At 43.3% G+C, this 72089-nt stretch overlaps 1 protein-coding gene across 1 annotated transcript; it reads left to right on the top strand.

Annotated features, from left to right (window-relative positions):
• Positions 1–20115: 20115 nt before the first annotated feature.
• On the top strand, positions 20116–47204 carry DIPK2B (divergent protein kinase domain 2B). Its single transcript, XM_067545316.1, has 5 exons — positions 20116–20458; positions 30057–30321; positions 41433–41606; positions 44765–45053; positions 46243–47204. The coding sequence occupies exons 1-5, from the start codon at positions 20241–20243 to the stop codon at positions 46581–46583; spliced, it is 1287 nt and encodes a 428-aa protein (XP_067401417.1). The 5' UTR covers positions 20116–20240; the 3' UTR covers positions 46584–47204.
• The last annotated feature ends 24885 nt before the right edge of the window (positions 47205–72089 follow it).

The raw sequence follows: 72089 nt of genomic DNA, 5'->3' as shown, positions 1-72089 counted from the left end.
ATTATCACAAACAGCCCTTTCATGAACTCATGTATGAAAGGTCTCTGTGAACTATAAGAAAATTCAGAATAGGCCCTATCATGAATTAATAAATATAAAACAGATTATCTTTGAAAGGAGCTTTGTAAAAAAGATAGCTATGGGGAACATCTATGTAAGCTCACCTCTGCTCTTTCTGTCTAGCTGATCTTGCAGCAATTTTTGAAGATGAGTTTGAAAAGTTTTGTTCCTGTGTAAAAATGAAGAGTGCAATTCACCAGTTAACCTATTAAATCACCAGTTAACCTATTAAAACAGATGAAAAGTCACCACGTGGAATCCACTTTTGCAAATGTGGGCATCACTCTTAATTTTACCTAAATTGCTGGTCAGAAATGCTGAGGCAGAACAGTCATTCTCGAGGATAAACAGAATTACAAACTATTACTGCTCAATGATGGGACACTCCCAAATGTAGTGCCTTGCCTTAATGGAGAGTGCCTTAACGCAAAACCTAGACTTACAGTGACATAACTGAAGAGTTTGCTAGCCTTCAATCTCAGAAGACACCTTTGTAGAACTGTAATTAAGCCATGTTCTTGTTACATATTAATATATTAGTCAGCTTTAATTGTTTGGATTTAATTAATTTTAAAATTGAAAAAAAACAAAATTAATTAATTACACCAGGTGCATGTTATATATGAAATAATTATGTTTGTTGAAAAAAAGGTAACAAAATAAAGTAACAAACAGGAAAAATTGAGAACTGTGGTTGAAATGATGCCAAAAAAAAACCCCAAACACGTTAAAATATATTAACCAAGCATGTTTTCTTCCAGTTCAGCATACCGTAATGCTTTTTCTGACTCAGTGGGGCTTATACAATTTTTATTCTTATATTCACACTCTACTTGTACTCTCTCATACTCAAAATACAATACAAGTTAGTAAGAACACAAAATATTTTCCCTTTCAGTGGGACTTCAGTGTTTTCTGCTGAGAAAGATCTAACTATAATAATAATAAATAATAATAGAATTCTCATTTTTACAGACTATTACGTGCTCTGTTTTGTTTAAAGAAGGAGGGGGCAAGGAGTATTCTTTGTATATTTTCTGATGATCACTTTTATTTGAAAATGCTAAATAATGCATTTAACATCTTCCTGGAAAAAGTCTAATTTACCCACATATGAACAACATATCCTGTTCTGTGATTATGGTATTTTCCACTCCATCTGTGCTATGAAAAGTATGTTTTTTAATTTTTGAAGCAGAAAAATCTAGAATTAAAATCATTAGTACATATAATGAAAAATTAAATACTGGGCAGGTTGATAATACCGGCCTATACGTGGATCTATCATATAAGATCTATCATACCTTCTCTGCCCCCTGCTGGAGGCATTGGCACCCTGACATCCCCAGCCAGGCAAATCGACTCAGATCAGGCTACCAACAAGACTTAGTCCTCAGAGGCCTAAGAGGGCCAGGAGGAGATACTGACCAATCAGGATCCAGCGGACCAGTTAAGCAAACTTGCCTACTTCTCAAGAGCAGAGCTGAGTAAGTCAGGGACAGAGGGGGTGCTCCTCAGGGAGTAATTTCCTTGTCTTGAAAGACTGCAATCAAGGACTTGCCTTTGAGGGTTTGGGGTTCTTTTTCTTTATTTAAAGGTGCAGACATCCAAATTCTGAACTGATTTGGTCATTTAACTATTTACAGACTGATGTCAAGCTCATGGCTGGAGCCATCTGCTCCAAGCAGATTACTGAAACTTACCAGCTAAGGCTGCAGTACCACATTTGGCCCCCTCGGGAAGCACTACAGTGCAGCCCTCCCTGACACATAGCCATAGGTGGGATAGCCTCATCCAGGCAGGGACACAGGAGAAATACCATGTGATCCTTTTAGCCTGTGACTAATCCAGTGAACCAGGTTAATACACAAAATACACCTCAACTGTAGTCTGAAAAATCTGCAGAGGTCCAGATAGAAGAAAGAAAAATCACAAAAACTAACTTTCTTTCTACAGGCAATTCTCAGCGAACCTTCTACTGAAGCTGTCCTGCATGAAGCTCAAATTTCAGTCAAGGTTGATTTGGACGCAGCATTCATTCAGCTTCCTCAGACACGTTCATCTTATTTTGTTTTATTATTATTCATTTGTATTACACTAGTACTAAGCAGTCTCAGCTGGACTTGGGGCTCCATTGTGCGAGGTTCTGTACAAGCACATGTGAGAGAAAATTCTTGCCCCACAGAGCTTACTATCGAAATAAAAAAGACAAAGAGCAGGAGGTAAGAGAGGGATGGAGAGATGAAATGACTGGCCCAAGGTCACACAGTAGATCAATTACTGAGCCAGAAACAGAAGCCAGGTCTCCAAACTCCCAGACCAGTGACCTGTCTAATAGAACACACCCCTTCCTGCTCCAGTGTGGTCTTCTGAGAAGCCTGGGAACGTGTTAAATTTGAATAGACCACCGTATCAGACGCAACAGAAATCACCAAACTTCACAAGAAGATCAACATAGGTATGGGGCTGCTTGTGGTTGGAGGTTAGAAAAGTGATATTTGGTTCTGATGTGAACCATAGAAAATGTTGAATTGGATTTGAAGGAAAGGGTGAGGTTTGGCCCACTTATTAGCTTACACACGCTTTTCATAATACCTATCTTGCTGTCAGACTATGCCCTGTATCCCTGTGCACAAATCCCATTGATGTCAATGGGATTATATGTGCAGTAGATTGAGGCACAATAAGACCGTAATTTAACATAGTAGAAAACTAAAGTCCATGCTGTCAGCACATCCAGCACTGGGTGTCCTAATGAAGCAAAAGCTTCTAGGCTGCTTTGCAGATGTTGTGAAACTCTCAGGAAGTGAAAGCTTGTAATTTTGCTGCGAGGCCCGCAAGTCAGACCTTGTCATAGAAGTGTATAGCCACATCATGTAGTTTGTTCTCATGCTCCTTTGAGTCATGCTATGGTGCTAGGAGCTGTTTACCAAAAAGTTTGGCAGATAGCTCCTTTTTAACACCCTCTATAATTTAACCATTGAATGTCAAAACCATATTTAAAACTTGTCATAATGTTTTTGTTTTTCCATAAGTTAGGAACAGAGAAGGCGCGAGACACGGTTACAAGCCTAATTTTTTTGACACTATAACAGAGAGGCAGAGACTATACAGGGTCTTTAACTACAAACATACTTGAGGAGTGGTGGATCCCTCAACCCTCTTTAAAATTCATGGTGTTGCTTTCTTGAAACATTATTTCACTTCAGTTCCAATAGAGATTAAGTCTCTCCACTGGAAAATATTATGGAAGCACCATAGTTAAGGCTGTAGTGGAATTCTCATTTAAAAGCAGGATTGAAATCCTTCCAATACAGCTAAAAACTAATCACTCAGCAGCAGCAAAAGTCTGTTAATGCAAAAAGATTGATGTCCTTGAATTTTAAAACATTGTCACATGTAGCCAAAAAAAATACTTTTTAAAAAGGAGACTTTTGGGCATTTTCATAAAGGTTATAATGATTTTGGGACCTCTCTCACTAAAGAATGGCAACAGGAAGCCCTCTGAAAATGGATGTTTCTTATGATTGAACAGTTGAACACTGCAGCCCTGATCCTGCAAAGTTTTGCACACATGCTTAACTTAGATGCACTGTGAGTAATGCCATTAAAGTCAAGGAGACTACTCAGTTCATCAAATTAAGCATGTGTGTAAGACTTTGAAGGATCAGCACTTGTGTTATTTAAAAGAAAGCTAAAATAATGCAATAATGAAGTATTAAGGCTTATTTGTTATAACATTTATTTTTACCACACATGCCGCAGTTTTTGTTTTATTTTTTAAAAATATCTGGTGCTTCTGGTCTCCAGTGCTACATTTGCTAGAAAAGGGCATGTAGGGAACCTGTGATGTGGTCCTCTCTCAGGGGCGAGAGGATGGAGGTAGAGAGGTTTGCAGCCAGTTAAAGAAGTGCCAGGGGAGCATGCAGGTAATTGGTTGGAATCTATGATGATGAAATGATCCGATCAGTGAGCCGTTCAAAGAGATACTCAGTATTGAGGGAGGGAGTTGCATCTCTGCCCCCACATACACATTCTCACAAAGTTAAGTTCCTTTTTGCCCCCATGATTGTCTCCCGAACCCAATAGCTCTCCCCAGCAACGTCCCCATGGTTGAGGGAAAGTTTTTCCTCTCTTTAAAGTAGGTTTCTATTGGAACTGGTCAGAAATCATCAGATTTTGATGGAATTTCAAATTTTGAAATTAAAACAAAAAATTGTTTACAACATTTTCACTAATGCTTTCCCTCCCACATTTTCCTACCAAGAGCAGAGCCAGCCAGTTCAAAAAAAAAATCAATGAAGTTTTGAAGTGCAAAATTAGGGAAAAGGGGGGAAAATTTTGAAAAATCATCCTGGATTCCCCACACTGCAGGATTTTCAACCAGCTCTAATTCAGCTGGGATCAAGATTCTAAAGGGGCAAGTAACCAGTGTGGCTGAACAAATCAGAATTTGTTAGTCAATTGTCCCTCCAAAAAATCACTGTGCCATCCAAGCAAATACAAATGTACATGCCCTTCCCTCCCCACAAAGAGGAATACAGTGGGGGGAAGGGGGCAGTTTTCCCCATGAGTGACTAGATGCCAGAGGGTTTTGGAACTTATCTCATGCTGCTGTGAGAAGCTCCAACCCTCTTGCAAAGTTCAGCCCACTGGAAGTCAGCAGAAATTCTCCCCTCTGTTTGCCATTCTCACAGCAGGGGAGGTCAAGGAGGGAGCCAATAAGCCCAGCAGCTCAACACAGCTCTGCTCCCTCCTCCTATGAGAAACAAGGACAGGATGGTACTTCTGTTCCTCCCCCCTGCAGTTCCCAGCCTGCAGAGAGGCAAAGGAGAGGTGAAGAGTCCCTGGAGCTCCCCCCAAGGCTAAAACGGGGAGAGGGAACTGCACTGAAGCCCCCACCTGGGCCTGGGGGAGGAGGATGAAGAAGCCCAGGAGGAGCAGAGGTGAGGCTGAGTGGAGGTTAAATTGAGGTGGGGGCTAATGGGGACTGGGGAGCTGAACTGATGGTGGGCACTGGATGGGAAAAACTGATGGAGACCTAGGGGACAGGTTTAATGGCTGGGCAGGGGGCAGGCAATGTGGGACTGAGAGCTCCTGCAGCAGGGGCCAAAACCCCCTTACCCAATACATTGGGGAGCATGGACGACACTAATTGTCACTCAGACATGCTGCCTGAAAAAACACAATATAATCTTTTTTTGAAAAAAAGATCTCATGATTTTGGACGGCAGGGGAAACCTCAGAATTTTGGCAACACTGAAAGGCTCCTAAAATCTACAGCTGGCTTGTAAGTCCAGTCTTTGCAGATTTCCGTGGGCTGAAAACAGCCAGTGAGAGTTGTCGCTGGCACTTGCTGTTCCCACCAGCAGACTTTCTGATGGAGGTTAAATAAGGACAACCTTCTGAAAATGGGAGCATTTTAAGACAGTTGCCTTGTTTTCGCTGATTTGGCATCCCTGGACTCAAACAGAAGCGAGACCTGGAAGCCATCAGCTGAAATTGGCTACACTGCTGTTTGGCTTGTTCTGCTTCCGTTTCCATGGAAACCGATGTAAGATCAGTGAAAACAAGGCAAAGGTTTTCAAATATGATTTTTAAAAAACATTAACCCTTACTTTAGTTTCACTTTCCAGTTCTCATTGATGCCAGGAGCAGCAGAAACCCAGATGCTGAGAGTGAAAACAAGGACCAACTCCGGTGTTCCATCACGTGATCACCACCGGGATCCAGACTAATGGAGGCCGTTATGTTCTGGAGTTGATCAGTCACATGCCTCCTAAAAGACCCAGTCCTACAATGGGATCCACGCAGGTGGGGCCTCACTTCTGCAATTAGTCCTGTTGATGCCAGCCAAAGGTACAGCCTGTTGTGCTCTTATGGCACTTCCCAGTGGGAAGAGGGAGATGGAGATAGCCGCAGAGAGCAGAGGTGGAAGGAAGCAGGGGTGTGAGTGTGACACAAGGAAGGGATAGCTTTGTTTGTTTTTTCTTGGAATGAATTAGCCCTGAGGGTTAAGACAGAAATAATAAGCAAGCTGGCCATGCTGCAAAGTGGCTCAACCTGAGGAAATGGCACTTCTCCTATTTGGCTGCTAATAGGTATTTGGAAAATTATTCATCCTGGGTCAAATATCAGTGAAATTTTGGCTGAGAACCTATTCAAAGTTAGATATGGGTACATGTGTAGTTTTTCTAATTTATTGATTGATTTATTGAGCACCTGTCACAGGTTATCAGTACTTCATAACAAACTGTTTAGCATATGCAGGACATACTAAGTTTTTATTGGCAGGAGACATCATCACTCATAAAATGACAGAACCAGGGGTGGGTTATGCAGACCTGCCAAAGAGCAGCCAGTAGAAACATTTTACCACAATACACCACCACATATTTTGCTTATGCTACATTTTACAGGATTAGACAATTTTCTTAAATTTTATTTATATTAATTTTCATTAGGAAAAAGTTTTTCACTAGGAGGGTGGTGAAGCACTGGAATGGGTTACCTAGGGAGGTGGTGGAATCTCCATCTTTAGAGGTTTTTAAGCTGCGACTTGACAAAACCCTCGCTGGGATTATTTAACTGAGGTTAGTCCTGCTTTGAGCAGGGGGTTGGACTAGATGACCTCCTTGGGTCCCTTCCAACTCTATGATTCTATGTCTCTTGATGGCAAAGTCAGGCTGCTTTAGTTACCGTGAGTCATGATGCTAACTAGATATTGTTGTTATGGTAGGCATGAGACACAGTAAGGCAACCTGACAGCTGGAAAAGTAAATTGCAATAAAAATGTTCAAAATTCTAATTTATAAAAGAATTCAATAGCTATCCTTGAATATGAGCTGAGGAACCCACCAGCAGATCCCTCACTACCACTGAAAATATCACTTACCATACCTGCCAAATGCCTTCTGTCACTAGTAGTAGTCTTTACAGCCCCCCAACACCCCATTATGCTGTCCCGAAACCTTTATGATTTTTCCTTCCATTGAGAAAGTCAAATGACTACTTGTCACTTCAGGGCAATTAGAACAGGCTATAGAGAGCAGGAAAGCCTGTAAGAAAGAGTGCAACACACCTTCAAGTCTTCCATGTGGCGTGATAAAGGAATCATCTGGGTGAAATCCTGATGCCACTGATTTGAGTGTTTTGTCACTGACTTCAGTGGGTCAGGATTCCACTTCCATGCATAAGCTCCTAGCTGGAATACTAGTACTGTAGTTCCAAAAAACTTCACAGTACAGGTTATCTATGTGTGTGGTCATGAAGGAATTTTCCCCCATGTCAGATAGACAGTGATCACCTTCCACTGCAGCGAGTGGGTCACTTGCCAGGATTATCTGGGCACATCTCGCTTAATTATTTCTCTGACATTGTGAGGGCCTCGGGCACTGGTGCACCTTGGTTCCTTTTATTCTCTGCCTGTGGCACATAATAGTATAGTCTCTGTATAACAGCCTATGTCTGTTATAACTTTGGTCTAATTTCAGTTGTTGGATATAGGAGCCTAACTTTAGGCACCTATTTTTGGAAATCTTGGTCTAGATATTTTGGGCCCTGGTTTAGCAAAGCATGTAAGCACATGTGTAGGTCCCCCACTAAAATCAATGACACTTACGCACAGCACTTGCTTAACTTTAAGCACATGATTAAATGCTTTGCCTTAGCTTTTTTGCAATGATCTCAGTGAGTGTAAGGAATACATTTCAGAGAGGAGAATAGACCTCAGGTTTTGAGAAAGATGTCAAAGATATAAAAGAAAATAGATGTATTTAGTATCCACACACATTTCCACATCCAATTATTACATTTTTCAAATAAGCCAAATTTCAGGATCATATTTTTGTTTACACTAGATACAAGTGTATATTGACTCTGGTTCTGTGCCAGTGGGAACTCATGAATGAGCATCAGGACTAATCATTGCATCTGGAAAAGGGGCCTCCCTCAGAATTACTGGTAAACATCAGCTGACAATATTAAAAGCATGCAGCAAAATAGAGCCTGACACGTTGGTGCAGTGCAGGAGCGCACAGCACTATCTGGAGTGCAAATGTGGGGTAAAATGCACTTTTGAACTCCCCCAGCCCTCAGGTAGGCATCAGGCTAGTCCCCTGGGATAAGGTAGAGTAGCTTTCTTCTCACTGATTTTCTCTCACCTCAGACACCACCAGGCATCCCCTTGCATTCACAGGTAGAGGATAATGAAATCAATGAGAATTGTGGATTAACCTTCCCCCTCAAAAAAACTAAACAGAATTACAACTTGGCAGACATTTCCTACAAATTATTGTTATTAGTTAGGTCACAGCTGAAGTCTAAATGACTCCACAAAGTTCAGTATTCCTATCACAAAGTTAAGGGTCTTATCTTTTTATTGCATTTTTATTATAGTCTGTTCCTTTAACAGGTCATTGCTTTAGAAGGTTTCCTTTTCATTCTGCATACAGTATCTTATATGTGTCTTGGTTTCCAACCAGAAACGCAATCTTGTAACAGTTCTATTTCATTAACGGGCCTGCTTGTAATGGGCCCTCCCCACTGTGCTATTTTCACATTAGAGGAGCCCATTTGTTTTGCCCTGCTTCGGCCTTAAGGATGAATTTGAAATAAAATCTTATATTATGATGCCAAAAAAACAAACCTACATTTTTTTCTTTTTAATCCTTTGAAATGTTAGGACACAGAGTTGATCCTATAACACCAAGAAAAACATTGTAAGAATATCTTTTACTCTGCAATAGTATTCAATGAAAGTGCTTCTTGTTTTATCTTGCAGGAGGATTTTTTTTTTTTAAATATATTTTTGCTTGGGAGGAGATCCAGTGACTTGTTAGCTGCCTCGCCATAACACTGTTTAATGAATTAATCCATGTTTTTTCAACTGTGATCATGTATACTTATGAGATGTCTATAATTATTACAAACAAATAATTGCTCTGTTGAATGTCTGGTTAATTAGAATACATGCAATTGTTGTTTGTGAACAGTCAATTTTGCCCACAGTATTGCAAATTTTCCTTAATGCTAAACTGAATTTTTCTTTCAATATATTCTCTCTCTGCCTCTTACCTTGTATGGCTTGTGCAGGGTCTGCTAGTTACCAGTGAGCCTGAGAGCATGAGAAGAAGTGATTGAATGGACACCCAAACAGTTGCTTGAACAGCTGTCTGATGTTCTGCCAACTTTCTTTTCACTATCGTTTTCCTCTGTCCCCTGGACTCGAGCTCACTATATGCCACTTTCAGTCTCTAAGGGCACTGACATATTCAAGTGCAGGATCCTGTTCCACACTTTAAACTTCTTGGCAGGATCTCCTTTGAAAGCTGCAGCCAAAACAGTAGCTGATAGTATTTGGTGGCCTTTTGTACCAGTGTTTCAGTTTCTTGAAAACAAAAATTGGCCTTCTTTACTGACCACAATGCCCTCAGCATCTGATTTCTTCCTTTAGCTGATTTCCAGCAGCGTGGCAGAGGATTTCAAAAAAAAAGGTTTCCCCGTCAGCACCAGTAGCAGCTGGGTGTCAAGATAAGATGAAGAAGGAAGAACAGGTTGTGGTGTGTCAGCAAGTATTATCATTTTGTTTCCCCTTAGGTTATTAATACCATTGAAGAATTGTGTAGAAGGGCAGCCAAACAACAGGAATTATTTCCTGCAAAAATTTTCAAACTAAATGAAAATTTTTTGTTGTGGCAAACTTTTTATTGATTTCCGATTCTCCAACTCAGTGATTCAAAATGAAAAAAAAAAAAAAACACCTTTTTGGAATTGCACATTTTCCATTTTTGGGTTTCTTATCCATCCACTCCCTTTCTTCAGTTTTGGTTTCTTTGTTTTGCTTCCCCCTCCTCACTCTCTTTTTCATCTTTTCCCCTCCCTTTTATGGGGGAAAAGGTGGAAAGAAATATGCAGGGGTGGGGGAGGAAAGGAGTGTAAAACAGTTTTTTTTATTTCAATGCAAATTGGAGCAAATTTTCATTTACAATCACAGTAAAAAAAACAGTTACTCATGTCTATTCCATTGTAGGGGGTGCGCACGCCTCCATGCACAGTTACCAGAACTTTTTTCCCTTTTGCAGTCCCAGTAGGATCGGCTCTGGTGCCCCCTGGAGCCCTGCGCACATGCCGCATTTAGAGCATGCCACCTCTTCTCCTCTTCCAAACCATGCAGTTTGGGGAAAAACACGGGGAGAAAAATATCTTGGTTATAATGAAATTGGGAAACCACCTTAGGCAGGAAGGCCAGGTGTGGCTGTAATTGAACTTTGTCCTTATAGAACATAGTATAAGGCGGTTCCAAGTTCAGCACCCTAATCTCAGAGACCCTCCTTGCCAAAGTAATGGCTACCAGGAAGGCCACCTTCCATGACAGCAGCAGCAAAGGGCATGAGGAAGAGAGGATGATGGTGGTCGGGTACTCCCTCCTAAGGGGGACAGAGTCATCCATCTGCCATCCGGACCGGGAAACTAGAGAAGTGTGCTGCTTGCCTGGAGCTAGGATTCAGGATGTGATGGAGAGACTGCCAAGACTCATCAAGTACTCAGACTGCTACCCCTTCCTACTTCTCCGCGTGGGCACCAATGACACTGCCAAGAACGATCTTGAGCGGATCACTGAAGACTATGTGGCTCTGGGAAGAAGGATAAAGGAGTTTAACGTGCAAGTGGTGTTCTCATCCATCCTCCCTGTTGAAGGAAAAGACCCAGGTAGGGACCATCGCATTGTGGAAGTAAATGCATGGTTATGCAGGTGGTGTCAGAGAGAGGGCTTTGGATTCTTCAATCATGGGATATTGTTCCAGGAAGAAGGATTACTAGGAAGAGATGGGATTCACCTAATGAAGAGAGGGAAGAGTATCTTTGCGGACAGGCTGGCTAACCTAGTGAGGAGGGCTTTAAACTAGGTTTGATGGGGGACGGAGACCTAAGCCCGAAGGTAAGTGGGGAAGTGGGACACCACAAGGAAGCAGAAGAAGGAGGATGCAGCAGAGGAGGCCTCCTGATTCATACTGTGAAAGTAGGGCAATCGGCTAGTTATCTCAAGTACCTATACACAAATGCAAGAAGCTTGGGAAACAAGCAGGAGGAATTGGAAGTCCTGGCACAGTCAAGAAACTATGACATGATTGGAATAACTGAGACTTGGTGAAGTAACTCACACGACTGGAGCACTGTCATGGATGGGTATAAACTGTTCAGGAAGGACAGGCAGGGGCGAAAGGGTGGAGGAGTTGCACTGTATGTAAGAGAGCACTATGATTGCTCTGAGCTCCAGTATGAAACTGGAGATAAGCCAGTTGAGAGTCTCTGGGTTAAGCTTAGAAGCAAGAACAATAAGGGTGATATCGTGGTGGGTGTCTGTTACAGACCACCAGATCAGGAGGACAAGGTAGATCAGGTTTTCTTCAGTCAACTAGGGAAAGTTTCCAGTTCACAGGACCTGATTCTCCTGGGGGACTTCAATCATTCTGACATCTGCTGGAAGAGCAATACAGCAGTGAACAAACAATCCAGGAAGTTTTTGGACAGTGTTGCAGACAACTTCCTGGTGCAAGTGCTGGAGCAACCAACTAGGGTCTGTGCTTCTCTTGCCCTGCTGCTCACAAACAGGGAAGATTTGGTAGGGAAAGTAGAAGTGGGTGGCAACCTAGGCAGCAGTGACCATGAGATGGTCGAGTTCAGGATCCTGACAAAAGGAAGAAAGGAGAACATCAGGATACGAACCACGGACCGAGCAGACTTTGACTCCCTCAGGGAACTGATGGGCAGGATCCCCTGGGAGGCTAATATGAGGGAGAAAGCTGAGAGCTGACTGTATTTTAAAGAAACCTTATTGAGGGCACAGGAACAAACCATCCTGATGTGCAGAAAGAATAGCAAATATGGTAGGCGTCCAGCTTGGCTTAACAAAGAAATCTATGGTGAACTTAAACAGAAAAAAGAAGCTTACAAGAAGTGGACTTTGGACGGAAGAATCCCATACACAGCTATAGCCTGGGGACTGATGAGCTAGACAGCAGTTCTGCAGAAAAGGACCTGGGGGTTACAGTGGATAAGAAGCTGGATATGAGTCAGCAGTGTGCCCTGGTTGCCAAGAAGGCTAATAGCATATTGGGCTGCATTAGCAGGAGCATTGCCAGCAGATCACAGGAAGTGATTATTCCCCTCTATTCAGCATTAGTGAGGCCACATTTGGAGTATTGTGTCCAGTTTTAGGCCCCCCACTACAAAAAGGATGTGGAGAAGTTGGAGAGAGTTCAGCGGAGGGCAACAAAAATTATTAGGGGGCTGGAGCACAAGACTTATGAGGAGAGACTGAGGGAACTAAGCTTGTTTAGTCTGCAGAAGAGAAGAATGAGGGGAGATTTGATAGCAGCCTTCAACTACCTGAAAGGGGGTTCTAGGGAGGATGGAGCTAGGCTGTTCTCAGTGGTGGCAGATGACAGAACAAGGAGCAACGGTCTCAAATTGCAGTGGGGGAGATCTAGGTTGGACATTAGGAAAACGTTTTTCACTAGGAGGGTGGTGAAGCACTGGAATGGGTTACCTAGAAAGGTGGTGGAATCTCCATCTTTAGAGGTTTTTAAGCTGCGGCTTGACAAAACCCTCACGGGGATTATTTAGCTGAGGTTAGTCCTCCTTTGAGCAGCGGGCTGGACTAGATGACTTCCTGAGGTCCCTTCCAACTCTATGATTCTATGTAGCCATGGGCTCAAAGGGGGCGAGGACTAGGCTGAGATCCCAGGGAGGCACCAGGTCACGGACCTGTGGATAGAGCCTCTCCACTCTTTTTAGGAACCTAATTGTCATAGGATGGGAGAAAACTGATCTCCCCTCCAAAGGCTGGTGGAACGCCAATATGGCCATTAGGTGGACCTCCAGGGAGGCCATAGCTAGCCCCTGGAGCTCTAGTTGCAACAAGTACTCTAGGATTGCCTATATTGGCAACAACCCCAGCGAAATCCCCTGGGACTCTGCCCAACAGGTAAATCACTTCCATTTAGCCCAATACATGACCTGCATGGAAAGTTTCCTGCTACCCAGCAGGACTTGCTGGACTTGCGCCGAACAGGCTTGCTTGTCTGCGCTCAGCCACGGAGCCTCCACGTCGTGATGTTTAGGGAGTCCAGGTCTGGGTATAACAAGTGACTGTGATTCCGGGGCAGGAGATCGTGTCATCCAGCGGGGGGGTGATCGGTAGGTCCAGCAGCATGCTGAACCAGTGCTGTGCAGCTAGCCCAGTGCAATTAAGATAACATCCACCTTGTCCCTCTTGATTTTCAGGAGAACTTTGTGAAGGAGAGGAAGGGCGGAAATGTATACATAAAGCTCCCTGACCACTGCAGAAGGAAGGTGTCGGAGAGCGACCCAGCCTCCAGACTGCAGAGGGAGCAGAACTGCGGGCATTTCTTGTTCCATGGTGATGCGAATAGGTCCACCTGGGGAGAGCCCCACCGTTGGAAAATCATAGAGACCACACCTGGATGCAGCGACCAGTCATAGCGGGGTAAGAACAACCTGGGAGGTGAGAAGCTATTATGTGAAAATTGTGCCTCACCACCAGGTCCCACAGACAAATGGTCTCCTAGCAGAGGGCTGAGGAACGGGCTCCTCCCTGCCTGTTGATGTAGTACGGTGCCGCTATATTGTCTGTCAGTACCTGCACCACCTTGCCTGCAATAAAGTGGAGGAACACTCCACAGGCTAGGCGAATAGCCCATAACTCCCTCACGTTGATATACATGCACCTCTCCCCCCTCGACTAGACCCCCTGTGTGCCGAGGTTGGTGTTGATATGGACCTTCCACCCCAAGTCCGAGTCATTCGATACCAGGGTGACTGACGGGATTAGCTCTTCAAACAGCACACCCCTCAACACTGCCCAGGGGCTCTGCCACCAGTCTAGTGCAGCCAGGATCGGGGTGGGGACTGTGACCACCTGGTCCAGGGAATGTCTGCTCAGGACATAAACCAAGGCCATCCACAACTGAAGTGGTCTGAGTCTTAGGCAAGCCAGCCTTACCACATAAGTGCAAGCCGCCAAGTGGCCTAGCAGCTGCAGACAGTGCCTGGCTGTTGTCGTCGGGCAGAGGTAAGGCAAGCGATGATGGTGGACATTGCCTCGAAGCATGGCTAGGGTAGGAAAGCTCTGGCTTGGGATGCATCCAAGACTGCCCTGATGAACTTGATCCATTGCACTAGGATCAGCAAAGACTTCTGTTCATTTATTAGCAGGCCCCTCCAGCAGCAGGTGGCACATGTAAAATCTACACTGTTCTGGACCTGGGCACTGGACCCATCCCTGTTTAACCAGTCATCCAGGTAGGGAAAAATTTGGGCCCCTTTGCGCCTCAGGTGAGCCGCCACCACCTCCATACATTTTGTAAACACCCTCAGGGCCAAGGAGAAGCCAAAGGGCAATGCTGCAAACTGGTAGTGGGTTCCAGCTACCACAAAACGGAGGAAACACCTGTGGATGAGGAAGATAGAAATGTGAAATTAAGCGTCCTTTAGGTCGAGGGCAGCATACTAGTCTCCTGGATCCAGGGAGGAGATGATGGAGGAAGGGAGACCATACAAAATTTCAGACTCTTGAGATATTTGTTGAGACGACATAGGTCTAGTAGGGGTCTTAGACCCCCTTTCGCTTTGGGGATGAGAAAGTACCTCGAGTAAAATCCTTTTCCCCTCACGTCCGGTGGATCCCCTTCTACAGCCTCCAGGCTGAGGAGGGTCTCTACCTCCTGCACAAGGAGTTGCTCGTGAGAGGAGTCCCTGAAGAGGGACGGGGCGGGAGGGTTGTTGGGAGGGATAGAAGCAAACTGAAGGGTATAGCCTGCCGAAACTATGCCAGGGACCCAGCAATCCAAAGTGACCTTGGCCCATTCGGACAGAAAGGGAGCTAGGCAGTTCAAGAAGGGACAGGAGGGATCCAGGGAACAGACTGGGACACCGCCCTCAGGTGCATCTTCAAAATAACCTCCTCTGAGTACTGGATCGCCTAGACAACCCGTGCTGGGGGGTGGGGGTGAGGAGGACCCTGGCATTGGTCAACATCTCCTAGACCCCCTATTTCTGTCCCTCTATCTATAGGGCGTGAACGGCCGTGACTGATACCTCTGCTGTTGTTGGCCCTGAGGACGGAACTGATGCCTAGAGGTCTGGGGCGTGTAAAGACCCAAGGAGTGGAGCGTGGCCCTTGAGTCTTTCACACCATGCAACTTCGCATCCATCTGGTCTGAGAACAAGGCCAACCCATCAAAGGGCCTGGACCTCCCCTGGAATAGCCCCAAGGATTGTAGCCATGAGCACCTGCATATGCAGATGGCAGAGGCCATGGCTCTGCCTGCCAAGTCTGCTGCGTCCGAAGACGTCTGCAAAGTTGCCCTGACCACCATGACACCTTCCTTCAGGATGGTGCTAACTCCAGCGCCTGGTCCTAGGGCAGAGCGTCCGCAAAGCACTTTAACGAGTCCTAGAGATTGAAGTTGTACCTGCCCAGGAGAGCCTGCTGATTGGCAATTTGAAACTGCAGGATTGCCGTTGAATAAACTTTTCTCCCGAACAGGTCCAGTTTCTTGTTGTCTTTGTTTCTTGGCATGGAGCCGGGCTGTCCCTGCCTGTCCTGCTGGTTGGCTACATCCACCACCAGGGTACCGGGAGAGGGGTGGATGAAAAGGCACTCGAAACCTTTGTCCAGGACATAATATTTTTTCTCATCCCCCTTAGAGGTTGGGGCCACTGATGAAGGGGTCTGCCACAGGGCCTTCACTGTTTTCAACACCCCTTCATGCATGGGGAGGGCAACCTGGAGTGGGGTGGCTGCTGCCAGGACATTGAAGAAACTGTCCAACTCCTCCTTCAGCTCCTCCACCTCCAACCCCAAGTTGGAAGCCACCCACTTTAGAAGTTCCTGATGTGCACTGAAATCATCCAGGGGCGCCGAGTGTCCCTGGGTGACCGCCTTGTCTAGGGAAGAGGAGGACTGGAAGGGCATGGCAGATGGTGGCATCCCTTCCCACTGATGAGGCGCCCCAAGAGAGGTCCTTTCCTGGGGGTCCAAATCGTTGGAGGCCGAACGATGGCCCTTCACCAGTGCCAGTGGTGCAGACTGCATCCCAGACGACCTGAATGACTGCGGATCTGGCCCGACCGGAAACCCCCAGGGTTCCTAATACGGTCATTGGGGTGGCCACTGCCCTTGAGGCCATCCCAAGGCTGCCTGAGCTGAAGGGTGCTCCGGCATCTTATGCTGGTGGCAACAATTCATCCAATGGCCATCCTCCCAAGAGGACACGGACTCACTGTCAGACAACCATGGTGGGGCTGCCTTGGAGGCTCCCATTGTACAGTGCCGAGTGGCAGGGAAGTGGTGACCCGATCTGTGTGTGCTCTGGTACTCTGGAGAACAGCTCCTCGGCATTGTTGATTGTGATGACAACAAGATCCGGTGCCAGTGCCAGGACCAGTGCCAACGCAGGGAACCATGCTCCAACTGTGAACTGGAATGCCCGGAGCGGCACCTAGGCACCAACGACTTACGGTGCCACTTCCCTCTTGGTGCCGAGTCGGGCTCTGGCCGCACTGGCGTGGGCAAACTCCTTGGTGCCGGGGAGTGGGAGCAGTGCAACTTCGCTCTGGGAAGCAGCCTCCTGCAGGCGACCCCAACAGGTGCTGCCTCCTGGGACAAACCTCACCCAGTGCCGGGGATCATGACCAGTGCCAGGAGGGCCACCTCACTCCATGTCCCGCCAATGCAGAGTTCCTCCAGAGACTGTGACCTGGAACGACTTCTGGGGGAGCAGCACCTTGTCAGCCCCTCCACCCGGGACGACCGGGCTGTTGGGGATCTTTCTCCCTGCTTAAGGGATCGCCTGAACCAACCAGGGGCTTCTTCTGAGACACTGGCCCCTTCTCTCTGGGCAGAGGCTGGGGCAGGGGATGCATGGTCAAGGCCAACAAGGTCCGTGCAGCCTGAAACACCTCTGGTGTTGACAGCGCAGGCAAGTGCAGAAATGCACCCCTACTCCCAGGAGTCAGGGGTGACTCTCTGGTTGGAAACATAGGCTCCAGCAGTGGCGAGCGAGTCTCCACTGCCTGACTTTGGTGCGGCCTCGTGCTCAACCCCGCTTTCTTGGATGTTGCAGGGGAGCATCCCCGCTCCCTGCACTGCTTTCGCTCCTCCTTTCTCAATAGTGATGAAGAAGGCCGGGGCAGAGCTGGTGCTGACGGTGCGCTCTGCACTGATGCCATGTTCAGCACCAAAGTAGAGCGGGTTGGTTCGGAGGCTGGTCTGCGTGCTGCCTCCATCAGTAAGGCTTTCAAACGGATTTCTCTGTCCTTTTGAGTCCGGGGCTTGAAAGCCTTGCAAATCTTGCATTTGTCCTTAACAATGAGCTTCCCCCAGGCACTTTAGGCAACTATCATGAGGGTCGCTCAGCAGAAAGGCCTTCCCACAGCAGGCACATGGTTTGAAGCCCGGTGACCAGGGCATGCCCCACTCCTGCATAGTCCCAGCTGACACTATCCTAAGTGACTAACTACCACTATTAACAACACTTAAGGTCTAATCTACCTAACTAAGACAAACAACAAATGATTAAGGCGAAAAAAAGGGATTGAGCACTTGTGATGCAAGCAGAAGCAGTTCCAGCCACCGTCACAGGTGGAAAAAAGGAACTGAGGGGGCATAGGGCCAGTAGCACCTCATATACCTCAGCATGAGCGCAGGGCTCCAGGGGGCACCGGAGCCAGTCCTACGGGGGCTGCTAAAGGGTAAAAAATTCCAGTAACCATGCACGGAGGTGTGCACACACCCATAATGGAATGGACATGAGCAAGCACTCGAAGAAGAATTAGAAAATTTCAAATAAGAAAGTTTTCATTAAAAATGTTTATATCATTCAAAATGTCCTGATTTTCATAGCATTCTAAAAGTCATTTTTCATTGACAAACTCAAAAAAATTGTCAAGCAGCTGTAATTATTAATCTACACATCATGCCTTAATCAGGATTGAAGTGTGAAGCAGTCTGATATCGAGCCTGCACTGGTCACTTAGCAGCACTTCACGATCTTGGATCTGATTATTACTGAAAACACTTTTAGAATAACCATGCCAGGCAGCTGGGCTGCCAACACTGTATTTCAAAAATAAGGGACTGTTTTCTTAGCACCCTTGCCCCACCCCTCTTCCTGATATTATCATCATTATTAATAACAATTATTATTATTGCTAATAATAAACAGTACTTACCTACATTCACCAGGGGTATTTCTTGCTGCTTTTTGCAGCACTCACCAACTCCCAATCTTGTTGTACAGAGATGAAAAAATAAGGGATGTCCCCTGTAATAAGGGACCATTGTCGACCCTCGTCCTGACCTATGCAATAGGTCTGTCTGCCTTTCATCTCCCAAGGCCTTGCAGTGGCCATTCAGGGAGCAAGGCCCAGGTGGTACAGAGAGAGAGGGGAGGCGTGGACGTAGACAGGGGCAATGGGCCTAGAGCAGCACCTCACAACGTAACAGCAACGCTCCAGATTTTTATTCATTTTTTGTGCATGTATGTTGCAGGAGATGCAGCAACCGTGTAGCCCACCTGGTGAATGTTCCGTTGCCCAGCAACCCAGTCCTCTGCAATAATGTTGTAGCAAGTTTTGGCCTTGGAAGAGAACTGCATGAGTTAGTCTCAAAAACAGGTCATTTGGCACTGACATATTAGGCTAGTGGGCTCTCCTGAAATGAAGTAGATTGATCTGATCAAAGGACGGGGTGTTTGCTCCTGTTTGGAAGGGAGAGGGATTGTGGTATGTTAAGGCAACTTCCTTTATTCATCTGAACCTGTTTCTTCCATCCTTACTTGTAAGCTGTTTTTGAAGAGTTGGGGGATGTTTCTATTGTCTGCTATGCACCTTCATTTCCAATTCACAGATTAAATGAAGAACATTTATCTGCCACAGATCTTGAGCTGTGGAAAGCAGCAGGTCAAATGATGCTCAGGCCAGTATCACTTTGATATAACAGACATGGGATTCCTGACACCATGAGGGCTCCTCCACTATGAAACACACCCTACATTTAAATTCAAAACAGCCTGAATCTGTTGATCTTCAGGGCAGCCTGTAAGACTCCTGGGGGGTTTTTGGCATTTGGGAAGGGTGAGGGTCTGGAGGAGTAATTACTTGTCTTCCACGGGTGCTGAGATGATAAATTAGTGCTTATGGTACTTGAAAGATGTGAAGTCCTGTATCAAATGTTACTTAACAATGGCAGATCATACCATGTGCTGCTGCAATACTTACGGATAACAGCTTTTCTATCTGAGGAAAGGATGACACTTGTGAATTGTACCTTTCCCTGCATTCAGTAAAGGAACAAATGCAAATCCTTAGGCTCTGATGCCGGATTTCCCCAAAAATGGGTAAAATTTTCAAAATCACTTATTCTGCTTACCACAAAATATTCGCTTCTAAAACAGTTTGAAAATCTTCACATGGTAATCTTTTAAAGCACACAATTACTGAGAAGCAATAAAACAGCATTCCCCTATTCAACAACTATTCAAGTCCCATTGTTAGAAGAGGAAACATGAGCAGAGTGGATTAGTAAGAAACTACACAATCTAGAGCACTGCAAGGGCCTTTGTTGTGTGCTATTTCCATACATACAAACTCAAATAGCGAAACATAATGTTTAATCTTTTTGTTTATGTTAAAATATATGCCTCTGCTGCACTGTTGTCCCATCTGAGGCAGTTCCAGTTTAAGTGTCCTTTGTATGCCCTGTGTTATGGCAACAGGATATCCTTCATTTGTGCATAATGTGCAGATGAGTACTTCTTGTTGTTGTTGTTTTCTAAGTGTGGTGATGGGTGGGTCGACAGGGCCTGAAACAGCTGCACCAAGCAGAGGAAAGGTAACTATGGTAACTCAAGTTATCTGCATCCTCCATGCATTTCCTCACCCCCCTCCCACACCCACACACCATATTCTTTCCCACCCAGAACACAGACCTATAGAAGCACAAACCAGCTGGCAGGATGGGGACACTTTCTGGCTCCGTGGAACTAGACCCTCTCTCTGTGTTTAGGGACTCACAATTGCAAACTGAGATAATCTAAAGGACAAAGAGTATAAAGGAGGGTAGCAGCAAAAAGGCAGAGCTTGCAGTACCATAGATGGGGAGCTGGATGTATTATCTTTGCTGTAATGTTCTAGGTTTATTGATACTGCTTCAGTTTTTAACCCTGAGCTGCAGTCAAGCAACAGTTTCTCCTTCTTCTGTGCCCCATGTCAAACCCAGCTACAGTTTTGGCCGGACTTTCCTGGGACTCGATAAATGCAATGCCTGCATCGGAACATCGATTTGCAAGAAATTCTTTAAAGAAGAAATAAGGTCAGAAACTCAGCACAATAATTTTGAAAACATTCTGCATAGTAACATGAAAATTCACTGTTAACATTTCCAAGTACTTTAGTGAAAAACAACTCAAAATCTAACTTATCCTCAGGTTTCCATTACAGTGTCAAGTTATTATAAATAATATATATATTAGAATTTTAAGAACACACAATCAGCACCAGATTTCAACCCTGAATATGATCTTTAAAGTAAAATCAGTTAAACTTCTAAGCTTTAACTTTTAGCTGGTAAGTTGGCTTTGAACCAATTCAAGAGAGTAGTGGGGGAAAGAAACAGTAAGCCAGTTTACTTAGATGTCTATGGAATTATTTTCTGCTAAGCCGCTGACCAAACAGAATTTGCCTTTACAAATTTAAGCTACTGATACACTGTATTAAGTCACTGTAAACATGGCATAAACATTAAGAGCTACATTTTTTAAATGTTAGCACCATATGTATCACATGAAATATATAGAATTTCATGCACCTGTTAGTTAAGTTCAACCAAGATATAAATCTGCAAGCACAAAGACAACAGGTACTTTTTCACATCAGATTCGAAGGGCCAAATGCATCTGGAGTTTTCATTAAGAACTTGAGGACAACTGCAGATATTGCACATGCTTCTAGATGAATTAACTATGCACCCAAGCAGTTATCAGATTGATTTTGTAATTTTCAGACTCAAACACAGAACACACCATATGACACTAGGAAAAATGTTACTATGGTAGAGGAAGAGAAAAAAAGGAGATTTACAGGGGAAAGGTTTATTGTTTTTATTATGATTTATAGAACTATAAGCACTCTCTCTTTTATAGATCTAAGAGCTTCAGGTATGGGGGGAAATTATTGTAGTAAAATTGTAATTTGATACAGTAATATAACTGAAATAATGTTAGATAAATTACAATTTTTATCTTTAAGCTATTATATAAAATGTGGTATAGTAAAACCATAAGGATTTTTCTCAGACAGGTTTAGCAATACTATAGAATCATCATGATTATTATTTGTACTGGGGTAATTGTGAGATGCCCCATTGTGCAACGTGCTGTTCAAACACATAACAAAAAGATGGTCCCTTCCCTGAAGATCTTACAATCCTAATAGTTCTGGCATTCCTACATTGACTAGTACCTAACATAGCAAGTCAGCGAGACCACAAACATTATAAGGTACTAATTAATGTAAGAGTAGTAGAAAGGAGTCTTATTGTTGTCTAATTATTTGTACTACAGTACTGCAGAGCAGCCTCAACAAAGATCATGCCCCATTGTGCTAGGCAGTTGACAAATGACTAATTGTCCGTGACCCAAAAAGCAGAGGGAACGTACAAGCAACACATTAAATACCTATGGCTAGATCCACAGCTGGAATAAATCAGCATCGCAACACTTATTTCAATTAAGTAAGGTTGATTTGCACCAGTTGAGGATCTGGCCCCTATGGTAACAATGTATAATGTACTAGGAGCACTATAACCTAGTGGTGCACGGATAATTACTCCTGCTCTAATGCTGGACTCTCACACTGAGGCTGCTCTGTCTCTTCCACACATACAGTCATAGAGGTTTAAGGCCAGAAGGGACCACCTGATCATTTAGTCTGACCTCCTAGATATCACAGGCCACCAACAGCAGCCAGCATCCACACCCTAAACCTACATGCTAGTAATAGCATTGGCATTCTACAGCCTTTGGGGTGGGAGTATTAGTAACTATCCCTCCACAACCACAGGGGACAGCGAACGTTGGTGTGAGGGGCCAGAACTATTTCCCATGCACCCTTTTAAGACCAGCACTGCCCAGAGCAGGTTAAGCATAGTAAGCTCTAGATATGTGTGTGAAAGCACAGTTGATATCTTAGCACAAGAATGCTCAGCTGTGTAGCCAGCCAAAGAAGTTCCACACATTTGCTTTACTCCTCTGGATTATTAGCAGTAATAGGAGTAAAGGACTGGTAATATGCTCACACCCTCTCCTCCTGCAAAGTCTAGCACAGAACTGGGGCCTAAGCAGAGTTGTGAACTGGCATGTTCACTATCCACTTTGCCTTTGAGAAATATGTGGAAGCTCCATAATGTCAGAACACTTCTCCTATGAGCCCGCTGTAAATCTATAAGTAGTATAGTACGTATTCTTTAAAAAGGAGTTCCTTGTTGGCTTGCAAAGTGGGGTTTTGTCTCACTGAAAGCAGTGAAGCAATAATCTCTGGGGTAGTTATAGTTTGCTCAATTGAAGGCAGCAAAGTGGTAACAAGAAAGGTTTATGCTCCGAGCATTTTAAAAAGAACAAACATCATGTAAAACTCAGATTGTAAAAGAGTAACGTAAAACACGGATTTAAACATTCTTTTTCTGCAGTGGTTAACATTGCCACTCCACTTGGCCTCCTGAGGCTTTTCAGGACTGCAGACTAGTCCTGTAACTAGTTCCCAATACAGGAATGCTATTCTGAAGAGAAATAGGGGGAGACTTTCAATGAGACTTGTGCTCCTAAATCTTTTAGGTGCTTTTGAAAATCACCCTCCCCCTTTATATATAAGCTGCACAGCACTGTCAGCAAAGCAATTCATGTATTTCAATCACAACATACTTAAGTTAATTTTTTCCCATCAATCTGGGGAGCTACTTCCTGCATGCATGCTGGAATGATGATTAAGGAAATGTGATCTGTGAGCGAGGATGGGAAACAGGATGCCTGAATTTTCTTCCCAGTACTACTACTGACTCACGTGTTGGTCTTGTGATAGTCATTTAACCTAGTTTTGCCTAAAGTGATCTGTCTACAATGAGTGTACTAATCCCTGCCTGCCAGGTGTGTTGACAGTCTAAATTAGTTTGAAAAATACTTTCAGTTCCTCAGCAGAAAGACATTCTAGAAGAGCAAATTATTATTGTGGCACCACCCACAGATGGAACTTTCTAATTGGAAAGTACATTATGCCGTCAGTGCTGGCTATGTGTGATGCCAAATATAGGAGTACTTAAGACAATGTCAGATTCCACAGAATTGTGTTGCTACGCCCTACGTTTGCTGAGGAAACTTTCATTAGTTCATACTCAAACTAATGATCATCATTGGACTTCATGAGTCTGTATATTGCTCAGTATATGAGGCAGCCATTTGACTATATCTGTATGATCTTGTGGGCACTAGGTCCAATGCACATACACATTTGAATTATTCATATCACAAAGCCAACCTGTGCTCAAAATTTTTTAAAAAAATACTGCCGAGTGTGGCTGTGTTAGCATGTATTGCATACTGTCTGAGGCAGGGATTATGTCTTTCTGTGTGTGTGCAATGCCTCACACAATGGGGCTGCACACTGATTGGGAATTTGAGGTACTACTGTGCAAAACAAATATAGTATAGTAATAAATAATGATTCTCTATTTTGAAAACCCTACCCTAACACATCTAAAGAAATGAAGAATGAAATTAAAAGCACAAATTCAGATGACAGGGAGATTTGATTTCATATTTGACAAAAATCCCTAACATAGATAAGGTTAGAGTCCACATTTCCTTGAACCTCAAATCCTACAAGCATTAGGCTTTAGAACAAACTCCACCTCTAATGCTAATCTTTCCAAGTACGCCTCTGGTTAGAATCTCATGTTAATTAACCACAGCTAAGGAACTGCAGGGAAAAGGCTAGTGATTGTACAAAGCAGTGACATTTGACAAGGCAGGCCTGATACAGGGAATGGAAGGAGGAATCAAGGAAGTATACATGAGAATAGCATGACTGTGTAGTGACAAAATTAGGAAAGCCAAGGCAAATAATGAATTACAGCTGGCAAGGAATGTTAGAGACAACAAGAAGGGGTTCTTCAAATATGTCAGACAAAAAGGAAAAATCAGGGATGGTGTGGATCCGCTGCTCAAAGGAGGAGGTGAGCTGGTAATGGGGGATGATAGGAAGGCAGAATTGCTCAATGGCTACTTTGCTTCAGTCTTCTCACAAAAAATAACATGGGACCAGATGACTAGCCAAGTTACCATAGACAATAAAGGGGAAGGAATGCAGATTGGGATAAGTAAAGAACACATCAGAGATCTTCTGACCAATTTGAATGAATTCAAGTCAATGGAGCCTGACGCTATCCACCCCAAGGTATTGAAGGAATTAGCTAAAGAAATCTCGGGGCCACTGGCCATAATATTTGCAAACTCATGGATGACAGGAGAGGTCCCAGAAGACTGGAGAAGGGCTAACATGGTGATCATTTTAAAAAGGGGAAAAAGAATGAGCCAGGGAACTACAGATCAGTCAGCCTGACTTAGATACTTGGGAACTAGTAAAGCAATGTATAAAACATTCAATCTGTGAATACCTGGAGGATGAAGGAGTAATCAGTAGTAGCCAGCATGTTTTTACTAAGAACAAATCATGCCAAACCAGCTTGATTTCCTTCGTTGACAGGGTAACTGGTTTGGTGGATAGGGGGAAGGTGATGCACATAATATACCTGGACTTCAGACAGGCTTTTGACACAATCCCACATGACATTTTGATAAGTAAGTTGGAGAAATGCGAGTGTGGCGGAACTACCATTAAGTGGATACATAATTGGTTAAACAACCACAAGCTAAGATTAACTATTAATGGAATGATGTCTATTATTTTGAATAATGTCCATGGAATTGGAGAGAGATCTTGAGTGGGGTTCCACAGGGATCTGTTCTGGGTCCAGTGTTGTTTAACATCTTTATTAATGACTTAGATATAGGAATAGTGAGCATACTGGATCAAATATGCAGATGACACAAAGCTAGGAGGTGTTGTCAACACTTTGGATGATAGATCTAATTTTCAGAGGGATCTTGATAAATTGGAGAACTGGGCTATAGACAACAAAATGAAATTCAACAAAGACAAATGTAAAATGCTACACTTAGGGAAGAAAAAACAAATGCACAAATACAGAATGAGGGATAACTGGCTTGGCAGCCACACTGTTGAGAAGAATCTGAGGGTTGTGGTGGATCATAATTTCAACATGAGTCAGCAATGCGATGCTGTTGCAAAAAAAAGCAAATGCAATTTTAGGTTGCATTAACAGAGGCATAGCATGCAAGTCACAGGAGGTGATAGCACTGCTCTACTCAGCACTGGTTGGACCTCAGCTGGAGTACTGTATCCAATTTTGATCACCAATGAATAGAAAGGATGCAAAGAAACTGGAAAAGATCCAGAGGAGAGTCACAAAGATAATAAAAGGGACGGAATGCAAGCCATATAAGCAAAGGCTGAGGGAACTGGGTATGTTTAGTTTGGAAAAGAGAAGATTAAGGGGGGACATGATAGCAGTCTTCAAATACTTGAAAGGCTGCCATAAAAAAGATTTTAAAAAAGGTCATCTCTCTTGCTAGAGAGGACAGGACAAGAGATAATTAGTTCAGCATAGCGGATTTAGATTAAATCTCAGGAGAACTTCCTTACTGTAAAAACAGTAGGACAATGGAACAGACCACCTCGGGGGGTTGTGGAAGCTCCTTCACTGGAGGTTTACAAAAGGAGGCTAGATAGTCTCTGTCTTGGATGGTTTAGACACAACAAATCCTGCATCTTGGCAGGAGAATAGACTATATGACACTTGCAGTCCCTGCTAACCCTATGGTTGTATCATATTGCACCAATGCATTCAAAGGGAACATGTGAGAGACCCAGGGCTAAAAACCTCCAATTTCACTAGCAGTGCCCATATCTGAATTGCACATTTTGAATGGAGCCATTCCTGAAGTTGCTTTATGAGCATTCACAAAAAAATCCCAACCTAAGTAGTTTTAAAATGGAGCTTGATGAATGCAATTATATGCCTGCAGTAGCAGGGGACTGAACTCAGTGGCCCAGAAGGTCCCTTCCAATCCTATGTTCTCAATTTAAATGAGTTCTTGTGAAATCTTGTACAAGAGCAAAGCTTTATTTGGGGGGTGAAGTGGGAGAGAGATGACTGCTTGAAACAAATAAAATGAGGGAATGTTACCATTCTGCCTTTGGAGAAAAAGGCTAATGGCATGGTGTAATTCTCTATGTGGAAAATCACCAACTAGGAATGGATTAAATATACTAACACTTGAAGTAGGATCCTAGAGCAGAGGCAATCCAATTAATTCCCTCATTATTTCTATATGCTGTTTTCCTGACAAAGTCAAAAAAGGTTTCAGCTTTAGTTTTCAAACTTACTTTATTTTGTTGATGTCATTTCATCTATTTGTAGCCACCCAACTCTAAATGGAGTCTTGCCAAACCTATTTTAGCTTTAAATTATTAATATTAATTTATGGTGAGATGAAATTAGGAAATGCTTTCCTATGCTCTCAGAAATGATTATAAGTAGGAAAATGTTATTGGCACCAAATGTTTGACATTAGGTTAACAAAAGGTTAGAGTTCAAGCCGCATTCTTCAAGTATGTTACTTGCAAAATACTCAGCTGTGTCCCTAAATTATTACATATGAAACGTGTGTGTGGGCAGGGCTGAGGGGGCTGATAGAAGAAAAATCTTTAGAATCTAATTACATGGCCCATATGCTCCCCTCCTGTGCAATATTGTGTAGAGGGGAACAAATTAATGGAAAATCTCCATGGCTACACAGGAGCTGCATATCCAGAATATTCCCCCCCCCCACACACACACACACTTCTGTCCCCCTCAAAGAAGTGGGGAGGTCAGGCACCCAGTCCTCCAAACCCTGTCCAACTTTGTGAAAGGATTACCCTTTGCGCTCCCATGAGGCACCCCGCCCTAGCCATTAGAACACAGCAGGACCAGTCACCAGATTGTTGCTGGCTGTCAGACCCCAGCTGTGATCTGTAATATTGGGGGGAGGGGAGGATGGACTCCCAGGGCATAGTATGCGTGAATTCTGACCCAAGCAACCTTAATTTTTCAGAAGGTTTCTGTCATCTGAGGATAGGGAAGCCAGCCACTTAGCATAGCTCCACCTCCCTCTGGCTGTCCATTTTTCTCTGGTGACCTATGGGCTGAGGGCAGAAAAATGGCTACACGGAACAGGGAATATCTTGTAGAGTAGAACTGATTGGAAATTTTTCAGTGCAATAGTTTTCCATTGGAAACACCCATTCAGAAAAAAAAAATTTTTTTTAAAGAATCACAGAAATTTATCAATTTCATTAACGCTTTCAACAAAAATTTTTACTTTTATATTATATTGTACTAGAGAATAGTAAAAATGAAGTGCTTCAACCATGTCTAAATGAAAAGTGATACCATGTGGTCAGGCATGCTTCATCAGGCGATTTCAGTCATCTATTCTATTTCCAAACAAAAATTTCAGAATGTTTTTTGTGGGATATTTTGACTTTTCTTTCTGATTCAGGATGAAAAGAAATATCAGAATGTAAGGATTTCCCACAGAACAGAAATTCTGAGCTTTGACCAGCTCTTTTGCATCGTCATTTCTCCATCTTGATGGCTGCACGATGGCATCTGCTGCAGATTTTGTTCTCTACACAGCAGGGATCGAGGTTGCTGGGGAATCCTCTGCACTATCAGTTTTTACATGCACCATCACAGCGTTTTTTTGGGGGGGAAAAGAAAAACGGTGCTCAAAGAATGTTAATTAGCAATTCAAATAGAAACTAATCGGCGCTATTTAATGCACTTGTCTTCTGGGTAGAAAAACACAGTTCAGTCCTCAGCGGAGATTTGTTCACCTTACAAAATTACCACCCAATGCAGCATGGCAGGACATATGGTATCACAACAGTATGTATACATGAAATGGAACTGGAATATATCCATTCTGCTACCAGCAGTGACAACCACTACTCCACTAGGAATTGTAGTGAGGAGACAATAGCGAGATAGTGGCAATGCAGTGATAATGCATGAAGTCCACAAAGAAGCATTTAACTGGCAACACTCCTGATTCCTGGACAATTGATCATGGGTTCACAACCTGCACTGAGATTTGGGTTCATATCCAAAGTTGACAGCAAAAATATGTAGGCCTTGAAAATGCATAACAAGACAATTGGACGTGGAAATCAGATATTTGTGCATCCACACACAATTGCTGGCAAGGTGCCCAACTGGCCATGTGCAATAAATGACTTACACATGCACCCATGACATTGATGCACACATCTTTGAAAGCATGGCCCCATAGTGCAATACAACAAGGGGCTGATGCACTGCACCCTTCAAATGAGATATGGCCTTTGCAGTGCACATAAAGCTCCTGTAGCACAGTTTTAATAGAGGGGATAATAGAGATGCCTTGTGATAGTGATGATCCAGATTCCCAGATCCGTTGCCACATTGCCCCTTGTACTCATTCTACTGCCAGTATTTAATTCTGTTTTGTAAAATGCTCTGAGATACCTTGAGTATGGAAGGTGCTTTACAAATTAAAAGCTATGCCATTCCTGCTAAACAGATTCGACTTTAGAACCTCAGTTTTGTTTCACTGTCTATACATACCAGTAATGACTCAGGAGCTCTATTATAATTGCGCTCATCGAAGAAAAGGTGGTTTTAGATAAGAATAATGGCCAAGACAGAATGAGAGAAGGTGGGTGAGGTAACATCTGTTACTGGACCAACTTCTGTGGGTGAGAGAGACAAGCTTTCGAGCTGAGACAGTGCTCTTCTTCAGGTCAAATAGAGCTCTGTCTCAGCTCGAAAGCTTGTCTCTCTCATCAACAGAAGTCAGTCCCGTAAAAGACACTGCCTCACCCACCTTGTCTCTCTAATATTCTGGGAGCAACACGGCTACAACACCACTTCTTAGGACAGAGTGACACAGACTTACAGATCTGTGCGTTCTTTTGCAGGTCCCTTGAGAATCTTTTGAGTTCCGCTTTTGTTTTCCACAGCAGCACCATACATTGCAGTACAGTGTAATCCCATGTACTCTTTAAACCCTTTTACTCATTTATAACTGTAGGGTCTATGTTCTCTGTACAGCATAAAGATATAAGGAAACCACAAGGACCCAGCCGGGTCCCGAATAACAGAGTTTACTAACTACACACAGCCATGCAAGGCCTATCTACATATGTACACTGCTGCTCTGGTAGAGTTCTGGGAGCTTCTGCATCAGGGGACAGGGTGGCCCACTAGAGTGCTCCTACACTATTTAAAGGGCTACTACCCAGCTCCTATCATTATAAAAACTCTCATTTCCCCCCACTGTTTGTAACTACCAGCTGTGGGAATGAAATGAGAATCTGCTTTGTTATCAAAGGTATCTTTCCTCTATTGAATGTGCACACTTTTGTTAGTGTAGGGCTGCTCCTAAGTACAAGGCTACTAGGTTGAGGTTTAGTTGTTAAACAAAACTCAACACACACAAATTTTACGTAAAATTTGCAAACAGGTCTGGGGAGTTGGAAGAAAGGAATAATCTCAGAACAAACGTGGGACCTCCTAAACTTACGAGTGTCCTTTTCACCACTCCCCTCAGTGATTTAAAACATTTTTAGAAATGATCAAAGACTTAACTCCAGAGACTAGAAAAAGTAAGAAAACTGGAAACTGTGCCTGAATTGTCCAATTTCATGTGGCTTATTAACACCATCTCCCTTGGGAATTTGCTTTGGTTTGGCAGGTTTGACAGCTGGCTCTCTTCTCGTTTAAAACTGCCTCCTGACTACCTCCCCAGTTACGCTGGGAACTACACAGATGATGCCAAAAGCTGGCGGCCGGTTGAGATCTCCAGGTTAACCACCAAATACCAGCATGCCCAAGCTGACAAGAGAATCTGTGCTTCCCTTTCCAAGACAAAAAGCTGCAGCATCGAGCATGTCTTGAGGAAGACGGAGAGATTCCAGAAATGGCTGAAAGCAAAGCGCCTCACACCAGACCTGGTGCAGGTTGGTATAAAAGGTCCTAAAATGCACTGTTAACGTGGTGCACACCAATTTGGCAGCTACTGCCATTACCTCCTGTAACAGAGTCTGGGGGGAGATATTTGATTATTTTGTTTATTTTTTTAAACTTGATAAAGAATCAAGGACTGTTTATTCACTGTAGCTGCCTAAATTCTAAGCTTTCAGGGCTCCACAAGAAATAGGATTTTGAATTTCTCAGAGCACTGTAGAGGGGCCAAAAGGAGAGGGGAAAAGTGCCTTCAACTCATCAGTGCCATGTGAATGATTCCAACATAGGACAGAAAATGAATCAAAGGTTAATATCAAAACCCGTCTATTTTAACTTTCTTTTGTAATTATCAAGACTAGAACTGGGAGCTTTATACAAAGCTCCTTCAATTCCATTCTGCCTTCTCTGCTGATCACTACTGGTCCATCAACCCTCTGGGAAGCATCCCACTGGAAATGATTGCCAGGAAGTGCTGATTGAGAATGGCTGGAGAGAACAAGATAAAGCCCCAGGGAGGAGAGGTAGAATGAACCAACAAAGTCTTTAAAACTAGGAATGTTTTTAAAGTGAAGGACGGTTGGGACACCACACGGACTATAAAAAGAGAGCAGGGAACACAGATGAGCAGCAAACCTGTACAAAATGTGCTGATTTTATGAGCCTCTATTCTCTAGGCTGTGACTTGACCCATAATGAGCAGAAGCTATAGTCTAAATTCAAACATGCCTAACTGCAAGGGCTCAAATCTGAATCTTCCCACAGTCCAGGGTACTTTAATTCAGCTATCAGATTTGACCCATTAGAGAAATAGGTTCAAGCTTTGAACTATGATCCAAACTGAGATCCTGTTTGAACCATCTATTTGTTGAACACCTCAATATGGCAAACCTCATTCATTCAAAAATCATGAGTCAAGCCCTCCCCAAATCTTGAGATTTAAAAATAATTAATAAATAATAAAATAAAATAACAACGTTTTTTTCATTTGCCTCCTGGTGTTTGAGACCTTAAGGTGCACAAGTAGGGTCCCGCAGGAATCAGTTCTGGCTCCAGTTCTGTTCAATATCTTCATCAATTATTTAGATAAAGGCATAGAGAGTACACTTACAAAGTTTGTGGATGACACCAAGCTCGGAGAGGTTGCAAGTGCTTTGGAGGATAGGATTATAATTCAAAACGATCAGGACAAACTGGAGAAATGGTCTGAAATAAATAGAATGAAATGCAATAAGAACAAATGAAAAGTACTCCACTTAGGAAGGAACAATCAGTTGCACACAAACAAAATGGGAATGACTCTATAGGAAAGTACTATGGAAAGAGACCTGCTGGTCATAGTGGATCATAAGTTAAATATGAGTCAACAGTGTAACACTGTTGCAAAACAGCAAACATTATTCTGGGATGCAAGCAAGACACAAGAAGTAATTCTTTCCCTCTACTCTGCACTGATTGGGCCTCAACTGGAGTACTGTGTTTAGTTCAGGAAAGATGTGAACAAATTGGAGACAGTCCAGAAAAGAGCAACACAAATGATTAAAGGTCTAGGAAACATGACCTCTGAGGGAAGATTGAAAAAATTGGGTTTGTTTAGTCTAGAGAAAAGAAGACTGAGGGGGGCCATGATAACAGTTTTAAAGTAAATAAAAGGTTGTTACAAAGAGGAGGGAGAAAAAATGTTCTCTTTAACCTCTGAGGATATGACAAGAAACAATGGGCTTAAACTGCAGTAAGAACGGTTTAAGTTAGACATTAGGAAAATATTCCTAACTGTCAGGGGAGTTAAGCACTGGAATAAATTGCTAGGGAGTCTGTGGAATCTCCATCATTGGAGATTTTTAAGAGCAGGTTAGATAAACACCTGTCAGGGATGGTCAAGATAATACTTTGTCCTGCCTTGAATGCAGGAGACTGGACTAGAACACCTCTCGAGGTCCCTCCCAACCCTATGATTCTTTGATTTTCACGCTTTTCTGTGCAACCATGATGGCTCAAAACTTTGTTTTCATCAGTGAAAGTTGAGATTCCCACATAATCATCTGGCTCTAAAAGCTAGGGCTTTAAGAAAAACATCAACTATGGCACGACTCTTGATAAAATTATGGAAGTTGCCAACACTGAACCCTGCTACAATGATTATTCGCCTGTTCCCCTTGTCACTGGATAAATCACTGGGTGTTTTTTTAAAATGTGTGTGTTTCAGATTTTTTGTTGCCTCTGAAAGGTCAGCCTTCCTCCCATTCCTAGCTGGGGGATTTATAGCGTGTCGCAGCCTTGCTGAGGACAGCACCATTAATTTTTTACTTGGATCCCTTCTCTGTCTGTCACCACCAGTGACAAACTCCCTCCTAAAGGTCAAGGGGAGCACCTGCCTTCTCAGCTGATCCCAGTGTGTGCTGGGGGTTTAACAAATGGAAACACCACACTGAGGAGGCATCCAAGATTCCCTCAGAGGCAGAGCGTATGTGTCCTATCCCCAGGGCACTGCAGGACTCACTCCAGAGGCCTGGAAGGAGCCCAGAGGCACCAGACTAGGATTTCCATTTCTTAATCTCTAGGCCATCTATAGCAACATGTGTCACGCAAGAGGAAGTTTGCTTGTCTCTTTTTATTGGAATCCTTAAATGTCACAGGGTAAGTGAGAGGAGACAGGCCTGTCAGTCACAGTCCCAGCTTCAGGGAAGCCGCCGGGTGGTTACTGCCACTAGGGAGAGGGAGGAGAAGACTATAGAGGTGAAAGGCATATGGTGCAAGCTGATGATCAGGCAGCAGAAAAGGCAGAAGCGGGTTTTAAACAAACCAGCTCTAGTAAAGTACTGAGCTCTGAGCACCTGCTGCAGAGTGTGCAAAGAAGACTGCGTTCCCACTCCAGCCAAGGGGCAGGACACTGCTTTTTGCTGAGGATGGCTTTCAAACAAGAGACAGACACCTCCCACTCACTGAGCCAAAGGCAAAGGATTGTAGTGACTGCTCGCAAAGGAGGGACAGGAGCGGGTTGGTGGTTGAGATGGGAGGAGGATTATTCGGATAAGTGTTTGTCCTAGAAAGTGACACTCTGTGGGGATCTGCAGTGGGGATCTGCTTTGAAAAGGAACCTCATAAAAATGGCACTCTAACCCACCAGAGCTGCTCCCTGGGCACATTCACTCAGCTCGACTGACTACTAGCAATACGGAGTTTCTTCCACTTTTTACTCCTGCCACCCTTGCAGAGCAAGCACAGCTGACACGGAGTGAGCTGCAACTCCATGGGCAATCAGTAACAGGATTGTTGACTAAATTGCAGTCAGGGGCACCTGTGTGTAAGCGGGGGAATGGTCCAGCTATCGTGGGGATCTTTCCAGGCTCATACACTACCCCGGTGGAACTGGAAAAGGATCTGAGTCCTTGCTCCCACTCCCTTTGCCCAGAGACCTGTCTGACCTCAAGGCAGTAGCAGACCGAGGTGGGGGGCGGAAAGGGGCCATGCTCCCGAGTGCCGGCCTGCGGGGGAGGGGGCGCCAGCTTGGTCCTTAGAGGAGGAGGTGCCCCCCATTGTCACAGGTGGCCAGGGGCTGCCGGGCTTTGAGATCCCTGGTGGCCATACCGACCCCAGCTCAGGCCTGCCGGCAGCTGAGGGCTCCCATGGCAGAGGGAGCAACTGTCCTCCCAGCCCTTCTGCCCCCGCGCTGGGTGCGACGAGGGAGCCGTGGGGACCAAAGCCCATCACATCCCCTCCCCCCACTGCCTGGCGGCCCGGGGGCATCTGCCTCTGTCACTCCTGCTCCCAGCCGCACCCATTGCCCCCCAGCAGGGGAGGGGAATGGGGAACAGAGGGAAACGGGATCACAGACACCCCTCTCCCCCCACAGCACGCTGTCTCTGCTGCCGAGGGGGGGCGCAAAGCCATATACTGGCCCTTGGGTGCCAGAGACCCATGGAACGCCACAGCCTCGAGGGCCCCCTTTCCACTCTCCTGTGTGGCAGAGTTCTCGTAACCCAACAAGGCTGGGTCCAGGATTCCTGGGGGCTCGAACCCCAACCTTGTCGTGGTCACTTATGACAAGGGCTAGGGTGTCCCCACTCCGGGGTGCTTGCTCTACACTGGATGCTTCCCTGACCCACTGATTGATGCACACAATTCAAAGCAAATACAATTTATTAAACAGCACTCAATTAAAAAATAAGAAAGGTTAGAGGAAAACACCCAATTCCACCCCGGCCCGGGGGCACCACACACAGCGTCTCTGGGGTGTGAAAGACGTTCACAGTCTGTTTCTCACATGTCCCAGGGATTCACTGGGTCAGACACGTGCTCTGGTGGTGGCCACATGCCCCCAGGCACTAGGGGGCAGGGCCCTTCTCCCCAGCATCACCACCCGTCGGGGTCACGATCCCCCTCCCCAGTCCAGCCTGAACGGCCTTCAGGGCTGGTGGTATCTCCCCGTGCCGGGTCCTGCCCAGGGTCCCCCTCGCTTTCCCCAGCCACTCGCTCACCGCACCCGGCTCTGGGCGGCTCCAGCTGCTGCTTCCCTGGCCCTGGCTGCAGCGCTGCTCTCTCCTTAGCTCTGCCCAGGCAGCTCCAGCTCACAGGGAAGACAGGACCGCCCTCCTGCCCTCGGGGCTCCCTCATTGGCCTGTCCACCCTGTCAATCAGGCTGACATGAAGCGTTGGCCTCTCCCCACTGGCCCTGGGGGCTGTCCGTTTCAGAGTCCTGTTTCCTCATCGACCCTTCCCCTGTCCTTTGATACTGAGACATGCCAGCCAAAAACCCCACTACGTTTCAGTAAGGAGCCAAGAAGTCCCGTTACACGTGCAACCCTTTTGTCAGCCGGAGTCAGCACAACAAGGGCCGGGTTCAACAATACAACACAAAACCAGCTTGAGCCCCCAGCCAGTAACCTGGGACAGTGACACACCACCCCTTGGCTGCCTCTAGAGGCAAAACGTCCTCACAGAGACTGAGTGTAGAAAAGAGACCTTTTAATAAAAAGGGGAAAAGTAACCCGGCATTAATGGGAAAACGCAGCAAGCAGCATTCACACGCATAAAACCATGAACAAAACACCCACCCCCAGAGTAGGTGGGGCAGTTTCCTTTTACCTCAGGTTCTTAAAGTCCAGCAACAAGAAGTTCCTTTAACGTATCCTTTCCTTCACAGCACCCCACTCACAGGTGTTGTCCTTAGTCATGGCAGGCCCAGACTCTAGAGGTGCAGCTGCAGAGTTCACCTCCCACCCTGGCTGTGAGGAAGGGGAAAGAAGGCACCTTGCTCACTCCCCCGTCTGGCCGCTCTGCCAGCCGCCCGCTAACCACCCTGTCAGCCATTCTGCTGCACACCATCACCATCTGCTACCACCTGCTTCTCCACTATGACCTCTGAGAGTGCATCTCTTGAGGTTCCACCCAGCTCTCTGATTTTCAGCACTCAGTGATTTCAGCTCTCAGTGAAGGTCAGCTCTTAGTGGGTGAACCTCAGTGCGGAAACTGGGCAGGAGCGCTGTCCCACAGTAGATGATTTCAGCTCTTGTGAGCATTTAACAAAACAAAAAACTCCTAATGGCATCTTAACTAGCTCCATCTTTGAACAGGGGGGAGGTTAAACCACACCTGGGGCTCTTAGGCAGAGCCCATACTTCCAGGCAGGAATACCTGTCCCCCACCCCCTACCCACCTTCACAGGGATCTGGCAACCCATCCCCTTGCTTGGCCAGTTCTGTTCAGAGTGACCCTTCAATCAGAACAGGCTAAGCACAATTCTGTTGCCCTTTGCTCATACAATAAGGGAAACAACATTTCATTACCCCTGCATTTAACACAAAAGTGATTTGTAATCCAACACCAGCCAGAGGGATCATTTGGGCAAAGCAGTTCCATCATGCTGAGCACCTAAGCAGGGTGGGTGTGCTCATGCAAATACCAGCTCAGCAGGGGAAAGTCGATTCAGACCCTGCTTACGCATGTGCAAGAGTTACCCAGATGTCACTGAGGGGCAGAATCTTTATTACTGGCCATGAGGTGCAAGGTAGAAGGAGCACAACGTGATTCTCAGAGCACATGTTGAGTATGCAGAGCTCACAGCTAGAAAAATGAGCACATTTGAGCTGGAAGACAAAATAAACCTGGGATGGGACAGAACAGAACATCTCTTTGGGAAAAGGCTACATGCTTTTTGGAATATATATTGTACTTTGTCTAATAGACATATAAAAGAGGAGAAGGAAAGAGAATCTGGGGTTACAGCAAGCGTTCAAAAAAAGATTCCTTATCTAAAATTCACATTTTCTCAATAGCTGCATTCCATTAACATCTTTTTTTAAATCTGCAGTGAATTGTTTCCCATGTGGCATTAAGGCACACTCTCTCCACAAGATGGCAGTGTGGAGTTTTTTACTGGTGCTGAAGTGAGAAGCCCAATATTATAGCAGGGCAAAATGGTGAAACCCATCTGGTGAGCAAGTTTTCATGAGAGATTGTGTATAAAATGGGGCAGTCTCATGAGAGTAGGGCAGAATTACTTTAAATCAATGGCTAAATAAACTGAAATGTTTAAAATATCTACCTACTGAAATTAGGAAACGTGTGTGTGTCAAAATGGAGAAATTTTTCCTGAGATCCGCTATGGAGAGGTTTAATTAACAAACTCCTACTCCTCTCTCTGTAGACCCTGTCTTACCAAAGGCTCTTACCACTAGATAATGCCCCCATGCTCCTTCCACACTTTCTCTGAAACCCAGTTTCAGTTGGACTGGGCTGTGTCTCACACACATCACATGGAGCAAAATCCTAACATGCGATGAACTCTGTTTGAGCAATCCCTGGCGTTGCAGCCTAGTGTCTCTTACAGGCTAGAGTTTTCTCTGTGCACAGTTGAGGATGCTGAACTTAAATAGGCTCCCTCATTACCAAGAGCCAGATTTGCTGGTGCCAATACCAGAGCAGCATTCAAACTCAAGAACAAATCCACTGAGCAAATTTCAGCTAGTTTTCAAACCTTTCTGGTCCTGTCAGTCAAAGTAGGGCCTGATGCTCTGCAATCAACAACACAGACCCTTTACATACTTACTGATCTACGATCGCAGTTTTCACAGCTTCATGGTTCTTTGGATCTGTAAATCAAGCAGAATAGCATAAACTGATATAAATTAGTTTTATTGGAATATAAACTTGGTCCAATGTAGGATTACATTTGTTTTTCCCCTCTCTTTTATTCTCAGTAAAGGTGGGCCCAAACCAAAACCCCAGATTTCAAATAGCTCTGCTAAAATCCAAATGTGAATACAAATTTTGCAAATGGCCACTCTTTATAATGGGCTGAACCAAAAACCTGGAACCAAACATCCCTGAAATATGAGGTGTTCCAGAGCCAGCTTATCTGGTTTAGGCCCACTGTAAAATGAATCAGAGAGTTGTTCTGTGCATTTCTCCGACCTCTTCAGCTTCATGAGTTTGGAGAGCTCTCAGATCTCCCCCTCCTGAGATTTAAACAACAAGAGCTCCATAGGTGTGTCCCCTGAGATGTGATTTCAGTGGTATGGTATTTGCACTGCAAATAAATGTTGGGTGGGAATGTTGTTTCATGATATGATAAGCAACTGCAAACACTTAACACAAGAACTATTCAGTGACTGCCATTTTATAGAACACTCCGGGTTCTATTAATGTCATCAAAGTAGCAGTATTTCCCATAAAACTATGGTCATGAAACTGGTGGCTGCACCATCCTCCCTGTAGCTTTGAATATATAGGAGATCTGACAGAAACTACTGGGCTCAAGTAATTTTCTTTTATAGAACAGAGAATTATGACAAACCTTAACATACTTGAATCAAAATGACAGACCATGAAATAATGTTTTTCACTTTTCACTGACTGCCCTGTCTGACCCAACTATCAATTGAGCTTCCTGCCAAAATGATTATTTCATCTGCCACAGTGAAAAGCTTTATTGCAAGCTACAAATGCTTCAGTACTGAAATCATGCTTGCTCCAGAGACAACCTTGATTTAACTCTGTGTTTGTGTGCAGCACTGGATTGCACGTATTAACCTGTACAGTAGTAATTGCTGCATGCTGCTTTGTCTGTGTTTCAAGCTCCAGAGTCCATCACTTTAACTTCAGAGTTCACATCACGTGCTGCTTGTTTTTCTGTTTGAGGTGAATAACGACAAAAAAAAGTAGGTTAGTTTCAGAATAGATCTCCTGCAGGGCAAATTTCTAATCCTAACAATGAAGAACAGCAAAGAAAAGGCTTGAGGCAGAAAGACAAGAACAAGATCAAGGTACAACAAGAAATCTCAAGTTTTTAAATTTGCCGATATTCTATCTATAAGTTATAATTTGAAGCAGTTGATCAGCTTCATAGTCCAGCTCCCACCACATAAACACCACCTTTGGGTATCTGGCCCCTGAGGAGCAACATTTAGATCCTCACTTTTCTCATTAAATATAAACAGGTGGTCCATTCATCTAATGCCTGGTCCTTTGTAGGAAAGGACCAGAAGTATTTTTGATCCATCACCATCTCTCAGACCAATCTCTTTTTGACTAATTACCTTGTTGCTAGAGATGCACCTGAACCAAAACTCCAGGTCTGAACATACTTGAACTTTAAGTGGAGAAGGATAGTGCTGGAATCTCAAACTGGAACAAGATCCTGATTTTTGCAGTAGGCCCCTATATCTGTAATGGGCTGAACCAAAGTCTCAAATTCAAATACCTGAAACCAAAGCCCATGGGTAGTTTGAAATCCAGGTTCAAATTTTTTACAGCCTGGATCAATTTCTAATTGTATTAATTCATCTAACATATGTAGCAGTCAAACCTTAGTATGAACTGCAGATGGCAGTGGGTTCTGGATTGAATTTATCCCTTCCTTGACTGTTTGATAGTACTTTGTGATTTTTGTAGTATAAAGACAGGAAGGTTGTGCTGCAGAGGTCTCTTTCGTGTCAGGATGAGCTCTGAATGTATTTACACAAATAAGCACACACACACAAACCAATTTATATTACATTGCATGTCATGGACTGAAAACAAATCCCATTTGAGTGAAAGCTAGGTCTGTCCATTATTAGACATGTAAATGTGGGATTTTTAAAATCAAACTAAATGAGAAGAATTGCAACTCAACTCCAAACATGCTGTCAATTATTTGGCATGTCTTAGTTTCTAGGGTGAAGACATTGTTATGGACTTAAGACAGAATGTAGATAAACAGTATTCTCAATTGCAAGATCTTTAGGTTTATGTCGAGTCAATGGTTTTTGTCTGACAATTTTACAACTTCAAATTAAAATTCCAACTTTAGCTTTCTTTTCAGCAGCAGAAATGACACTGTTCTTTTCCCCTAAAAAATGTTGACCCAATTCCAGTGAAGCACTTAAGATGTGCTAATCTTTAAGCATCTGAGTACATCTATTGAACCTATCGGAGACTATTTACATGAATAGTGCTTTGCTGGACCAGGATCTTTTTTAAGTAATTAAAATATTAAGAAATTCTATTAATTGTTGATATAAATGTGGGAAACAGGGATTTCATCTATTCACCTTCCAGCCTTACTCTTGTTCATTCTGTTTCCATACCATAAATAGCGCTGAGTCTCAAGTCAAAGTATGAATGAGCACGTCTGAAGGTCATTTAACTCAACTGGGTGTGTTCTGGCTCCCAAATTAATGACAAACATACACTGGATACTCCAGCATGTTCACACCAACTTATATTTCAAATTCACTTATCTGCTTCGTGCTGAACAATGCGAATGAGACAGCTAGATGATTCTGATCTTTGCACTGGAAAAGTCACAGTTTTATTAGGAAATCCCAAAAATAATTCCATGGGAAGTGAACAGTCTTGATCACCTAACCAAGCTCATATACTAGGATGAGCTATGGAGTTGGATATTACACTTTTTGATTGCATGACAGTATCACAATTTCTGCTCCTACAGTATATAGTTATGGGTCTCAACATTTGCATTACAAACTCCTGTAGGCAGCAGGGCTTTCTAACTTTGGCTTCAAAATATTTGCATACACTCTCAGCTGCAAGAAAATTTCTTCACCACTTATCAACCATTTAACACAATTCTGTTCAGCTCATTTTTTTTTCTCACTCCTCTTCCAAAGGAAAAGTGACACAAAGTCAGCAATAACATGTCTGAGAGAACTGTAAGACAGAATTGCCATTTTCCCCCTTAGTTTTGTGTTAGGCAACAAATAAATATCTTCTTGCTAATAATGTTCTGGAAGAGAGAAATGTAAGAAGCCTTGTAACATTTAGACACGGGCATAGTGTTAATTCTCCGTGTCATTTCTCCTGATTTGTACCAGATGCAGATGTTTTTATGCACTTTTATAACTCAGATATTAAAATATAGAAAATGAAATATACCATCTGATGAATCCATAAACCGGAGAATTATTTGCTGCTGGTATCTGCAAGAAAGTATAAGCAAGACATTAAATCATTTACATATAGGTTTACCATAAACCTTATCAGAAAGAGAATACATCCAATACAGCCACCTACATACAATATGTATATATATATTAGTTTTTAAATGTTATCTTGCATCCCTAGTGAATAGTATCATAGAAAAAAGATCAGTCATAGGCTAAAGTGAACAGGGATGTACTTGGAAGATGCTCTTTGAAAGAAGGAAGTGACTCACTGAAGGAAAAGGGCTCCAGAAAGATGGAGAACACAAGTGACTGAACAACACCTGTTACAGAGAATTGCATGGAAGCAAAATTAGTTCAATATACTGACACAGAGGCAGAGAGGAGCGAGACCTCCAGACTGGATTGGACTTGTCAGAAACAGCATGCCGTTTTGAGAAACCTGCATAAATACATATTTTAGGTAAAGTCTGAAACATGGGACTGTAACCAAGGTAGCTGAGTGTTTAAAGAAGAGTCTACTGTAGAATATCCCTAAACTGTTCCACATTGCTAACAGTAATTCAGAGGAATCCTTTATAAAGGTCACTGCAAGGGGTACAAGAACCTGCTGGCAGAGTTCTCAGATAGTGTGTAGAGCAGATCACAATATTTCAGCCTCGTAGGCGCTCTTACTGCTGCAAAGTATAGTCATAACAGGTGCCTTTCTTCTTTCCTACCAGGGGCTACCTAGTCCAATGGTGCGCTGTCCATCACAACGGCTGTTAGACCGAATAGTGCGTCGCTATGCTGAGGTGCCAGATGCTGGCAGCATCTATATGGATCACCTCACAGACCGAGACAAACTACGTCTTCTCTACACACTTTCAGTGAATGCACATCCCATCTTGTTACAGGTATGGTGCTTCTCCCTATGGTGGAATATCCTGCAATCAAACTCAAGCTCCTCTCTGTGGATAGTGAGTATGAAGCTTCAGTTACTCAGGACACATAGCAGATTCTTTGACCATCATGTTAAGTTTATGGAGAGCTACTGTTCCTGGTACCTCGTTGGGGCACTGAGGCTTAAAAATTAAGCCAACTCTGAAGAACCTGGGCTGGATTTATATAGGTGCGGAGCACTTGCAACTCCCTGTGAAGGCAGAGAGAGCTGCAGGGGCTCAGCACGCTAACAATCAGAACCTGTGTGCATTGTTCTATAGCTCTCTGTATGCAAGGAATCAACAAAATTCCAGTGTGTCGTATTCCGTTTGTACTGTTCACAGATTGCATTAAATCACAAGTAATTTATCGTCTGAACAGAGCGTCCATGCCTAATGGATAAGCACAAGGGGTCAGAGTTATGGATGAGCATTTCTGCTACGCGAGTGCTTGATTCCTCAGCCTCAATGCTGCATTAACATCATTTTTTGCATGCACCAGACACACTTGGACACACCAAAATTCAGCTCCGCATAGATATTTGGTTGAACTCCAGATACAGTTTGGTTCTGTATTTGAAGGCAAACAGTTGGGAGGCAGCAGTTTTCTCCCTGTGCTGTTTGGGATGACTGTTGGCAGTATCCTCTTTCCTCTTCCTAAGAGCCATTTCAGAGGGAACCTCTGATCCACCTCCACAGCATTGTCTACTTCTTTCCTACTTCTCATGGCCAACTCATATCAACCCCTATATTGCCCCTTTTCCTACAGCACCCTTCCAGGGACAGACTATTTTTCAACCCCCCATCACCGTCAGTTGTCCCATACCAAACACCTTCCCAGCATTGTCCCATACCCTCACTCATGCCCAGAAGTGACCTCTAGAATCTGGGTAGACTGCAGGTTTAAGGCTGATTTCCAGGACCAGATTTTCAAATATGCTCAGTACCCATCTGCTCCTATTGTTGTCAATGGGAGGTGCTGGATACAGGGCACTTTTGAAACTCTACCACTACCTGGGAGCTGTTCGGGAGGTGATCTGGCTCCTGGTCACTAACAAAGCCACTTGCATTATGTCTCGCTCTGCCAATAGTGTATGTTCAGATCATCTCTTTGCCATTCTCAGCAAACTTCACTTATGTCATTGAGATCTGCTTACCTCAGCCTGCTATATCAGTACAGCAATGTAGGCAAGGGAGCATTTAGGGTAAGCTTTTACCTCGACAACACTTATTAGTCCATTTCAAGATATAGTAGCTAAAAAAAAATCACTTTACAGAAGAAAAATTAATTATTTCTGGATAGATTTAATTGCCTGCATATCTTTTTAGAAAAGGGAATTACAGCCTTCAGTGATGTTCAGGAACACCGCAGAATTGGCATACCAGGACATCTCCTTAATCAAAAGTAAAAGTTCTGTCTCTGCAGTGCCTGTTTCAAAATGCACTAGGGAGCCTAAAATAAATTTACTTTAAAAAAGTAATAATCTAACTAAAATCTTTGGGTTTGTGAGGTTGAGAGAGAGAGATTCCCTGTTGATGCGATGTGGTATGATAATTGCATTGCCTGCGAGAGATGAGCCTATCCTGATAAATGCAGACAGAACCTTTATGCTACATCACATAGCCATGTATTCTGGATATGCTACAGAAAAGTATTTTATAAATGGTTTAGAGAATTTTTGAAAAATGCCCCTCCACCTCCATCTGACCTGAATTACCATGACTTCAACTGCATGGGGATCAGCAGGAGCCATCCAGAAATAACCTAAAAATAGCTTTTCTATGCTTAAACATTTCATGACATTGAAGTATATCATTACATTGGCCTTTCCGAAGAGTTCCGAGTTCTCCTTTCCAAATGGTATAAAACTTATGGGTCATGAGATATAAGACTTTACATTCAAGATACACAAAAACTTCAACTGATCCAGGCCCCTCCCTGGGCCTCAGATCTAGTAATTTTAGGAGAGTAACTCCACACTGGGGGATGAGAAACAGAAAACATTTTTGCAGCAGATTGATTTAAAAGAACAAGAGCAGCTGTTTGAAGCAGCTCAGGGCATTGAAATGGTGGAAGTTGTCTTGGGAGTGGAAGATGAATTAGTGGGCAGAGGTGAGCTGAGATAGCTGAAGGTGCATGATAAATATATTGTATGCTTCCACCGTTTATCAAATAGTGCTGCAATTGCTACAATATATATTCTGCATGTGTGAACATGCACACCCATACAATGCTCCTGAGATAAATAGCAGCAATTATATATTTGGTACTGCCATCCAAACACCAAATGTTCAAAACATCATGAGTCAGGCCCCAAAAGCCAGGATTAAAAAAATAATACATTTTGGGTTCTTTTTATTGCCTTCTCAGTGTTTAGTCTTTAAGGTGCACTGGAGTCACATTTTCATGCTTTTCTACTAAACCATGAGGGCTAAGAACTATTTTGTAAAAGTGACAGCTGAAACACTCACATATTCCCATGATTCCAAGAGCTGGTGTTTTAAGAAACACCAATTATCACAAAACTTGCCAATATTGGGTATCCAGATGAAGGAGACGAGACCACAGTATTGAAAACCCCAAATGTTCAAAACCTAGGAATCAGTACTCCCCAAAAATCATTACATTGGCTTCAAATTATGAGATTTTTAAAAATAATAAATGTAGGGTTATTTTTATTTGTCCTGATATGTTTCATGGCTGCCATGAGGGCTAGCAATTTCCTTTCTAGAAAAAATATAAGTCAGTCAACTTTCAGATAAAAACACAATTCTACCAGTTGGGGGCTTTAAAAAAAAAAAAAAAAGACAACCCAAAATTGCAGGATTCCTGATAAAAATCACGAGTTTGGAACACAATGTCTTAAAAAATCCAAGAATTCTTTAATGCAGTCAGAGCCCTCACAGCACAGCCTGCTAACGTAGCACCAGTGACAAGAACTCTTTCACTTTCCATTTGCTGGCTTCTCTCATGCCACACCACACCCGTGAAACCATCTAAATTCTCTCTCTCTCTCAGATACACATGCACTTCACTGCATACCTATTCATGGAGACTTGCGTGTGTATATCACCACATACACACTTTGGTATTTTCAGTTACTATATCCATTATATCCCTTCTCTTCCCACAGATTTTCCCAGAAGCAGAGGGATGGCCATTTCCAAAGTATTTGGGGTCCTGTGGCCGGCTGATTGTCACTGCCAGTACTAGGCCTTTGAAGGAGTTCTACAGCTCTCCTCCTGAGGTGGCGGCAGATCTGGCTCTCCAGCTCCTCTCTGTTGTCAATTCCATGAGGAACAATGACTTGAACTATTTCTTTTATTTCGTCCATGTTGACGCTGGCACATTTGGCATTTTTAACAATGGGCATCTGTTCATCCGGGATGCCAGCACACTGGGAATCATTGACAAGCAGGAAGGTACTCAGTATGATCTCTGAATAAGCATCTGTCGTAGGAGGATTTAGCAAGGCAGGGGGGGAATCTTTCACCTGCTATGCTAGTTTTTGGGGTTTTTTTTAAACATCAAAAATTGCTCTGTAAATTTGATAATTAAAGGTTCAAGAGGAGACATTTACTGCCAATAAAAACAAAACCAGCTCCTGCAGTGCTTAGTTCTGTAGTCAGAATGTTACTTAACTTTCACTGCTACTGCAAATGGTGCAGTGAATACACTACAGGTTAAAAAGCATTGGAACTGTCTTTGTAGAACTGCACAGCTACACACTGTTTGTTAACATCTGTGACTAGCTACAGCAGACAACAATGCTAATATTGAACAGCTCCATAAATCACTTCTTTTTTTAAAAACCAGTGTCACAAAAAATTAGTTTGGAGACAAACTTTACAGGGCTAGATATCAGTTCTAAATATTTGGCCAAATCCTTTACATTTACTTTAGAATTATTAACAAAAAGGTAAACCCTTTTCAGTCTGTTTGTCCTTAATTCAAGCTCTGCTTTTCACCACACAAACTGTGCAGTAGTACACCATCAAAACTAGAGCTGGGCAAATAGTTTTGCTCTAATAACTTAATACATTTCACTTTTTTTCAAACTTAAAAAAAATCCAGTCATCTTTATGCAGTCATCTGAATAATTCTCATGTATTCACTGATTTTGAAATATTCACTGTGAAATATTCAGTTATATATATTTTTGCATTATTGGTTCAGCTCCAACCAGATCACCTCTTGTTGCATCTTACTGGTTTTGAATGATATGGAAAATTGAGGCCTTAACTACTTGAGGCAGTTTTTATAGGAACTACAAATTTCAGCACAGAATTTACATTATACTCAGTTCTTCTGAGTTCCTCTGCTATTTTAATTGACTGCAATATTATTCCTGTCTATAAAACCCTGTGGGGTAGCACTGAGTTCTTTTCACCTCAACCTTTCAGAGAAGTATATTCATTTCAGAAGTGTGGAAAATGACCCTACAGACACAGCCTACAAAGTGCTTTGGGATGAAAGGTGCTATATTAACCTAGGTTATTATTAACCTAGGTATACACTATTTTAAATGACATTTACTTACCAAAATTACAAATGTGTATGATTATAAAAGATTTGCACATTTCTAACAAATGTTTTTATTGCCTTTATTAGGTATCCAGCTGACTGATGGTCCACAGGAGTATAAAGACATATTTAGCTGTTTGGCTTCAGACTGCCAATCTGCATTTCCCTCCTGTAACTCCGTCAGAGAGAAGCAGAGCCTTGTCATGGTGTGTCAAGAGCTTCTGCCTAAGCTCCTAAAGGGAAAATTCCTCCAACCTATCCAGGAGAAAATAGACAGGTGCTTAAGGCTCTGTGCAGACAGCTTCATAGCAGACCAGGAAATCAGTGATGCAGCTGGGAAGTTGGTAGAGCTCTTGAAACCTTTGCGATCTTGTGATTCCCATTTTGCCTACCGCTACCCTGACTGCAAATACAGTGACAAATATTAACAGTTGAGAGAAAGTTCTTCCTGAAAGATCAAAGTGATATGCACACAGTTCAGCTGTCACAGAAAGTGAACAGGTTTCAGGATGGAGTTGAAAGGAGGTTTCATAGAAGCCTTGGTTTCCTAGCATGATACAGGAAAAGACAGCACAATACACCTGAGGTTTCTGTCTGTCTCAGACACACTTATCACATTGATATGTTTGGTATGATGTGAAGTCTTAACTTAAGTGTTATTACATTTCACGAATGATCTGAGTTAAGAGATAAATAAAACTTAGCAATGCATTTTGGTCTTAGAGGAATTTTCCATGGCAGCCATAAAGGAAAATTAAATACTAAGCCATCTTGGCCATTACTAGGAGGAGTAGCATAATTGCAGATAACACAGATCCTGCTGATGAAGGCTATACAAATGATATGAGATGGATGGAAACATTTAGGACTGTCCTCGTGAGGTATATTATTCCCATAAAAATGATCTTATCTGAACTGAATTATCTGATCAGTTTGCTACCATTAACAATCACAGATGACTTTTAAAAATAATGTTACTATTCTGATTGCCAATTAAGTTGATGTTATATAGAATAGAAAGAAGCAACAGACTGCATTAAAGAACTGAAAGTCCCTGTTTCTTTTATGTCTTCATTTCTCTAACTTCCAATTGCATATCACAACTTTTATTCTTTAATTGGGCTGCAAGATGGTAATTGGAGTCTAAGGCTGTGTCTGCACTGCCCTGTAGTGCATACTACAGGGTCTGAATTGCAGAGCACACCAAAAAGCCATTGCCCTCTAATTGCCCCGTGGGTACGCTGCTGGTGCAAACTAAAAGGCACCAAGTTTGCGTTAACATAGTCCTCTTTCCAACAAATACTCTTGTTTTAACAGAAAAGCCCTCAGATCTGATTCACCTAACGTGTATTTTTCACTTTTTGCCCAATATAATCCTAGCACAATTTTCAAAACACTTGTCAAAATACTTGTATTTCACTTGCATCTATGTTGAAGGCAGATACCATCTGGCTTCACGTAAATCTCCATTTTGTTAAAGCCTCATGTTTGCATAGAAAAATCTCTTTTCCTTTCGACATTATGGTTTAACTCAAGGCATACGTACCTTGGCAGATGTGTTGATAGTGATTAATTTCTAACACCCCTGTGAGGTGAGGAAGTATTATCATCCCAATTCTACCAAAGGGGAAATGAGGCACTTAGAGGGTTAGGGCCCAATCCATAAAGGTAGGTAAGTGCCTACATCCACTATTTAGGCACCACTGAATTGTGTGCCTAAGCTCCCACCAGTTGGCATTTGCAAAGTCACCGAAGTACTGCTGCCACCCCCCGGGGAGTGAGCTTCTTGGAGACATGCTCAAGCTGGAGCCTGGGAAGCCCCCAGGTGGCATTCTCAAACTAGGTGGGCAATGCCTGTTCTTTAAGAGGACCCAGTCCTGTAGGCATGGTCAGAGCATACCTGACCGTGACCTGCTCTGTGTCAGATCCCACAGCAGGAAGGCCAGATGCAGGCCACTGATAGGTGGAGGGGCAGCACAGCACCTGCACAAATTACAAACATGAGCAGTAGAATTTGTCAGGAATTTTTTGGGGCGGGGGGGGGGGGCATGGAGGGAAGGGGATGGCTCTCTCTGGCGAGGGGATGTGGGAATGCATGTGACACCCATCCCAGAATAACCCATAATCTGGTGATTACGACACTCAGAGGGAGGAGGGAGCCCAGGGCTCAAGTCCCTACTTCAGAGCTGGGATTTGAACTTGGATTTCCCCATCTCCCATGTGCGCGTCCTAACCACTCGGCAGAAGGGCACCCACCACCATTTTGTGAATGGTAAAATCAACACCTTGTGAATCTAGCCTGAAAAAAATCTAAATGAACTGTTCTGGCATTTCTGAAATGATTAATTTGTTTGTTTGTTTTTTTATCAAAACAATTTGCCAAAATTGATACAAATTCACAAAATGCTTCCGGGTCAAACTGAACCTGCATTTTCCAGGGAAAGAATTTTGGCTGAAAAATTCCACTCTGCTCTAGGCAAGAAGACTCATGCAGAGCCAGGAACAGAACCCTCATCTTCCTACTCCCAGTTCAGTGGCTTAACCACAAGAACATCCCTCATCTAGCTAGGATTTGAAAAAGGCCAGCCATATACATGTGTATGAAAAGCTGTGAGTGCATTTGCACATCTAATTCGCATGCAAGCTTACCTTGAATGTCCGAATCAGAAATTTGTGTTAGAAAGTGAGCAAGAATGCACATAACATCAATTGTGTGTGCAGATTACCGTGTAGATTAAAATAGGATATTACAGGCATAAATTAGACATGCAAATATATTCCCCCATTTTTGCATGTTCAGTTACATGCCTGATCTTGTGAAAATCAGACCCATGACATTGAATTCTATTTCCCATTATCACTCCTGACACAAAATAGTAAGTGCACTTTTCACCTCTTAAGAAGTGGAAACTATTTTTAATAATTTGAAGGCAAATTTAGCTGTAGGTCCAGATGTTATCACAGCAGAAATGTTTTAATATACTCTAAAAGCCATTGCTGCAGCCCTTGTCTATGATTTCAGTCTATTTCTAAACCATGGCTTTGTTCCAGTAAGGAGAAAGGGCTGTTCGCCTAGATCCATAAGGCGGATTAGCAATTTGTTTCCAACAGTTTTTCTTTAACCCATTTCTATCTAAAAATTTTGCAGTCTGTGATTGCAATCCTGTATTCAGGGGACAATGCATTTAAAAAGAGGAACAAAAAAACAGGGTTACTTACCAGTAACTGTTGTTCTTCGAGATGTGTTGCTCATGTCCATTCCAATATAGGTGAGTGCGCGCCACCGTGCACTAGTTCCCGGAACTTTTTTCCCCTTAGCAGACCCCGTAGGATTGGCTTAGGCACCCCCTGGAGTGCAGCGCTCATGCTGTGGTATATGAGGCACCGCCGACCCTGCGGGGCCCTCAGTCCCTTCTTTCTGCCGACTCCAACAGCGGGGACGGAGGGCGGGTGTGGAATGGATATGAGCAACACATCTCGAAGAACAACAGTAACTGGTAAGTAACCCTGTTTTCTACTTCGAGTGATTGCTCATAGCCATTCCAATACAGGTGATTAAATAGCCGTACCTTGGAGCTGGGTAGGCGTCATCGGCGAGCTGCTCTCATCAGTACGGCCCTGCCGAAGCCCACGTCCTCTCTCACCTGCTGCACGATGGCGTAGTGGGACGTGAAGGTGTGAACCGACAACCAGGTCGCTGCTTTGCCAATGTCCTGCAGGGGCACTCTTCCCAGGAAGGCCGCTGACGAGGCCTGGGCTCTAGTTGAGTGCGCCGAAACAGCTCCTGGAAGCGGCACCTTCGCCTGCCGGTAGCAGCACCTGATGCAGGAAGTGATCCAGGTGGAGATGCGCTGGGTGGAGACGGTGAGTCCTTCATCCGGTCCGCCACGAACAGCTGTGTCAACTTCCGGAACGGCTGCGTCCACTTGATATAGTATGCGAGGGCTCGTCTCACGTCCAGCGAGTGCCATCTCCGCTCCTCCTCCAAGCCAAGTGGATTTGGAAAGAACACGGGGAGGAAGATATCCTGGTTATAATGGGACTGGCGGAAAGAAGGAACTGAGGGCCCTCAGGGTCAGCGGTGCCTCATATACTGTGGCATGCGCACAGCACTCCAGGGGTGCCTAAGCCGACCCTATGGAGTCTGCTAAGGGGAAAAAAGTTTCAGGAACCAGTGCATAGTGGCGTGCACTCACCTATGTTGGAATGGATATGAGCAATCACTCGAAGTAGAACTTGTACGTACTTTTTAATCAGAAAAATATAGTTACTACCAGTGAAGGTAACTCTAGGGTCGCTAATAAACTGATTTCCAATGAGCAGTGGACGTCAGTGTTTAATGCAGTGTTTAACTAGAATAGAGTAAGGAAAATATCAAGGAAGAGCTGAGCCAAAGATCTTGCCTAGGTCATGTGAGCTCAGCCAGAGAATTTCCAAGCCATGGAACTGTGGCAAATTCTTTGAGAAGTCACTTGGCTGGATATAACACAGCCTCAGCCTGGGGCCAGCAGCATCATAACACCTACATAGTTTCTTTCTTCCTTGGCAATTCCTTGCCCTACTTTCAAACCAAGAGCAGCAACAGCCAGCAGCGCCAGGCACTGGTTCCCCCTCCTTCATGAACCCTTATTTTTTTCCCCCCCCCACAGATTATTCTTTCTAAAATATTTGACATTCAATTTTCTATGTTGATCTGAGAGAATCTTTCAGAAATTTTTTGATCACCAGCATGCCTCACAGACATCAAGCAAGTCGCACTGAAATTGCACGGTAACATGCACATACTGCACAGTAACAAGTCACAAAGTGGAATCTACCTATTTCTGGTCCGATCCTGCATCCACTGAAATAGTGGGGAGCTTTTCTATTAGCTTCAGTGGGAGGAAGATCAGGCACCAGAATCACCTCAGCTAACACAGTACCCTAAAAGATGAGATACAAAAAAAAAAAAAAAAAAATGCAATAGTTCTGCACTGTCAGATTCATAAGAAAAACTTTAAGCTCAGAGCAACTTTTAGACATACAGCATCTGTTCTTATAGGACCTGATCCAAGTCCATTAAAGTCAATAGTAGTCTTTCCATTGACTTCAGTGGACTTTGGTTCAGGCTCATAAAAGCTTTCCTTGACTCTACTCAATATAAACTAAAAATGTAATAAAGCAGTTGATTTAAAAAAAAAAGAAAAAGAAAAAGAAATTAGAGTATTGTTCCCAATAAGTTTTTCTTCAAGTGTGGTGGCCTAGAAAGATTGGATTCACATAAGAGTGAGCTATGACGTGCCAGCCACAGAATTAGTTTATGGCTTTGAGAACACTCACTGTCCTAACCTGAATCTTAGATCTCTAAATAGTGTTGCTTTATTCTTTTGACACTGCCTTTTTTTTTTTTTCTTGGCAGTCAGACCAGGGAATCACTGCCCGTCTCTTCAGAAACCATTCCAGTCCAGCCTTGAAGTGTTAATAAGACAGGCTCCTAAAGGTTGTGCAATTCATTTATAAATGGCAATTATTTTAAACCTAGCCCTTCCCCAAAGTTCTCTCTTGAGTGACTTTTTCCTCAAAGTGAAGTTATTTCTGACAGCGGGTTTGTACTAGTCTTACATGCTGTTTCTGAGATTACTTTTAATGTGCTGTCCTATAAGAAGCAGCTGTTGTCTCCAGACTGGGATAAGAAATGCCAAAACTTTTGCTGTAACCTAGTGTTCCTTCAGAATGCTTTCTTTATACACAGACACCTACCTTTTGCAGTCTTCTGCAGACTGCCCCAGGGCAGTGGAGTCTGGACTTCCAGGATCTGAGGCCCTAAGGCAGTCTACTGCAGGGCTGGGAGTCTGAAAGCCCTGGGAGATCTGGCTATGCAGCAGGAACCCCAGCAAGGAAGTCCAGAGAACCCTGACTCACGCTAGGGCTTTCAGGGCTTCCAGCTAGAGAGCCAGAAGTTTCTGGGACAGCTGCCTGGATCTGCAGCAGGTGTCAGTTTTTCTGAAATTAATTTTTTTTTCAGGATTTCCAGCTGGTCAGAAATTTTGAAAAATGTGATTAGTTCTGACTCTGAATGGAGCCAAATTGTGAAATATTGAGATTTTCCATGAATTGGAAATCCTGAGTTTTGACTCTGCTGGAGACTTCCTTACTGTCCTTTCTCCCAACATTTGTTTAACAGCAAACAAAAATATTGCTATTTTTGTAGCAATAGAATCTACCCATACAAATACATCTTTCCTGGAATAGCTTCTTTAATGGCATATTCCAATAAGCTCATGTCTCCCTGGGACAAGGATTTGCGTTTGCAAGCCTTTAGCAAGTGATATTCCCCTTTTCACTACTCTCCTAAAGCCTCCTTGCTCTTCCAAATTTTACTCTTAAATCAGTTACATAAGATCAGCCATACTGGGTCAGACCAATGATTCATCTAAGCCCACCAGCCGGTCTCTCACAGTGGTCAGTACCAGAGCTTCAGGGGGAGCATACAGTTGGAGTGATCCACCCATCTTCCCCCACGCCTCCAGCTTCTGGTGGTCAGGTATGTAGGGTCACTCTGAGCTTCGGGTTGCATCTCTGATCATCTTGGCTAATAGCTATCATGGACCTATCCTCCATGAATTTATCTAGTTCTTTTTTGAACCCAGTTATAGTTTTGGACATCACAATATCCCATGGCAATGAGTTCCACAGGTTAATCATGCATTGTGTGAAAAAGTACTTCTTTTTTTTATATTAAACCGGCTGTCAATTAATTTCATCAGATGACCCCTGGATTTTGCATTGTGGGAAAGAGTAAAGTAACACTTCTCTATTCATTTTTTCCACATTGTTCAAGATTTTTATAGATCTCTATCATATCCACCTGAGTCATATCTTTTCTAAGCTGAACAGCTCTGATATTTTTAGTCTCTCCTTACATGAAAGCCATTCCATACCCTTGATAATCTTTGTTGTCCTTCTCTGAATCTTTTCCAGTTCCACTATATAATTTTGAGATAGGGTGATCATAATTGGACACAGTATTCAAGGTGTGTATGCACCATGGATGAATATAGTGGCATTATAATATTTTCTGTCTTATTTCCCATCCCTTTCCTAATAGTTCTTAACATTCTATTAGCCTTTTTGACTGCTGCTGCAGACTGAGCTGAAATTTTCAGAGCACTATCCATTATGACTCCAAGATCTCTTTTTTGAATGGTAACAGCTAATTTAGAATCCAATATTGTGTGTGTGTAATTGGGATTATTTATTTCAATGTGAATTACTTTGCATTCATCCATGTTGAATTTCAATTGCCATTTTGTTGCCCACTCACTCAGTTTTGTGAGATCCTCCTGTAATTCTTCACAGTCAAATGTAGACTTAACTATTTTGAATAATTTTGTATCATCTGCAAACTTTGCCACTTCACTACTTACGTTCTTTTCCAGATCATTAATAAATATGTTGAATGGTACAGGTCCCATCCGCTGTTTACGTCTCTCCATTGTCAAAACTGACCATTTCTTCTTACCCTTTGTTTCCTATCTTTTAACCAGTTAACCAGTTACTGATCCATCAGAGGACTTTCTCAGTTATACCATTACTACTTAGTTTCCTCAAGAGCTTTTGGTGAGGGACTGGTCAAAGGCTTTCTGAAAATCCAAGTACACTGTATTGACTGATCACCCGTATCCACATGCTTGTTGACATCCTCAGAGAATTCCAATAGATTGACAAGGCATGACTTTCCTTACAAAAGCCATGTTGACTCTTTCCAACTAATTATGTTTATCTATGTGTCTGATAATTCTGTTTTTAGCTATAGTTTCTATCAATTTGCCTGGTATTGAAGTTAGGTTCACTGGTCTGTAATTGCTGTGATCTTCTCTGGTGCCTTTTTTAACAATTGGTGTTATATTAGCTACATTACAGTCATCTGCTACAGAGCTTGTTTCCGTGATAGGTTACATACCACAGTTAGTAGTTCCACAATTTCATAGTTCTGTCTTGGGTGTATACCATCTGGTCCTGGTCACTTATTACTATTTATCAATTTGTTCCAAAACCTCCTCTATTGACACCTCAATCTGATACAGTTCCTGAGATCTGTCACCTAAAAAGTTTGGCTCTTGCTGTAGGGATCTCCCCCACCTCCTCTGTAGTGAAGACAGATGCAAAGACTTAATTTAGCTTTTCTGCAATAGCCTTGTCTTTCTTGAGTGTTTCTTTAACCTTAGTCATCTAGTGATCAGTACCACTGCCTGTTTGGCAAGCTTGCTGCTTCTGATGTAGTTAAAAAAATTCTTGCTGCTAAGTTTTTATGTCTTTGGTTGTTGTGTCTTCTCACATACTTTCGTGGCCTGCTTTATTGTACTTTTACACTTACCCTGTAAAGAGTCTGTAAAGAGTGCACCTTCCTATTATTCCCACTAGGATTTGACTTCCAAATTTTAAAGGATGCCTTTTTGCCCTAATGCACTCCATTACTCTGCTGTTCAATCATGGTGGCATTCTTCTGCTCCTCTTGTCTTTTCTGATTTGGGGTATATATTTAGTCTGAGCCTCTATTATGGTGTTTTTAAATAACCTCTATGGCTGCTTGCAGGCATTTGACCCTTGTGACAGCTCCTTTTAATTTCTGTCTAACAAGTGGTCTCATTTTTGGGTAGCTCCCTTTTTAAAATTAACTGTCCCTGTGATGTGGTTTTTTGGTATTATCCTCCCTACAGGATGTTAAATTTAATTATTTTATAGTCACTATTACTGAGGGGTTCAGCTAAAGTTACCTGTTGAACCAGATCCTCTGTTCCAGTTAGGAATAAATCAAGAATTGCCTCTTTCCTTGTGGATTATTTCAATGATGTTGTTAATGCTAAAATAGTTATCAATCTACCCCTCCACCCCACCCTCTTTAAGATAAAGATAGCTACCAGTGCAAGTCCCAGCCATTAATGTACAATGGTCTTTTATAGACCATTCTTTTTCTGCATGCACAGCATACGCTAACAGCATTTGTTCAAGTGGGTCCTTGAATGGAATATGTTATAGCATATTGTATTTTAACTTATATGTACATTGTGTTAAAAAGGACAGAAATACTTCCATTAAGCAATGCAATGGATTGGTTTTCTGTTGCATCAACAATTACCATCGTAAAATGGTTTCCAGAAGTGAAACTGTTCTGGGAATCTGATCTCTTTCTGACTGTCAGTCCCTGGATAGGGAAGGAGAGAGGAAAAAGGGGATAAGTAGAATAAAACAGAGTATTAGTATTTTGAATGACTTTGCTCTGTTTATATTGTTATTAAACTGTGCAATATACATGCAATTATTTTTTGAATATTTATCTTTCAGTACTGAAGATATGCAATAGTACAAAGAGTAAAACAAACCTGAGAACTTTCTTTATGAAAAATATTGAAAATATATGCCCACAGAAATGCTGTAAGAGGAAAAGAGAGTGTGAATAAGCAAATTTTCTGACTAGAAAAGAATACCTTTTTCCTACTGTTTGATTTTTCTTGCTGTCTTTCTACTCCAGAAATGGAGGGAAAAAGTTTGAGAAAGTTTTTCTTTCTCCACAGGACTTTGCTTTGTGCTGAGGAAATGTTTATTCCCAGATAATTTAACCCCTACCATTTATACTCTCTACTCATTGAGGCCGCACTTGCCACCAGAGAAATGCTGAAATTCAGTGGGTTGTTCTTTAATTACAACTCTAGGAAGTAGGGTGGAGGGTTTGATGGCTGGCCACATTGGCCCCAGAAGCAATCAGCAGTACCTGGGGAACCATGGGAACTAGAAAAGAAAAGCTTCCTGATCTGGGAGAAAAGAGTTAAGATTAGCTTTGCTCAAGAGAACTGACCTGACTCCATCTTATGCAATCAGAAACCCTCTTTGATAATACCCATCCAGGCCTCTCTGAATCCTTCAGTTCTGAAGTTAAAACTCCTCAGGATGAGCCAGAGTCATAAGGGTTAACTTCTTTTTGTGAGTTAATTTAAACTATAAACGGCAACTGTGATTTTTTGAAAGGGCAAAGAGGAAGTGAATACATCAGAAAATTCCCAGGGGCAACACAGCTTTTATGGGAACAAGTGAGGCAGGTTTTACAATCCTACACCACTACTGAGCGACAACGAATATAACCACAAGCCTTGCTTCACGCTGTTCATTTGCTACAATACATATGAAGATAGCTTCTATGACTAACACCCACAGATATGTCATGTAAAGTTCAGTGTATTCTGTGTTTTAAAAGGATCCTGTCAGTCATGCCAACTTTTTTTTCTTTCAGACTTAAATCTGATAAAGGCAAATCAATTTAATTTCTCTAGCGATACCTTAAAATTGCACTTTACCTGATTTTTAAATTCTATGAAAATTAATCAGATCAGTAGGAATGACCAGAGATTATTTTACAGGGTTGGAACCTCCCACACTGCTATTCTTTGTGTATACTTGTATATATGAAGAAGAAGAAGCAAATTCACCTTTGAGCATTCATTCTACTCTGGATAAAACAATGCTGCCATAGATTTAAGCGTTACTCTCACCCCTCCCCTCAAGTTTCTACAGAATGGATACATTTAAAAGAAAATTACATTAAATGTATGGAACTGTTTCTGCTAACAAAACAAAGCAAGGAAGTGAAGGTATTGCTAAGAGACAGGAGAAGAGAGGGAGCAGCTATTGCCCACTGAAAGAACTCTGGCATCAAGTACAGCAGTTACGTCAAACATACTGTCCTAGTTATGATGTTTTAACTATTACCGGTATTTAAAAAGTCATTTAAATACTGGGGGGGTGGGGGAGGGGCAGAGGGCCATCTAATGCAGCTAACTGCATAATTTCTAATGGATTAAATTGAAAATTCCTGCAGCAGGTGGGCAAGGAATTAGGACTGTTGCCCAAACCCCAAAAGATTAATTATTTACTAGTTCAAATTATCACTTGTAGAATTACCACTGTATTCAATATTGCTACTCCAGAAAGATAGCATTTAAAATTCTGGGAAACCTAGACAGATTCAAGGGCCTGAGTAGCACACAGAAAGACAGTGTTGGTCTTACCCTGTGATAAATCCCCCTCACAAATACATTACACATCTCACCTAGAGCAGCAACAAAAAGAACAGCAAAAAAAAGAATTAGAAAAATCGCAATAGAAGGGAAAATACATAAATTTAGTCCCAGTGAAAAGCCACATAAATGTTTAATTTTAATTTTACATTCATACTCTTCAAAACCACATGCATACATCTGCAACACTATCTACCAAAAATTCCAGCAACAAATAGAATTGGGTAGCAAATATTTTGAAGGATTCACCCTATATTGCATTTAGCAAGACCCAGCTTCCATGTCTGAGCCTCCCCTTGCTAAGAGAGGTAGACAAGATAAAGAAGCCAAATTACCCTTACTGGAGTGTGATGGGGTGACTACTCTGTACTCACCCTGCAGGGTTCAATGCAGGCCAGATGGGCTAAGTAGCCCATTAGGCAGCTAATTAAGGAGCCTCAGTTGGGCAAGAATAGGTGGGGCTTCTGAAGCCCAGGAGCCGAAAGCAAAAGGGGCTGCTGGGAAAAAGCAGACATTCCCAGGAGAAGAGGTGGTACGTAGAGGCTGCAGGCATTCCCTGGGAAAAGGGAGGTAGCTTTGAAAACTGGTAGGCGCAGGAAGAAAAGGGCAACCAGTAGTAGGAAGCAGCCATGGGGTAGAGCAGTGTAGCCACAGAGGGACGGCCCAAACTGCTGAACTGAAGGTCCCTGGGCAGGAGCCTAGAGAAGAGGGTGGGCCCGGGTTCCCCTACCAGCCACTGGGTGAGTGGCACCAGGCAGTGAGCAAGAGGACTGCCTAGGACTATTGAGGAGCTAAACCTCCCCCAAAAGGGGGGAACATGGTCAGTGACACAGCTGGAGGGCCAAGTCACAAACAGGACACTGTGGTTCCTGAGGCTGTGATAGGGGCTGCAGGCAGACAGAAGAGACAGAGTGACAGTGTGCAAACTGTGGGTGGGCGGGTGCGTTGGCCTCAAGCTAATCCCCAGAGTACCAGGAGACCGCACCAGTCCAGATGCGAGTGGTGTAATCTGTGACATGGTGCTCTGCAAATACATTCCTCCTCCAAGGCACAGTCTCACAGAAACTCCCATAGAGGCACAGTTTGATAGGCAGCAAAACTGCAGAATTTTAATAAGGGCTCCCCTACTCATCATGCAAAGCAGTGGATGCATATAACTTCATAAGAAAGCAATGACTGTAAATTCCAGAAGCAGAATTTTTTTTTTAAATCCAGACGTCTGAATAAAACAGAGCATAATTCTATAGCCAAAATAGTTTAAGAATGTTAAAAGAATTTCAGAAGTTAAAATATATAATCTTGTTTTTAAGCAAATGACATTACTTTTTAGAGTACCAAACAATAGAAGATTACATCTAATGAAACATTGTCCATTTATGAAAAAATCGTGATATCTAAACTTACTAAGCTTTACAGATGAACAGGACTACATGAGAGCCAAATATTATTTCATTTTGCATGATTAAAAATACTGTACACAAAGTCATGTGCATTTACAGCTAGTTCTTTGTTTTCATCTGTTCAGATAATACAATTCTTTTTCATAACACACCACCAATTTGATGCTAGCTTTGGGAATACTGCCTAAATGATCAAATGTTATAAACAGGCATCATGTAAAGCCAGAATCTGAACATATGAAAATTGCTTCCCTGTACAAAAATACACACACAGTGCTCATAGCCTATTCATCCACCTTATTTTCTTAATGCTTATTTTTCTTCTTGGGAATTTGGGCATAGAATATTGGGCTGTGCAAAGCTCACCATGTTTGGTTCACACAAGATTGTTGAACTGAAAATGTTGAGTTCAGCTGTGTAGACTTGAATATTCAACCAACCTCCCCCTCCATAAGAAGCCTGGCACTAGAGCTAGACAGAAATTTTTTTGACAAAAAAAGGATTTATTTGGAAAATGTTGATTGGTCAAACCTGAAATATTTTGGAGAAATGTATTGATTCACTGAACTTTCAACAAACCTCAGGCAGCCCTCTGATGGAATCTTGCCTGGTTTCCTACCAGTTTACCTGATGGGCTGCCAGGGAGCGCATGCTTCCAGCATTCACAGTTCCTGGGTAGCCCCATCTTGCAGATTGTCCCAGGGACCCCAGGACTTCCAGACTCCTGGGCCAGATGGATCCTCTGACTGCTTGACTCCCATAGCCTAGTAAGCCAGCTGTTCTGAGCATCCTCAGGTCCAGGGCAGTCTGCATTACAAGGTGCCCCAGAACTCCAGAACCTGAGAGCCCTGGCAGCTGTTGACTGAAACCAATATGATTGTCAGTTTCCCAGCTGCTCTTCAGTGGTGGGTAACAACAAAACTGAAACCAATTATGTCAGTGTCAGCCAGCAGCTGCCAGGGACCTGGGGGCCATATTTAGTTTTGAAACATTTTGTGGAATTTCCAGTTTGTGGGAAATTAAAAAAAAAAAGAATTATTTTGTTCCAAAGTTTTAAACACCTAAATATCCTGCAGACTGGTAATTCTGGGTTTCAGCCAGCTATTCCTGGGACTACGTTTGGTAGGGGTTGGTGGCTTATAGCTCTCCATCTCTCCCTGACTTAGCAGGGAGGCTATTGAAGCATACCATAAATGAGACACAAGAAGGTATGCAAACTTCTCAAACCAGGAAGCTGGAAGGCAAGAGAAACATCCCACAATACAGTTAAATGGCAAGGTTGAAGGAGGTTATTTGAGTTGAACAGGTACCCTTCAGAAAATGGAATCCAGATCATATGCCATATGAAGGAGCATAAATTACTGCATGTCTTCACCAGCAAGGATGTGGAGAGTTAACTGTACCTATGTCCGGCTTACTCTTTTCGGGTAATAAAGATGAAGGTCTGACAGGGACTGAGTTGGCAAAGGAAGTACAAGACCAAGTTGAGCCAAAAAACAACTCCCATTATTAAAAACTGAATCAGACAGAGTCCCCATTCTTTAATTCTGGGAAGGAGGAACAGAAGAGAAGATGGTTCCAGAATTAAAACACCAACCTTGAGACACTGGAAAGTTCCAGTGAAAGGGATTATTTTTCCTGGATGTGAGCCCAAACCATAAACACCGAGTGAGTGATCAGGCAGTCTCAAACAATATCATGAAAGCCAAAGTGAAGCAGGGCACAAAGAATAAGCAGAACATCTATATACTGTGCTTGATGTGGCTGTGATCTGTGAGCAGTGAGTCTTCAAACAGGACATGGTACTCCAAAACCCACATGTCTAAGGGATTTTACCAGCTGAACTGTTTCTAAACAGTTATAAAAGCCAGATGTCATTAAATACACTCTGTTTCCTGGACATACATCTGCAATTGTGGGAGGCTGCTTGGAAACCACCTGCCACCTTATTTGTCTGGTTCGATGGCAGCCTCTAGTGCAGCTGCCAACAGAACAGCTAACATATTTCCAGGACCTCCTTGTCTGTCATGGAGGCCTGCCACTGTAGGAATAGGTTGACAGGTGGCCACAGATCTGGCCCAAGACCATCCTCTTGTTGTCAGACTAAGGCCAGGGGGGTGTTTGATGCATTACAGCTGGGTGACTTATCCAGCTCTTGTTGCAGTTTTAATCTTTTGGAGTTGGAAGTTGTCTTTGTGGATGGCTGGCCCGCAAAATACTAGTTTGAGCAGTATAATTGTTTAAAGTCACTTTCAGGGGCCTTATATTGAGCTAGCAGCAGGTGCTTTGTTTTGCTGGTATTATCCACCAGGAATTTTGTCCAAAGTTTCCTTGTATGATCTTGGACTAGTGAATTTGAAAGTGCACAGATTTGAAGAACTATCAGCATTCAAAGGGTGAAGTGTTGCCTAGTCATAGAACTAGAGGCCATCATTCTGAGTGAAAAATGCCTGGCCTTGCATCAGCTAAAGAAAACTTTCTCACTAGAGAGAATGCCATCTTGCTTTGTGATGTCCATGGATTTTAAGCCCTGGCCATTGAGGCTTTAGCAGAATCTCGTGGAAAGGCCATATTCAGGGCAACTACTGATGATTCAGTCTCTTCAAAGAACCTTCTAACTTTATGTTAATATGGCCCTGTGGGAGGAAAAACCCTCATAGGGAACAGCCATATCCTGAGTCAAAGAAACGACCTTAGTCTCAGATGTTTGGTGTGTGTGGCTTTTTTTTTTTTCTTCAGGGGGCAAAGGATGCACGTAGAAGGGAGAGAAGAGGAATTGGGGAACAGAACAGGAAATCTTGGGTGTCCTCAATCTTTTAAAACGTTGCATCCCACTTGCCTGTCAACTTGGCTTTCTCTATTCCCAATCAGAACTTAGTGTCTTTACTCGTCTTTTAAGGATGTGTTAAGTGACTTCGGAGGGCAGGTATTTCCCAGGGACTCTGTTGTGAGATCTGAAACAGCTTTCAGTTGACTGTACATGAATAGTATCTATCAATTTCCCCCCATAATTTACAATGTATCTAGAGAAAAGAATTCTTCCTACTTTTTATGGTCTTGGAGTACCTGCTCAGATTCAGATACTTTTCCTTCCTCTGTGGAGGAATTTGAGAATTCAGAAATCCAATTCTTCTTATATTACTTCATTGTCTTCATGGATTTTTTAAAATTAATTTTAAAAAATTGTGCTCTCTGCCTTTTCAGCAGTGGTCTTAGTTGTGGCTGTGAGGTTGTTCTTTCTATTAAGTTTCCCTGCTCCCTTGTGTCTAAGGGGTTTTCAGATAAGAAATCACTATGCTTGAGGAAAGAACTGGGTTGAGAATTGTTCCTCCAAGGAGGTCCCACTAGAGAAGGGAAGACTCCCGGTCTCCTTCCTAAAGGATGTCACTAGCCATTTCAGAAAAGAGGACGGTCTGAGTGTTCTCAATTCAGAAGAGAGCAGCACCTTGGTCAACTCAGAGCAGTGCTCACTTCCTCTTTCCAGTGCAAAATTAAGGGAAGGAGAAGTCTGTTCTTCCGACCCCAAGATAAAGTAAAGCTCCTCTCCACTTGCTCCAGAAGGTTTCCATCTGATGTCTGACTGCACTGGAAGAAGGCAAGCTATGCCAGGTAACTTCAGAGCACCAGAAGAATAAAGGCTGGATGGCTGGCACAACGAAGGCACAGCTTTACTTCAGGGGCTGGTTAGAAGAACCCTGTAGACAAAGAAGTGCCTCAACTTTGCCTTCTTGGGCTGCTCTGTGAACTTGAGAGGGGGAAGAGAACCTGTTTCTTAGGGGACGGTCCAGCTACAGATCTGTGAGGAAAACCCTTTCGCCATATGTTTCCCATAGAAGAAAACACTACCAAATAGGTAACTTAGGGAAGCTCATTACCACCCAACTCCTCCCACCCGCCCCCCCCCTTTTAAATGAATAAATGCAGACCTATAACTACCATGACAGCTTTCACAGCAGAGGCAGAACTTTTGACTGTTGGTCAAAAGGATGAGGCCAACATCTTCTTGCGACACCCAGAAAGCCCCGGAGCTGCTGCCAGTTTGTGCAGGAAGAGACAACCACATCAGTGAGCATTAGCAGAGAGAATACACTGTATCAATAAGAAAAGATTCTAAAACACAATTTTTATAACTTACATGTCTTCCTTGTTTTTCTACTTTTATTTATTTTGCTACTTTGTAATTTGATTGGACGTTTTCCTTATTCTTTTGATAGCCTCTTTTCTTCAGCTATTGTATGTTTAAAAATTCCCTTTTTCTTTCCCCTCTTGCCTTTACTGTATTCTTTCCTTTCTCATTGTCTTTCGGCCTCTGCTTCTCTGCAGCACAGCCCTCACTGACCTATGCAACTTCTTCCCTATTCAATGATTTAAATTATTTCTGTTACACTACTCTGAAGCATGTACCAAGGAATGCTGCTACTTGTCTGGCAATCACATGGGCACCATCAAAATCTTTGGTGGTATAAGTTTGCCAGTGATGGACATGAACTGAATATACAAGACAGACCATCTTAATCATCAAGTGGCACTTGATTTGCAGGGAAGACATGTCCCTTTGGGATTTACCATGATGATGAGGAGGAGAAGTGCTTAGAGGTTCCACCTGAGAAAGGGAAGAGGACCCCGTTGTGCTAGGCATTGTATACAGAATAAGAAACAGCCCCTGACCTAAAGAGGAGGAAGAAATTACCCACCTAGTGCAGTTGTAGCAATGGTTCTTCAAGATGCGTCCCCATAGGTGCTCCACTGTAGGTGTGTCTGTATCTCTGTGCTTCTGACTGGAGATATTTGGTAGCAGTGTCCATTCAGCCCGCACATGCACTCTGCCTTGAGGCTAACTAGCACTGTTCAGGAAAACCACCTTCAGTTCCCTCTCCATTGCAGAGTCCCTATTGACAACTTTGAAGTAGAAGGGAGGAACATGGGTTAAGGAGCACCCATGGGAACACATCTCAAAGAATCATCATTACTGCACAAGGTAACTTTCTCTTCTTCTTCAAGTAATGTCTCTTTGGGTGTTCCACTACAGGTGATTCCCAAGCCGTATCCCAATGGGAGGTTGGGGCTTCAGACTCAAGTCTGTTATGGATGACAATACTGCTGAGCTGAAGATGGATGTCAGAAGCAGAGTCTCCAGTAATTGTATAGTGTTCTGCAAAGGTTTGTGCAGGTGCCCAAGTGGCTGCCCTACAGATTTCCAAGATAGGAACATTTTTGAGGACGGTGACAAGAGGTGGAAACTGACCTCATGGAATGTGTGCCAATTTCAGATGGAGGGAACACCTTGAGAACATTATAGCAGTGGTGGATACAGTTTGAAACCTATTTGGAAAGTCTCTGGGCTGATATTATTGCATCTTTTGACCTTTCTGCAATGGAGAGGAAAAGCTTTCCTAAAAGTCTTTGTCCTGTCCAGATAAAAGGCCACTCTCCTAACATCTAGTGCATGCAGTATGACCTCCCTGTTATCACGATGAGGCTTAGGATAAAAGGTCGGCAGGTGTATTAGTTGGTTTATGTGAAAAAATTAAATCACCTTGGGGATAAACTTTGAATCCTTAGAAAAACTGACATTCCTGTGGTGCTGTGGTAATCGGTACTGTCAGTGCTTGTCTGTGTTGGCTCGTCTGTACTGAGGAAACCAGTGATCTTAGCTAGATGAGTGGTTTGATGAGAGTTGTCTAGAGGTCGTTGCTACCAAGGGCGTCTGTACTGGCGCCATCTTCACAGAGATCGTATGATCAATGCTCCTGTCTCTGACAGGCAGACCGCCTGTGCCCATAGAGTCCTTCGGGTTACTAGTGGCGTCTGCATGAGAGGCTCCATGCGATCTGTGGGGTGCTGTGCTTAGAAGCTGTTGTTACTGTCGGGTGCTGAAAGGATTGAACGTGCCAGAGATCTTCTCTGGCTTATCTGGGACTCACTGTGAGGGCTCCCAGATGCTTTTTTTGGAGGTTTTGTGTTGGGAATCTGAAGGTTTTCTCCTCATTTCATGCTCTATGGAGGTAGAAGGCTGCAGAGATGACTTGCATCATCAAGATTTGGGACCTGGGTTGCCTCTTTGAGGCAACGTACACAGCAATGTCAGTCTGTTACTGGTAAGGTCTCCCTGCAAGAGATGCACCTCTCAAACCCGGGGGAGCTGGGCATGCCTTTTGCTGGGAGCAATCCTGCGGCGGGGGTAGCGGGAAGTGAAATTAAAAAAATAATTTTTTTTAAACAGGGAAGAAAAAACTAAACCTGAGAAGAAAAAGTGAATCAAAATACTAAGAATATTTAAGGGAAAAGACTTCTAAAGAGGTAAAGTATTGGTGAAGGGACTGCTGATTGCTCCATCTTTAGCCTGGGTTGATTGAAAAGGAACTGAGGTTGGTTTGCCCAGGCAATGTTAGTTAGCCTCAAGGCACAGCACAAGGGCGGGGAGAGCACATAGGCTGAACCGACACTGGTACCAAAGATCTCCGAGCGGAAGGGCAGGGGTGCAGACACACTTACAATGGAGCACTCATTGGGACACTACTCAAAGAACTTACAATTAAAATAGACAAGACAGACAAATGGTGCCCTAGCCACTAGACTTCACTGTCTCTCTCCTGCAGCCCTGCCTTCTTCTATGGACCTATGGGGAGTTCAATGACAAAGCAGCAACTTTTCCTGCTGACCATGTGTGTCACTGTCTCCTCCCTGAACCCAGTGGAAACAGAGATGCTCTCTTCCACTGAGACTTCAGAGGCAGCTGGCCTCATACTAAAATTATTTACATAGTGTTAAATTTACACTGCACTTTACAAACATTCATTCAGACATTTCATGCTCCAAAGACTTCATAATCTAAGGTAAACTGAATAGACCAAGACACAGCACGACAAATTAGGAGACTGTGTGGGACAGTCAGAGGACTTTGAAGGATGAGTAAAAAGGCACTTGGACAAGTAGAGGGAACAACTATGGATACGGCAAGTGCTGCATGATAAAAGGCACAAAGCCAGAGTGGCAAAAGGAGAGAAGAGAAGAATAAGGTGAAAGGACTGGGAAGGGTGCAGAGAGGAGCAATAAAGTGAAATAAGACCAAATATGTACGTAGAGACTAGATTACATAGGATTTGTAGGTGAGGATGAGGAGCGGAGATTTTGGATGACTACTAACAGGGATCCAGTAAGGAGACAGGACAAGTAAAAGGAGAAGAAGGAAACAGAGGAGTAAACACTTTTCTCCCTTTGCATTCTTTAGTGTTTCAGAAATTTTTGAAAGCAGGGCCAACTCCCATTTTCAGGAAAATGAAACAAATCGTGCCCCCCTGTAACCATGTCATGTGCTGTTAAAGACTTATAATTTATACATTTTCCATAACCCACCACCAGCTAGTCCTTTACACTCCTTTCCCACCCCCCATTTTGGGAAATGCTGGTGTAGATTTTCATACTCTTTCCTTTCTGACATGCTTTCATGAGCAGAGAAATAATTAATGTTAACATTTAAAGTATCATCACTGACATCTAATGTAGCACCCATTGAAATGAATGGGACAATACATATCTTGCAGCTATTGTTTCAGGGTCACTGCAAACTCAGGCAGATGTCTCCACGTTGCACTCAGGCCTGGTCTACACTACAGAGTTAGGTCGATGTAATGGTGCTAACTCTGTAAGCGTCTACACTCAAAAGTCACTCCTGCCAATGTAACTTGCCTGCTGTGCTCAATTAATAACTCCACCTTCACGAGAGGCGTAGTGCTTAGGGAAGTGGTACCCAAACCTTTCCTGTCACACCCCCTTTACCAGTAATGGAATCAATAATGGAATCTGTCCACTGCAAATTTGCCCATTATTGCACAGTTGACTCAGCAAAGGTGCTTGGGCTGAAGGCGGAGCTGGGGTCAGAACTGGGGATGGGGGAGGAGCTGGAGCTAGAGGTGGAGCTGGGCTGGAGTTGTGGCTGGTGCCAGAGAGGGCTGGAGCTCTCTCCTTGTCCTCAATGGGGCTTGGCCCGGGCCAGCTGCACCCCCTTCCCAATGTTCGTCCACACCCCCCTAAAGGGGTGCACCCCACAGTTTGGGTACCACTGGCTTAGGTAGGCATATTTAGGTCAATGCAGTGTCAGTGTAGACATAGCATTATGTCGACTTTAGTGGCCTCCCGGAGGTGCCCCACAATGCCCCATCATGACTGCTCTGGTCATCATTTTGAACTCCGCTGCCCAGCAGCCAGGTATGCAGTACATGCCCCTGAAATTCATTTCCTGTATGGTCAGCATGGAGAGCTCACATAGCAACTGCCCAGCTGGCCATGCTGGCTCCACACAGCAAAAGCACTTCTGCCTGAAGTACACAAATGATGGATCTCCTGGGTCTGTGGGGAGAAGAGGCTGTGCAGGCACAACTCCAAACCAGCCATAGACATGTCAACATATATGAACAGATCACTTGGAGCATGGGGGGAGAAGGGCTACAACAGGGACACGTGGCAGTGCTGCATGAAAATCAAGTAGCTGAGGCAGGTGTTCCAGAAGGTAAGAGAGTCTAACAGTTGCTATGGTGCGGAGCTGCAGACATGCCGCTTCTACAAAGAGCTGCATGCACTCCCCCATCACCACTGCCAAGAGACTTGTGGATACTTTGGGTCAGCTGGAGTCACAGGATCCTGCACTGCACAGTAAGGAGGAGGTGTTGGAGATGGAAGAAGAGTGTGGGAGCAGGTGACCGGGAGTTCAGTGATGCAGTGAGTCAGGACCTCGTTCTGACACCGGAGTAGTTGAGCCCCAGCCAGTAAGCACCAATGAGCCTGATGCAGGGGAAGGAACCTCTTGTAAGTATGCAATTTGCTTTGATATTGCAAGGACACATATGTTCATTTAATAATTTTTAAATCAAGCTAGATGAGGTAGTGAAATAAAACAAACAGAGGTAGAGTTGATATCTGCTTCCCATTCCCCTGAACAGCTAGGCAGAGGGGGACCCTGCGGAAGTTTATGTGCACTGGGATGTCCTATGAATCTTCCATAGAAAACTTTAGGAAACTTTCATGGAGGTACTCTGCAATTCTCTGCTGAAGGGTTCTGGGGAGGGCTGTCTTATTTCTTCCACCGTGGTAGGCCATTTTCCCATGACAGTCAGTTATTACTTCAGCAGGCACCATTGCAGCATTCAGGCATATGGACCCAGTTAACAGCCAGACGTGTGGAGGATCTGTTCTTTCAGTCTCAACCTCAGGTGTGAGGTATCAGCTAAAATCACCACCAGCTGTGGAAAATGGTGCCAGTATTCAGTTCAATTGCCCGACCTGCATATACTGATGCCTGAGCACTTCCCCATTCCCCCTTATTGTCCCAAATCACCCCTTTCCCCCTAGGCCATACTCACTCATTATGGCTGGGACTGCTGCCGTAGTCTATGAATTCCAAGGGGAAGTGAGACTGTAGTGCTTGTAACTTGTGTGGATCACGGGGAGAGAAAACATTAACAATAGAACCTCTGTGCATTTTGTCTTTTGCAGCTGGAAATGTGGCCTTTAGGGTCCCTCCGTTCACACCAGTGAAGTGGCTCAGCCAGATAAGAAAGAGAAAAAAAGAGGACACAGGATTAAGATGTTCCAAGAGATCCTGCAAGCCTCTGGTACTGCAGATACTGAGCAAAGGTGTTGGAGGAGCATGGTTTTGGACAGAATGGAAAGGAAGAGTGTGGTGAGGAGAAACACATGGCAAAAAGAACAGAGATGCGCAGCAGGACATGACAGCACTTCTCAAGCATCAAAAGCACATGCTGGAGACTCTTATAGACTTTCAGATCCAAGTCACCTGTGCTCACCTCCTGCTGCAGCCTATCGATTTCTGCACTCCCTCCCCCATATGTTCTGGGGCCGCTGCAGTATCCCTACCACTCCACCCTGAAGAAGAGTACACACAATCACAGCCGCACATACACCAACCATCTCTCTCATAGGTCAGTGAATGTGTTTTTTAAATAAGAATGACTGTTCTTTCCCCCTTAAAAGGCTCTTTTCCCTGTATTTATACAGTTTCATTCAGATACAATTATTCCAAACACATGCAAACAAACAAGTCTATTTATGGAAACAATTCGTCTTTATTAATTCACAACATATGGTGGCTGGGGCTGACATCATTCAAAGATAATAGCAATAGGTCATTTGTAAAATGTTATATTACCACACACACAGAGCACTCATTACCAGGGGCATACTGGGGAGCTAAAAAACAATCCCAAGAAGAAAAGTTCCAGAGGGGTAGCTGTGTTAGTCTGTATACAGCAAAAACAATGAGAGTCCTGTAGCACCTTAAAGACTAACACATTTCTGCATCTGATGAAGTGGGTTACAGCCCACGAAAGCTTATGCCTGCAGAAATGTGTTGGTCTTTAAAGTGCTACAGGACTCTCGTTGTTAATCCCAAGGAGAGCACACTACAACAACACACATTACTGTGGCTCACTATTGAAATGGTTCTTCAAAGCCTCCCTAAGCCATATAGCTCTCTGTTGAGCTCTTCTTACAGTCCTGGTATTTGGCTGCTCAAAATCAGCAGCCTGACATTCCACTTCCATATTCCACTCCTGCAGAAGCTTTTCACCCTTTGCTTCACAGATATTATGAAGCACACAGCAGGCAGCTAAAGCCAGGGGGGATTTTTCTCATTTATGTCTAATCGCGTGAGCAGACAGCACCAGCGCCCTTTCAAATGACCAAAGGCACATTCAACAGTCATTTTGTACTTGCTGAGCCTGTAGTTAGAGTGTTCCTTGCTGCTGTCAAGGTGGCCGGCCTACAGTTTCATGAGCCACGGGAGTAAGAGATAAGCTGGGTCTTCCAGGATCACTATCGGCATTTCAACATCCCCAATGGTAATCTGCTGGTCTGGAAAGGAAGTTCCTGCTTGCATCTTTCTGAACACACCTGTGTTTTTAAAGATGCGTGTGTCCTGCATACTTGCATCACAACAACCCCCACAGTGGATTTCCTGAATTCAGATTGATTCATGACTTATCGGTAGGAATGTAGCATGGCCAGCTTCCACACAGTGATTACCACTCGCTTCTCCACCATGAGTGCAGTTCTCATTTTGGTGTTGCTGCGCTGGAGGGCTGGGGCGAGCTTCACACACAGTTCCATGAATGTGGCCTTGTGCATCCAAAAGCTCTGAAGCCACTGCTTGTCATCCCAAACCTGCATAATAATGTGATCCCATCACTCAGTGCTTGTTTCTTGGGACCAGAAGCGGTGTTCCATTAAGTGCAGCTGCTCCGTGAATGCTAACAACAACATTCAATTGTTTCTCTTTGTCAGCAAGGCAATCTGTAAGACATTGTCATCTCCCTCACAGCTCCTCTGAAAATACTGAAAGAACAGGCGCATTGTGTTCGTAACAGCCAGAACACTGAAACAGCAGTACAGGATCCATGTTCCTCACAGAGATGGCGGATACGTCGATTTGCAGAATTTTTTTAAAAAGGCACAAAACATTATGGAATTTTAGATATTATGGTATGGAGAAAACTGTATCATGGGACATTGAAACCCATGTTCCCAGTCACCCTCGCGCAACTCATTTGTTCCCCTCCCCATGAGGCTTTACAGCCCCTTCCCAAAATACCCTGCACCAGATAGTGCTGAACTGCACAGTGGGATAGTTACCCACGGTGCACTGCTCTCTGCATTGCTGCAAACACTGCTACTGAGGACATGCACCACCGACACGAGTGTAGTGTAGCCATACAAAAGAGATTTAATTACTGTGGCGGCTGTATGTTTACATAACTTAGGTTGACAATTTTGTAGTGTAGACATGTCCTCACTTTATTTGAATGTTTTCTTCATTCTTGTAACAACTAGATACTTAAAGAACAAACAAACCAGAAAATTGAATTTTTTTTTCCTTTAAAAATGTAGTCACCCACTCTCCAAGCTCCCAATTTACCTTGTCTAAGACTATTAGACTAAGCCAGGGGTTCTCAAACTTTTTTTTGCTGGGACCCCCTTTGAAAATATTTCAGGTTGTGACAACCCCCCACCAAAAGTGATGACCTCCCCATGCCATATCATCCTTACTGGGGTGCATGGGGGCTGACAGCTCATGACCCCCCCCTCCCATAATAACCTTGTGACCCCCCTGAAGCGTCACGACCCCCAGTTTGAGAATCCTTGGACTAACCAGAGTGAGATGAACCCAAGATAAGATGTAAGTTCTCTGTACCAAAGACATCTAACAAACTGCTGGTTTGCCCAGCAGGCAAGTCCAATTCTAAAGCTAGCTGCTTGTGCTGAGCTTGCTATATCTGCTGCTGGCAACTAAACCAGATCCTACTCTGAGCCTCCCTGATTCAGCCCCTTTGTAGCGAGACACTACACTGACAGCCATTGGAAGGGCCGACTCCATTGTAGGCCGCAAATGGATAGCCAGGAGGGAGCTCATGATAACCATAGAGAAACTTCCCTACAGCAGACCAGTGGATGGAGCACCCAAGAATAGAGAACCTGCATATCAACAAAATTACAAGCTTCCAGCAAAGTCATCCCAGCATAATATCAAATGATCTATTAAAGTACAGTAATATTACACTTATACAATTCCATGCCCTGATTACGTAATTCTATTTTAAAACAAAAAGCAATAGATGGTCTTATATGATATGTTCTTTATAAAATCATGAGGTCATAATTGCTCAAGATTCCATTTGGATCTATGTTTACCAATTTTCATACTTAATATAATTTGTGTTTTGTTTTTTGTTTTTTTTTTAAATTAAAGACCGAAATTGCACTTACCTTATGGTAATTGCCAGAAGCCGTTTTTTCTGTCTGTTGAAAAACTGGTACCATTTGCCTCTTTTTGTTGGTACCATCCAAGTTTTGATTTTTCAGAAATAATGAATGGTTCAGTACATTCATTATCTGCTTATTTGGGACGAAATCATGAGATGAAAATGATCCACACCTACTCAGTTTTCTTCTCTTTAGTATTCTTTTTTAATTTCCCCAACATATTTGTAAAAAACCTCTTTCACTTCTTTGGGTTAATTCAACTTTCTCTGCTTTTTCAGCTGCCCATGCTTTTTCCTATAAGCTTGTATTTTCTTTTCCAGTTCCCTCCTTTTTCTAAGTCATGCACTTGTCTTTGAACAATTTCCTCACTGACTGTTTCCTTTTCATCTTTTAATTTTTCAGAAGAAACGTAGTCTATTGCATCTCAAATATGACCTCTTAGAATTATGGCCACCCCCCAATCATGGATTTTAATACAGTAGAACCTCAGAGTTATGAACACCAGAGTTACAAACTGACCAGTCAACCACACACCTTATTTGGAATCAGGAGTGCACTATCAGGCAGTCACAGAGAAAAAAAAACACAGTACAGTACTGTGTTAAACGTAACTATTAAAAATATAAAGGAAAAACACCATTTTTCTTCTGCATAGTAATGTTTCAAAACTGTATTAAGTTAATATTCAGTTGTGAACTTTTGAAATAAC

This window comes from Emydura macquarii, unplaced genomic scaffold (assembly GCF_026122565.2).
Source record: "Emydura macquarii macquarii isolate MOO-44397 ecotype Brisbane River unplaced genomic scaffold, CSIRO-AGI_Emac_v2 contig_1043, whole genome shotgun sequence".
Taxonomy (NCBI): domain Eukaryota; kingdom Metazoa; phylum Chordata; order Testudines; family Chelidae; genus Emydura; species Emydura macquarii.
The sequence above is the reverse complement of the archived record's forward strand: the minus strand, read 5'-3'. Positions and strand labels throughout refer to the sequence as shown.

Coding starts and splice junctions, on each gene's coding strand:
- DIPK2B (XM_067545316.1), top strand. CDS start 20,241: ATGGGGAGCTGGATGTATTATCTTTGCTGTAATGTTCTAGGTTTATTG. Junction 41,607..44,764: donor CACATCCCATCTTGTTACAG/GTATGGTGCTTC, acceptor CTCTTCCCACAG/ATTTTCCCAGAAGCAGAGGG. Junction 45,054..46,242: donor AATCATTGACAAGCAGGAAG/GTACTCAGTATG, acceptor TGCCTTTATTAG/GTATCCAGCTGACTGATGGT.